The 55,942-nt window shown below is 50.7% G+C and overlaps 17 protein-coding genes across 17 annotated transcripts; 7 read left to right on the top strand and 10 right to left on the bottom strand.

The window, feature by feature from the left end:
* Window positions 1-513: 513 nt before the first annotated feature.
* Window positions 514-8,004, bottom strand: B0T15DRAFT_505878 (NUC071 domain-containing protein). Its single transcript, XM_062867543.1, has 2 exons — window positions 3,004-8,004; window positions 514-2,932 (listed from the first exon to the last, which is right to left on the bottom strand). The coding sequence occupies exons 1-2, from the start codon at window positions 7,734-7,736 to the stop codon at window positions 538-540; spliced, it is 7,128 nt and encodes a 2,375-aa protein (XP_062717424.1). The 5' UTR covers window positions 7,737-8,004; the 3' UTR covers window positions 514-537.
* Window positions 8,005-8,552: 548 nt separating this feature from the next.
* On the top strand, window positions 8,553-11,570 carry B0T15DRAFT_563036 (eukaryotic translation initiation factor 3 subunit 8 N-terminus-domain-containing protein; the record flags this gene model as incomplete). The annotated part of the gene is made up of 3 exons (XM_062870601.1): window positions 8,553-8,901; window positions 8,952-9,928; window positions 9,989-11,570. The coding sequence occupies 3 exons, from the start codon at window positions 8,553-8,555 to the stop codon at window positions 11,249-11,251; spliced, it is 2,589 nt and encodes an 862-aa protein (XP_062717423.1). The 3' UTR covers window positions 11,252-11,570.
* A 305-nt stretch (window positions 11,571-11,875) lies between these two features.
* B0T15DRAFT_544239 (40S ribosomal protein S14) lies at window positions 11,876-13,098 on the bottom strand. Its single transcript, XM_062870052.1, has 4 exons — window positions 12,908-13,098; window positions 12,791-12,845; window positions 12,500-12,660; window positions 11,876-12,438 (listed from the first exon to the last, which is right to left on the bottom strand). Exons 1-4 carry the CDS (start codon window positions 12,990-12,992, stop codon window positions 12,287-12,289), a joined length of 453 nt encoding a protein of 150 aa, XP_062717422.1. The 5' UTR covers window positions 12,993-13,098; the 3' UTR covers window positions 11,876-12,286.
* Window positions 13,099-13,870: 772 nt separating this feature from the next.
* Window positions 13,871-15,043, top strand: B0T15DRAFT_544235 (ribosomal protein L30, ferredoxin-like fold domain-containing protein; the record flags this gene model as incomplete). The annotated part of the gene is made up of 2 exons (XM_062870051.1): window positions 13,871-14,333; window positions 14,388-15,043. Coding segments are annotated over exons 1-2 (730 nt in total), but the record flags the coding sequence as incomplete, so codon positions are not given.
* A 1-nt stretch (window position 15,044) lies between these two features.
* On the bottom strand, window positions 15,045-16,363 carry B0T15DRAFT_318728 (uncharacterized protein). Its single transcript, XM_062864029.1, has 2 exons — window positions 15,656-16,363; window positions 15,045-15,586 (listed from the first exon to the last, which is right to left on the bottom strand). Exons 1-2 carry the CDS (start codon window positions 16,052-16,054, stop codon window positions 15,188-15,190), a joined length of 798 nt encoding a protein of 265 aa, XP_062717420.1. The 5' UTR covers window positions 16,055-16,363; the 3' UTR covers window positions 15,045-15,187.
* On the bottom strand, window positions 16,256-18,349 carry B0T15DRAFT_318739 (uncharacterized protein). Its single transcript, XM_062864030.1, has 5 exons — window positions 17,996-18,349; window positions 17,676-17,931; window positions 16,855-17,621; window positions 16,702-16,786; window positions 16,256-16,624 (listed from the first exon to the last, which is right to left on the bottom strand). The coding sequence occupies exons 1-5, from the start codon at window positions 18,152-18,154 to the stop codon at window positions 16,458-16,460; spliced, it is 1,434 nt and encodes a 477-aa protein (XP_062717419.1). The 5' UTR covers window positions 18,155-18,349; the 3' UTR covers window positions 16,256-16,457.
* Window positions 18,350-19,758: 1,409 nt separating this feature from the next.
* On the top strand, window positions 19,759-20,629 carry B0T15DRAFT_514902 (40S ribosomal protein S19; the record flags this gene model as incomplete). Its single annotated transcript, XM_062868148.1, has 5 exons — window positions 19,759-19,791; window positions 20,022-20,037; window positions 20,102-20,149; window positions 20,216-20,521; window positions 20,577-20,629. The coding sequence occupies 5 exons, from the start codon at window positions 19,759-19,761 to the stop codon at window positions 20,627-20,629; spliced, it is 456 nt and encodes a 151-aa protein (XP_062717418.1).
* Window positions 20,630-21,474: 845 nt separating this feature from the next.
* Window positions 21,475-22,544, top strand: B0T15DRAFT_405018 (uncharacterized protein; the record flags this gene model as incomplete). The annotated part of the gene is made up of 3 exons (XM_062865278.1): window positions 21,475-21,875; window positions 21,959-22,307; window positions 22,371-22,544. The coding sequence occupies 3 exons, from the start codon at window positions 21,475-21,477 to the stop codon at window positions 22,542-22,544; spliced, it is 924 nt and encodes a 307-aa protein (XP_062717417.1).
* A 1,673-nt stretch (window positions 22,545-24,217) lies between these two features.
* Window positions 24,218-25,823, bottom strand: B0T15DRAFT_319145 (Zinc/iron permease). The gene has a single exon (XM_062864034.1). The coding sequence runs from the start codon at window positions 25,520-25,522 to the stop codon at window positions 24,407-24,409; it is 1,116 nt and encodes a 371-aa protein (XP_062717416.1). The 5' UTR covers window positions 25,523-25,823; the 3' UTR covers window positions 24,218-24,406.
* Window positions 25,824-26,636: 813 nt separating this feature from the next.
* Window positions 26,637-28,333, bottom strand: B0T15DRAFT_319390 (uncharacterized protein). The gene is made up of 2 exons (XM_062864036.1): window positions 28,102-28,333; window positions 26,637-28,045 (listed from the first exon to the last, which is right to left on the bottom strand). Exons 1-2 carry the CDS (start codon window positions 28,196-28,198, stop codon window positions 26,784-26,786), a joined length of 1,359 nt encoding a protein of 452 aa, XP_062717415.1. The 5' UTR covers window positions 28,199-28,333; the 3' UTR covers window positions 26,637-26,783.
* A 142-nt stretch (window positions 28,334-28,475) lies between these two features.
* B0T15DRAFT_544223 (Scytalone dehydratase) lies at window positions 28,476-29,316 on the bottom strand. The gene has a single exon (XM_062870050.1). The coding sequence runs from the start codon at window positions 29,025-29,027 to the stop codon at window positions 28,683-28,685; it is 345 nt and encodes a 114-aa protein (XP_062717414.1). The 5' UTR covers window positions 29,028-29,316; the 3' UTR covers window positions 28,476-28,682.
* Window positions 29,317-29,559: 243 nt separating this feature from the next.
* On the bottom strand, window positions 29,560-31,345 carry B0T15DRAFT_318671 (uncharacterized protein). The gene is made up of 2 exons (XM_062864028.1): window positions 31,249-31,345; window positions 29,560-31,169 (listed from the first exon to the last, which is right to left on the bottom strand). Exons 1-2 carry the CDS (start codon window positions 31,274-31,276, stop codon window positions 30,031-30,033), a joined length of 1,167 nt encoding a protein of 388 aa, XP_062717413.1. The 5' UTR covers window positions 31,277-31,345; the 3' UTR covers window positions 29,560-30,030.
* Window positions 31,346-31,638: 293 nt separating this feature from the next.
* B0T15DRAFT_318644 (uncharacterized protein) lies at window positions 31,639-33,615 on the bottom strand. The gene has a single exon (XM_062864027.1). It carries the CDS (start codon window positions 33,318-33,320, stop codon window positions 31,767-31,769), a length of 1,554 nt encoding a protein of 517 aa, XP_062717412.1. The 5' UTR covers window positions 33,321-33,615; the 3' UTR covers window positions 31,639-31,766.
* A 343-nt stretch (window positions 33,616-33,958) lies between these two features.
* On the top strand, window positions 33,959-35,625 carry B0T15DRAFT_318325 (uncharacterized protein). Its single transcript, XM_062864024.1, has 3 exons — window positions 33,959-34,513; window positions 34,612-35,153; window positions 35,221-35,625. Exons 1-3 carry the CDS (start codon window positions 34,070-34,072, stop codon window positions 35,390-35,392), a joined length of 1,158 nt encoding a protein of 385 aa, XP_062717411.1. The 5' UTR covers window positions 33,959-34,069; the 3' UTR covers window positions 35,393-35,625.
* Window positions 35,626-36,528: 903 nt separating this feature from the next.
* On the top strand, window positions 36,529-37,933 carry B0T15DRAFT_405255 (uncharacterized protein; the record flags this gene model as incomplete). The annotated part of the gene is made up of 2 exons (XM_062865288.1): window positions 36,529-37,304; window positions 37,381-37,933. The coding sequence occupies 2 exons, from the start codon at window positions 36,529-36,531 to the stop codon at window positions 37,931-37,933; spliced, it is 1,329 nt and encodes a 442-aa protein (XP_062717410.1).
* Window positions 37,934-39,215: 1,282 nt separating this feature from the next.
* On the top strand, window positions 39,216-40,284 carry B0T15DRAFT_318341 (carbohydrate-binding module family 52 protein). The gene is made up of 3 exons (XM_062864025.1): window positions 39,216-39,405; window positions 39,476-40,130; window positions 40,211-40,284. Exons 1-2 carry the CDS (start codon window positions 39,307-39,309, stop codon window positions 40,115-40,117), a joined length of 741 nt encoding a protein of 246 aa, XP_062717409.1. The 5' UTR covers window positions 39,216-39,306; the 3' UTR covers window positions 40,118-40,130; window positions 40,211-40,284.
* Window positions 40,285-40,857: 573 nt separating this feature from the next.
* B0T15DRAFT_487859 (uncharacterized protein) lies at window positions 40,858-41,956 on the bottom strand (the record flags this gene model as incomplete). Its single annotated transcript, XM_062866464.1, has 3 exons — window positions 40,858-41,037; window positions 41,133-41,619; window positions 41,715-41,956. The coding sequence occupies 3 exons, from the start codon at window positions 41,954-41,956 to the stop codon at window positions 40,858-40,860; spliced, it is 909 nt and encodes a 302-aa protein (XP_062717408.1).
* Window positions 41,957-55,942: the final 13,986 nt, after the last annotated feature.

The following is a 55,942-nucleotide window of genomic DNA, read 5'->3' as shown; positions in this document are numbered from 1 at the left end:
TGTATGTAATCTCCTTACATTTACCACACTGGATTCAGCTCGGTTCAAACTTCCAAGACGTTGGTTGCCTCCTTGTTCGACCTTCTGATTCCCACGAGGTGCACCATCCCATTCTCAAGCCCTCTAATGCCTCGGGGATCAATCAAACCGTTAACCAACTCGGTGACAAAAGCCGGGACCCTCTTCCTCTAAATTCTGGAGGCCATCAATTTTAGGCTTTGAATGCCACATAGGGTACCTTACATAACATATAGAGTTCTTACAGCATGCCCTTTCCCAACCAAGTATACTACGTGTGCAGAGTGCCTCAAGACACATGAATGCAGCTCTTCTGTTCGCCTCCCCCTCAATGAGCCCAACCGCCATCTGGATTCCGGGAAAGTCGATCAAACAATCTGGTATTGCTCCCGCATGCAACTCCCAATCGCTCAATGCGAATCCGCCCCTTCCCCTTCCCGGCCCCTTACGATCCTGTCTTGCCGACACAACAGCCCATGTCTTCTCTCCCCCCCCGCCCCCCCAAAAACCCAGCTATGTCTAGGCAAAGTTGTTATCCCTATCGACCCAGATGTCTTCCAGCTCGTTGAAGCTGGTGAAGTGAATGGGACGGTGCTGGTCGCTGTAGAAGGGCATAGGGGTGTCCAGCTTCACGTGGATGGGTTTCTTCTCCAGGCCGCCAAAAGCGCTACCCATGAAACTATAATTCCACTTGCCCGTGTCGGGAACGAGGAAAAAGCCCTTGAACTTGTCACTCAGTAACAGCTGTCGCCTCTCGCCCATTGCCGTCGTGAAACCCTGCGGCTGATCACTACCGAGGTCCTTATTTTCGACACCCCATTTCATGCCTTGCGGAGTGAGAGCCCAGGCAGAGAGCGACACGCTGCCAGGGGTGAATGACACCGCAACCGTCAACGTGTTCGCCCCATCCAATGCGGGTTTGTGAGCCTCGACCAGCTTGGCATGCGTCGTCACGTCCATCGCAGACATATAGGGGAGCTCATTGCCGGACATGGTATGGATGACACCAAGCCACTCCATGCCCTTGAGCAGCTCGTGCTGGGGAAGGTGCTGTGGCAACTGAACGTTTCGCAGCCCGCCGATCTGTGGCACCATGACTATGCATTTGATCTCCTTGACCTGGTCATTGTCGGCAGGTGATGACCCATAGAGATAGCCAGCCACCTGCACTCTGAGATCCGCAATCGTGATGAACTTCTTAAGGATGTTCTTTGGCATCACGTATGTGACCTCGTCCACGTCGCTGTCCACCGGAGCCACATACATGTTGTTGGCTCTTGTGCGCAGGTTGGACGTGGCAATGGCCCGTGTGCGCCACTCCGTCTTGGAGGCGAACGTCTGTTGCTCGAACTGCGATGTCGTCGTAACAATGATCTCCTCTCCATGCACGTTCTGCGTCTTGGTCGTGACAGCGGTGAGCTGTTGCTGCTCTTGCTGCTGCTTCTCGATTTCGGCAGCCTGCTGTCTCTGCAAGGAAGGCGCCGAAATCTCCATACCCAGAATGATGTCACGGACTTCGCTAGTGGTTAGACTCGAGACATTGACGTTGTTTTTCTTGCCATAGTCGTTGAGGATCAGATCCCGCAGTTTCAGTTCGACGTTGATCCAGTCCTCATCCGAGAGAGACGGCCAGATGTGGTGATCTTGTGTGATCACAGTCTTGTCCGGCCGGAGTATGAGCTTCGTCTTATCCTGGTTGACGTGCAACGCCCTCAAGATGAGGATCAAGCGCGAGAATGCCGTGTAAGAGGAGATACTCTTCAGCCACTCGTCGTACAGATTGAAGAGCACCATCTGCGGTTCAGTAGCACGCAGGATCATGTCGCCCAATTTCTCCACCTTCATAGCAGCCTGGAAAGGCAGTTGCAGCTCAGAGGCACGGATAGAGATGTTGGGGAAATCCAGGAGGTTGACCTCGAGAGGATCAAGCAAGCCTTTACGGGTAACAATGAGCTGCTTCGGCTGCTCTTCGACCGGGAGAGATCGGATCAAGGCTGCAACTTCTTCGGCTGTCTTCCACTTCGCCAATTGCCCAAGACGCTTTTGCCCAGCCCAGACACTAGTGTGGATGATCTTGAGGAAGAGCTGGCCTGTCCGCGGGTTGAAGATGAAAATCGCCCCGTTGATCGGCTTGGTTGTCAAGTTGCCCTCGAAGGTCTTGTGGATCGTGACCCGGTAGACGTTGGTGTCGTCGATGAAGAGTTGCGTTTGGTTGCTGAACAGCTCGGAGTAGTTCTGGGAGTTGAGGAACTCCTGGTTGCTCTCGGACGCGTAGAGCTGCAAACCCTTGCGGATGCGCTCGCGTAGCACATAGAGGGCCGGGTTCGCCTTCATGATCTTGGCCATGGCCTGCTGGACCAGCGTCTTCAAGCCAGGGAAGTACTGTCCGTACGCCGAGTAGAGATTGTACGCGAGGTCAATTCCGATCATCAGACCCGTTGGCGACGGATACAAGCTCATGCTGTCGGTTGTGTAATCGAGATACTTCGCTCTGACGTATCTTTCGATATCGTGGGAGTCGTAATCGCCATAGCGAAGCTGCACGTCGATCCAGAACTTGCTCGTCGTGGTTGCCTCGATCACGTCCTTGTTGTCGAAGAGCAGAGATGGCCGGGTGACGTTCCACTTATGGCTTGCGAACAGCTGGATATCGGCGCATGAGCTGTTCATCTTATAGGATTTTCGGGGGTGGATGGTCTCCTTCTGCACCGACTCGATGCTCAAAGCCTCGAGTTCCTGATCAAAGACCTGGCACAGATCCATGACCACGGACTCGTGGATCTTTTGCCACAAGTGAGCCCGGAAGATCTGAATGAGTGAGATCTTCAGCGTCGGAATCTTGCCGTGCAGGAAGATGCCGGTAAGGTCAAGCTGCACCTGGAAACCGACGTAGACGTTCGCTCTGTTGATGGTCCTGTTTTGTCGCAGTTAGTCATTTAGTTACACACGGAAGTGGGGGTGGGTGTTGAAAGAGATAGTACTTACGGAGACCACCAGAGGGTGAAACGACGGTTTGGAATCTGGTTCAGACCGGACCGTTGGGCGTTGGTCAATTTCTTGAACTGCATAGACTGCTCGAATCCGCTCGCACGTTCCCAAAACAGCCCTTCCCAGGACGGGAAACCGGTTGCCTTGAAGAGGGTATGTTCAAGAATCGTTTCCACACCACCGAGCGCCTGGATGACGTCTGTCCGGTAGGCGTTCAGGTTCCACAGCTTGCCGTCGTGTCTCTGGCTTGTCCACCAGAACGGATTGCTTTTCATGAGCTGGTAGATCTTGAACTCCGCCCGGGTGCGGAATCCCTTGTCAAAGCTCAACGTGCTGCGGTCCTTCTGGAATAGGGTATTGATGCGGGGCAATCCGCGATCCCAGCTGTCTTCAAGATCTTCCAGGGTAAGTCGCCTGTTCTGTTGGTTTGCTTCGAGGCGCTTCTGTGAATACTCGGTCCACACGCGCTGCGAATCGATGAACTCTGCCTCCCATGGTATGATGTAGCGGAAGATGTTTGGTATCAACGTCTCCTCATCGTGCGACATGCCGGCACGGTAGTGTGTGACGCCCACATCGGTCTGCTTGGACCAGCGTTTGTCGCTTGCGGGAATCAGGATATGCGACCCGGAAATCATCCCAAGACCACCCAGTTCCTTTGGCGTGTAGAAGACAGCCGGCGGGAAACGGGACGGCATCTTGGAGTTCAAGCCGATCTTGACTCGGGTTTGAATCTTGGTCTCACACTTGACGATGGTGTCAAGCAGATTCGTTGTCGAGACGGCAGCCTCGCGGTAGTATGTGAACAAGGCGATCAGTGCCGTGTTCCATTTGTTGGCGATCTTGGTGAACGTCGTAGAACCGGACGACATCAGGATCTGGCGGATACGATTGTTGAACTTCTGGATATCCTCCTCGGTCACTTGGAGAAAGGCGTGTGCGGTACGTTCCTTCGTTGTGTTGTCCACAAGGGACCAGACACTGTCCTTCACCGGGAACTCCTCGTTCTGGTTGCGGATCTTGGGCAGGATGCGCACTTCGAAGCCGCACATAGAGAAGAGCAGATTAGGGTTGTCCTTGCTGTACACGCTGGCGAAGGTGTCCTCCCACTCAATCGTCGTCACCGATCTCGGCAGCCGGTTCTTGAGGTCCCAAAACACCGCCCTCCCTAGGTTCACATCGTGCCTCATGAGTCGCATGCGCGAGTCCCGAGGCCAACACTTTTTGTTCTTGTAGCCGATGACATTTTCAAAGTTGGGATCCGGCTGCTCGGTGAGGAATCGCTGAATGAGGTCTCTTGATTCGTCGGCCGTGAAGCGTAGGAAAACCCAGATCTTGTCGATGTAGCGGGTGTAAAGCCTGATGGGATGTCTTGTTTCTGTCTCACGATCCTGGAACTGGAGGAAGTCGTTGGGACTCTGCGGCGGCCCTGCAATCTCAGTCGCGCGCTGCGGGCCGAGAAGCAAGAGATCCAGGATTAGGCCATAATACTGGAAGACGAAGGCGGAGAACTGAAGACCACGAATCATGCCGTAACTATTGACATGGCTCATATCTTTGTACGTCAGCGTGACATTGTTCTTGGCGGTGATGTAATCCGCCAAGTTGTGGTCCATGATGAGCCGCAAAAGAGAGTTGAGAAGCGTGAGCTCGATCTTCTCGTAGACTTTTGACAACTGCGTCTCGATCATGACGTTGCACTCGCCATTCGCCGTCTCCCAAACCCTATCGAGGTTGTTGATGCCCTGCGCCCACTTGTAGACGAGAAGAGGCGGTACTTCGGAATCAGAAGGCTTGATCCACGCAGGGAATAAGTGACGCTGATCAGCTTGGTACCAGAGATACTGGTCGAGATAAGCATCGCTGATCTTCTCAATGGGTTCGATGTCATAGACAGGATTGATGGTGCTGTAGTTGTCGTTCATGTCGATGCCAACCTCTTTGAATGCCCGCTGCGTCAGGAGGAAACGCTTGATCCGCTCCAAGGTTGTTCCAGGGCTATCGTACGCCTGCTCGATCAGAGCGAGCTCCTCGCGCTGACTCTGGTTCAGCCTGCCTTTGGTGGAGTAGGCCTCGCGCAACCTCTCCAACGCCAAGATGAGGATTTTCGTGTCATGCTTGTACGAGACACTCGGGAAAGGGATCGGTGAGAACTTTCGCGACTCCAGCCAATGGACAGTCGTCGTGTAGATTACAACGGCTTCCTCGGACGAGACGTACGGTCCATCTTTCATGTGGTTGTGCTGCCTCTCCTGCTCGGCCTTGAGCCATAGCCGGGTCAGTCGCCCGACGTTCTTTTTGGCCACGGTCTTGTCGACAGTTGCGCCTCTCCGGATGCGCTCTCGGTTGTAGTGTGCCACTGATATCCACCAATCCGCCTTGGACTTGACGTATCTCAGGATGATATTCTCAATGGCGACAGGCAAACCAGGAACCTTCCAGGGGATGTTGCTCTTCCAGCACCTCCATGCCTCGGAAAGGTGCTGGAGAACGGTGTTGACTTTATTCTGCTTGATGCCCTCCGGCATCATATCCATGAGGTCAGCCATGACTGAAGCGCGCAGCTCCAAGTCGAAGTGCGACTCAACACGCTGCTTCGTCACCGTCTTGGCTACTCCCTTGCTGTGACGGCCCTCGAACTGACGCGAAAGAAGGTTTCCAAGCCAACGTTCCAGCAGCGGGATGATGCCTCGCATGAAGAAGAGCCAGACTCTCCATGCGGGTGCCCAGAAGCCACAGCCTGGCCCCTTCCCCACGGGACCGGAGTTGAACCGGTAGTATATCAGGTGCTTCAGATCCTTGCACGAGCGGATCTGGTGCATCAGTTTATACTTGTACCGGTACATACCCGTAAGCTGTCCAACATGGTTGAAGGCGTAAAGGATGCCATCGGCAAGCTGGAAAGCATCAATGTTGCCAAGTCGGTATTGCACCTGGGCGTCGACAATGAGCTTAGTCAGGCGCAGAATCTCCCGCATCAGGTGGAAAGCGTTTCCGAATCGCGACTTCTTCCGCTCCTTGGTCGTCAAGGTCTTGACCGGCTTCAAGTTGAAGTTGTAATCGAGATGGAGGTATGTGAGGTTCTTCCGATGGATCAACAGATTGAGCATGTTGAAACCTTGCCGGCAGACTTGAAGACCAGCCTCAACCCAGTCGATTGTTGTCTGCTGGAAAAACTTGGTCTGTTTCAGAGTCTTGAGCAGATTTTGTTTCTGCAGCGACTTCGGTCTCTTCTTGTGCAACTCGTTGAGCACGTAGGTTTTCAGCAGCTTCTGGTACGAGACCCGGACCTTGACCGGCTGCCCCTTAGGACAATGTTCCAGGTACCAATGCTTAATGAGGGGCACGTCCTGAGCTCGCACCATACGCCCCGAACGGCGGTCAAAGGGGAAGGGCGCCCACCATAGCTCAATAGCAGCCGCCGTATCTTCCGTGTACAACTCCTCGTCTGCGAGGAATGGTTCAACTGCAGCAGGCAGTTCGAATGCTTCGTCTTCCGGCTCCTCGATGCTGCCCTGACCGAACAGCTCGTCCTCATGACTAATTGTAAGGTTCTTTGGGGCAACGGAACGAGAGGAGATGGGGTTGATGCTGCCGTCAAAATAGAAGGCAGGGAGGTTGACACTGTCAGACTTGGAGTAGACGATCTGCGGGTGGGAGTGCCAGGAGAGGTGCACGCTCCGCGGCAGCGCATTGTACAGATAAGGGTAGGAGACGCGGCATTCTGTCCGGATGGGATTCCGAAAGATAATGCGGTCCATAGCATTGAACTCGCCGAAGTCTTCATCGTTAGGGTCAATGTCCTTGTAGAGCGGCTCAAAACGAGGGCCTCCCGGCAACGCGACGTTCAGTGCCTTGGCAGTGAGGAAACTCTTCAGCTCAAAGAGATAGAAGTAGTTCGGGTCCACCACATCGGACACCAGCGGCCGACTCAGTCTGAACAAGTTTGCCATCTGTGGCAGTGTGAGGTTCCATCTCTTGTAGCTGGGCCCGTTCACGTGAGTCGTGTCAAGAAGCGGCTGGTGGTCGTAGAACCATTCATAGATGGCTGCCTCTTCCTCCTCGTCGAGATCCATCTGGATGGGCTCCAGGGGGTCGACATCCTCAATGTTCTCGGACCAAGAAAGCGGAGGTTCTTCGTCATCGAATGGCGGAAACCGCATGCGCTTGAACAGCCTCCTGTCGCTCTTCTCCTTGCGCATGGTGGTCCACATAGTCGCCCATTGCGCGAAGAAAACCGGCTCGATAACCCGGGGTATCTCATTGACCAGAGTCAAGCAGCCGTTGACATGGTATAGGACCTTGACCTCCCTAGCCGATTCCCACGGCATGGGCATGTTTTCCAACAACTTCATGACCGCATGTGGCATGAACTTCAGCGCGCCGAGATAGCTGCGCTTGTCGCTAGTGTACTTCTTCTGGGAGACGTCTCCGATGTCCTTGACGATCTTACGCAAATGTTCCGGGGGCATGTCGGCTTTCTGCGTCTCCACGAAACCGCCCTTCCTCTTCTCGCCAAACCGGCTGCGCTGCATACGAAGCCATTCCTTCTTCTTCTGTGCGTACTTGGCAACCTGGGGATCAGTCGGAGGCCGGTAGCCCGGGGGAGGCGGCGCTGGAATTGCGGGAGGTGGAGGAAGCGACGACGGCGGTCCCGGCGGGGGAGGAGTTGGAGGAGGTGGAGGAGGTCCCCAGCCAGGGGGAGGTGGCGGCGGCGGGAGCGAAGACATCTCGACGCTGCCAATTCGAACTCCGGATGAGGTTCACCACCAGACACGAAGACCGGCCCTCTCAGGCGGAAGATGATCGATGCGGCTGCGCCTTTGGCGACGGTGCCGGTGTCAATAAGCGATCGTTCAAGAGTGAGTCTCCATAAACCTGGAAACGGCGACGGCAATCCTTTATCAGCCGGATGTGGTGGTTGCGCGTTCGCGGAGTGTGGTTTGATGAAGCCAGAAAGTTTCGCTGCTGCTTGATTACAGAAAATCTCAGAGCTTCCGCGAACACAGGTGGCGCGAAGATGCTGACGCGCAAACGGATGGAGTCTCGCTAACAAACTAGGCGCCCCGGTAAAGGCATAGCTGCCGTTAGTCAGGTATTGATGTGGCGCAGCAAGTGCGTCCTGTACTTACCGTATCAATACGCACTCACGTGATGAGTCAGCTGATTGGGCCCAGGTCAGAAATGTGGCCGTGTGTGACCGACTTTTAGATAAGTTTGATCCGTCCTTTCACAAGTTGACTGTTTGCGGCAAGTCTGTGAGTTTATTACATCCAGCCGTACGTTGGCGGTTGCACTCAGAGATCCGCTTTGTCTTTGTTTGCTGCGGTGAAGTCTTCCGTGGTTGGCTTCAGGACTTCGACTCGATGACTTGCTAAGCCCCATCGGCCCCCCCACCAGAAAATCACCACTCAAAAATAATTGTCAACCCCTCCACGCAGATTTCGGGTGACAATCGCCGGCAAGCCACGACGTTGCCGCGCACCGCAACATCCCATCAATAGTCCCAGACAAGGATTCTACACTGATCTAGGGCGAACTTCACCATGTCTCGATTCTTCCGTGGCGGCGACGACAGCTCGACCGAGAGCAGCTCCGACGAGGAGGAACTGTACTCGACCTCCGAGGAGGAGGAGGAGGAGCAGGAGGAGCAGGAGTCTTCTGAGGAGGAGGAGGAGGAGGAGGAAGAAGAGTCCAGCGATGATGAACCCGGTCAGAAGAAAGGCTTGTCGCGTTTCTTGGTCGACCAGGCGGAATCTGAGAGCGAGGGGAGCGAAGAGGAGGGCGCGGCCAAGGTCAAAAGTGCCAAGGACAAGCGGTTCGACGAGCTCGAGGCTACCATCACCACCATCCAGAACAGCCAGAAAATCAACGACTGGGGCTCTATTGCGAATGGTATGTTTCTGGTTCCAGATTGTTAGAGTAGCGGCGCTAACTCGGTCCAGAATTTGACAAGCTCAACCGGCAGGTCGTCAAGCTTCAAGATGGCGGCAAGGCTCCCAAGTCGTATATCAAGTGCATCGCAGAGTTGGAGGATTTCATGAACGAGACTCTGGCCAAGCAGAAGGTCACGCCAAAGAAGATGAACGCTACGAACGCTCGTGGTCTCAATGCCGTCAAACAACGTATCAAGAAGAACAACAAGGATTACCAGGCCCAGATCGATGCCTTCAGGAAAGACAGCGAGGCTTTCATGGAGTCAGACGAGGAGGAAGCTCCCCTGCCGAAGCCCACAAAGGTCAAGTTCCAAGAGCCAATTGCCCCCGAAGAAGAGGACGAGGACAAGGAGAAGGGATTCGCAAAAGTCGTGCGTGGCAAGGCCATCCCTTTCTCACCTGAGAGCATTCAGAAGCACCTTCGTGCCATCATCGAATCGAGAGGCCGGAAAAACACCGACCGCTTGGAGCAGATCCGGACCATGGAGGAGCTCAACAAGGTTGCCGAGACACCCTATCTCAAGATTCGCGTGCTTCAAACCCTGATCTCGGCTCGTTTTGATCTTGGCTCTGGCACGACAAACTCGATGCCTCTGGAGCATTGGAAGGCTGCTGAGAAGGAGCTCGGGGCTCTGCTCTCGCTTCTCGAGACGCACAAGGACCATGTCGTCATTGAAGGTGCTGAGGAGTGGGATGACGACGAAAAGACCCCTGTCCTGGGGCCTGATGACAAGTACATCAAGGTTCCCGGCAGTGTGGTATCCTACATCGAGCGTCTGGATGACGAGCTCACCCGCTCATTGCAGAACATCGACCCCCATACCTCGGAATACATTGACAGGCTGACGGACGAGGGATCCGTGTACAATATCATTCTGCAGGGGCTTCTGTACTACGAGACCATCCGGAAGGATGCTTCACTCGAAGTTCCGCAAGAGAGCGTGAACCGCATCATCCAACGACGCCTGGATCACGTCTATTTCAAGGTACGCAAGAAAAACGCACCGCACCCCATACTTGCACGCAACCTTGCTAACTGATCCCAGCCGGCCCAAGTCGTGAAGATCTTGGAGGAAAACTCCTGGAAGCAAGTCTCGAGTGGCGTCGATTCCGCGATCACACCTCGCAACATGTCGACTGAAGCGGGAACGCTTGTTCACACCCTCTGCAACTACCTCTTCGAGAACAGCGAGGGCATCATCCGTGCTCGTGCCATGCTCTGCCAGATCTACTTCCTGGCGTTACATGACGAGTACTACAGGGCCCGCGATATGATGCTCACTTCCCACTTGCAAGAGAACATCGTCAACTTCGACGTCGCCACTCAGATTCTTTACAATCGTACCCTAGTCCAGGTTGGCCTTTGCGCCTTCCGGAAAGGTCTGGTCTACGACGCTCAACACACGCTGCAGGATATCTGCGGCAGTGGGCGGCAAAAGGAGCTTCTCGCTCAGGGTGTAATGATGCAACGGTTCAGCCAAGTTACGCCGGAGCAAGAGCGGCTTGAGAAACAACGACAGCTCCCCTTTCACATGCACATCAACCTGGAGCTTCTTGAATGCGTCTACTTGACATGCAGCATGCTCCTCGAGATCCCGCTCCTGGCACAGACCGGATCCTCGCCAGATATCAAGAAGCGCGTCATCAGCAAGACGTATCGTCGGATGCTTGAGTACCACGAGCGGCAGATCTTCACCGGCCCGCCCGAGAACACCAGGGATCATGTTATGCAGGCATCCAAGGCTCTCGCGGCTGGCGAATGGAAGAAGGCTATCCACTTCATCCACAGTATCAAGATCTGGGAACTCATGCCTAGCGCAGACGGCATCAAGGCGATGCTTGCGAAGCAGATTCAGGAGGAAGGTCTTCGCACATACCTCTTTACGTATGCTCCCTTTTACGACACCTTGGCCATCGAGACTTTGAGCGCGATGTTCGAGCTCGACGCGACCAAGGTGTCTGCCGTGGTCAGCAAGATGATCAGCCACGAGGAGCTTGCCGCGGCCCTTGACCAGGTCACCAAAACGGTGATCTTCCGCAAGGGCGTGGAGCTCAGCCGCCTCCAAAGCTTGGCTCTTGCGCTCTCGGACAAGGCAAGCTCTCTCATCGAGACCAACGAGCGCACGCTCGAGGTAAGGACGCAAGGATCCGCAAATGCTTTCAGCCGGAAGGACGGCAGGCAGGGCGGGCAGAGGGGCGGCGGCCAACGGACTGGCAGAGGCGGTGCGAGGACCGGCGGCAACGCCCAGCGGCAGGCCGGCGGTACACAGTTCACAGGTGGTGCTCTGGGCGCTGCGGTTCGTGGTTAGTATGGGGGGATGGGGTTACATGACTTTCGTTTGCTATTACATTTGGGGGCAGGGAATGTTATGTATCAGATTGGTCCTCGGTGTGTTAATGCTTCGCGCCAGACTAGACCAGGGAAATGCAAACACGAATCACATACCTACAAACTCTTTCTCAGCAACGTTGCCCAAGGCATCGTATTCGCGCGGTAGTACCAGCCCCTATAGTTGTCTGACCTCCATTGTCGTCAAGCCGAAGAAGCCTCGGAACAACTGCTGCTATATCCGATCACCGGTCAGCGTGATTTAGTATGCCATCAGTATCACACATCTGATCCATGCGACTTGCTTTTTTATTAGATTCTCGTGTTCTCCGCTGCTGGGGCGACAATGGCCATTGGCAGACTCCTTGGGGATCGCCCACTCTCACAGACTTTGGGGAAGCGTTAGTTTCAAGTTGAAATTCATAGACCGCTTTGAAAGAGGGCTGGGCTTCGCTCCGTAAAGAACCACAAGTGGTCCCTCTGTGATGGCCAGGTACCCTATTATATAGGTCTTGGTCCAGAAGGGTGCTGCTATCGCAAAGGGAGAGGAATTGTAATCGTCAGGCATATATGCAGTGACCTACCTTACGTACGGAGGACAGCAGCCAAGGCGAGATATCTTTAAACCCGCCGATATCAATCTATGCTTTCTTTGGACGATGGGGCAGTCATTACCGTCCATGCGACGGGAACGGGAACCCACAACCCAGGAGAGCACTCGTGGAACCAAAAGGCAGCGGCCGCAGTGACGTTTGTTTTTTGGGGAAGCTCCCGTATGGAGTGGGATGGCTGATGATCTAGACGCGATGCAGCGTTGTTCAGGACTACCTTGGTAGCTCCGTCTTGATTCTCTATTTCAAGAGCTGCAGGTGTGCCATAAGCAACATGTGACAAGCGCCAGAATATGGAGACCAGGCAATCTCAGGCCGTTCCCCTCGTAATTGTCAACGCCACAGCAATACTCCATAAGAGAACCAAATCTTTCCCAGAAAGCCAGCCACAAGTCCCTGCAGATTCAGAGACGGCGACCACGGCGACCACCCTTGCGACGAGTCGAGTCGGAGGGAGTGGGGGTAACGTCCTCAATGCGGCCAATCTTCATGCCGGACCGAGCCAGAGCGCGAAGTGCGGACTGAGCGCCAGGGCCGGGGGTCTTGGTGCCGTTACCTGTGAACCAACCCGTCAGCGACTAGCCCTCACCAAGCGAGGAAACAGGGGTTAGACATACCACCAGTGGCACGGATCTTGATGTGAAGGGCAGTGATGCCCAGCTCCTTGCAGCGGGCCGCGACGTCTTGAGCAGCCAACATGGCCGCATACGGGGAGGACTCGTCACGGTCGGCCTTGACCTTCATACCACCGGTGACACGGCAAATGGTTTCACGTCCGCTGAATATCGCCCAGGATGTTAGCATCAGGGCCTTCGCAGATCGAGAGCTACTGCGGGCTCGAAAATGTGCAAGGCTTTCGTCCTCCCCGCCCCATCAGCACAAGGCTGGTAGTTCAATGGCGCACGAACCTGAGATCGGTGACGTGAACGAAGGTGTCGTTGAAGCTGGCGAATATACGGGCAACTGTGAATCGAGGGGTCAGCGGGACAGTGACAATAATAAACAACTCCCGTAAGTTGACTTACCGCCAAAGACGAGCTCACCCTCCCGGATCTGGGGACCCAGGGAGATGTTCTCTTGCGCAGGACGAGCGGCCTTCTTGGGAGCCATCTTGACTTATTCGTTCCGGAGGTGCTGTGGTTGTTCCTGCGAAATGGTCCGATCGGCGGTGACTTATCGAAATTTTGGCGAGTTGGTGAAACTGCCCTGCCGCTTCTGGCGGTGAGGGGTTGCAGAAAGCGGGGATTGGGCGGAATATCTGGCTCAAGCCCTAAGTTCCTGTACCATGGCCCCACTCTACTCCAATGGCTTCGGACCTTTTCCCCTTCAATTGCGCCCACCAAGTGAATTTTCTTTTCGCTTGACCTTCGCGAACCGACAAACGACAAACCACTTCCAGCATCGCGAAGCGGTCAACAATTCGACAAGATGGCTTCCACGTATGCCTCTCCCCAAGCCCATTTCCTAGGTTCCTGAATGGTATCGTCGCGTGTCACTTGACGAGATTCTGCAGATTGGCGTGGTCCTCTCACTGGACGCTTTTCCCGGGCTTCGTACTCGACCCAGGCATCGCTCCAGCTCGATCCCTCCCGCGATTCTCCCTCTTTTCTCTAGGCTTGGAACCGGTCCGGCTTGCAGATTGAGAGATGTTTCGCGGGGTGTTGGGGTTGAAGGTTTCTACCTTCTCCCTGAAATCCAGTGCCTTCTGGACAATGGCCGTCGATGTGTCTCTGTGTCCTGGACCAGAAACCCTCGGGCCCCAGCATGTGCAAAAGTTCTTGGATTCTGTCCAAGGCGTTGCTAGGCCGAGGGTCTGCTTTGCGTGTCGGGACTGCCAGCTATGATGCTCCCTCCACCGAGCTCCTCGCCAGTCAACATTCGGCAATCGAGTTAGCCACGAGAGAATGTCGCACTTGAGCAGCAATTCTCCACCGGCGCTCTACCACATACTGCGGTATGTCGGATCACGTACTAATCTTTACGCTTAGGTCCGTCCCGACACAGAACGATATCCTCGTTCCTGAGACTCTCCTGAAGAAGCGCAAGTCGCAGGAGAAGGCCCGCGCCGAGCGCGCTGCTGAGCAGGAGAAGCAGAAGAAGGTGGGTCTTCACATTTGCTTTCGGTTATCATGGGACGATATGATGCACAAAACACCTAGCGACTAGACCCACGTCAATGCTGTTGCTAAACTTATACCATCTTTCGGGTCTGATCGAGTTTCTCGAGGATGTTTTGCTGGACGTGTTGAGAGACAATGAGAGTTTCGCTGACACAAATACACAGGCCAACAAGGAGAAGCGTGGCGTCATCTTCAAGCGTGCTGAGAAGTACGTCAAGGAGTACCGCGACGCTGAGCGCGAGAGGATCCGCCTCGCGCGCGTTGCCAAGCAGGATGGCTCTTTCTACATCCCCGCCGAGGCCAAGCTGATCTTCGTCATCCGCATCAAGGGGTAAGACTCAAATTCCTGCTCCGGTCCCGGACCTAGCTGCTAACAATGGTCCAGTATCAACAAGATCCCGCCCAAGCCGCGCAAGATCCTTCAGCTTCTCCGCCTTCTTCAGATCAACAATGGTGTCTTCGTCCGCGTCACCAAGGCTACCGCCGAGATGATCAAGGTTGTCGAGCCGTGGGTTGCTTACGGCTACCCCAACCTGAAGAGCGTCAAGGAGCTCATCTACAAGCGTGGATATGGCAAGGTCAATGGCCAGCGCATCGCCCTCACCGACAATGCCGTCATTGAGGAGAACCTCGGCAAGTACGGCATCATCTGCATGGAGGATCTGATCCACGAGATCTACACGGTTGGCCCCAACTTCAAGCAGGCCTCCAACTTCCTGTGGCCCTTCAAGCTCAGCAACCCTACCGGCGGCTTCCGTCCCCGCAAGTTCAAGCACTTCATTGAGGGCGGTGACCTGGGCAACCGGGAGGAGCACATCAACGCTCTGATCCGGCAGATGAACTAAAAAGGTGGCTTTTGGTAGTCTTGCGGTTTTGGTCTCGGTCATGGGCAATGGCATGGGTGCTCGGCGTTATATCGTGAAAGCCAGGGCGGCTCACAGGGCATGAATTTAACATCGTCTCGTTCTTGGGCGCTATATTCGATCTCACCCTGGGACGCGTGACTAGTTTGCTTCCCATTGGCCAAGCACGGCCGAATGCTACAAAATTGCCCGCTACTTTGCTCCCACTGTGCCAGTGCGCCTACACGGCGCAATCACTGGGACGTATTCTTAACTATACAAATCGCCCCCGCGTGCTTCCGTGTCATCACAGCCGATTCGGTCGAGTCATAGCGAAAATAGTTCATATCTTGATGTCGAAACTTGTGCCACATCCACAACTACTCGTCGCCAAAGGATTGTCCACGATCTTGAACTGCGACCCAATGAGCTCCATGGTGAAGTCGACCTTGCTCCCCTTCAATAATTCAAGGGAAGGGCGGTCAAGTATGATTTTTGGGGCTGTCAGATCCCCTGGCGACGAGTCATCGGCTGAGTATGTGAATATGGTGTCGTCCTGGCGGACGGCAGCCGACGCGTCTTCTGCTGCTGCTGCAGAGGCAAGCGAGTCTGCCGTGGGAAGCGAAGGGGGTAATGTCACGAGCTTCATGACGTACTGGAAGCCGTGACAGCCCCCGCTCTCGACTTGGATTCGGAGGGCCAAGTTCGGGTTCGAATCTTTGGAGATTATCTCGGAGAGGCGCTGCGGCCGGGGCGGGTTAGTCGCGAGACTTCTCGGGTTGAGTTAATCAGAAGACGGGGAGAGCTGTACCTTAGCTGCACGAGGCGTGATCTCCAGCGTCATTTCCTTCCCGTCATCGTCTACTTGTGAATTGAATATGGCGTGTGTCGCCCCTAATGGGAATGAGGTGCTGAACAGCCGTGGGGCGGGACCCCCTGACACCGTCCGGGCCTCCGGCAGCGCGAGGCGCGCTCTCGGGCCTCTCCATGGTCCGCGACTGGATGGGGGAAGAATATACCGGGGGCTTGGGCGCCAGGCGGTAGACGACGCATGGTATGTGCAGATAGCGGGTGCGCCGACGGCTCGAAATGACCGGGGCAGGAGGACGTCGAGAATCAAAAGTCCGGACGACACAGCCTGGCGACGCATGCAGAGTTGGAGGAAGAGGCCGGCCGTTGCGGGCGGTTTGGCGCAACGTAGACGTGTCATCACAGGTTACAGATGGGTGTGACTTGGTGAATAAAAGTGCGGTTTTCGGTCGAGCCCGCTTGGATCGCTTCCAGGTTCTCCGTCGCCTCGGGCTCTCGGATCACAGCTACCGAGCGGTTTTTGCGGAGGGTAAAATTTCGCCATGATGTCAGATCCGGACCCTTGCAGGTTACCCCTGGCCATATCGGCGGGATGAGGTGGGGCAGCTCTTCTCCGCAAAAGACAGCCCGTTCATGCCCTATGATCGGATTTGCAGCTACTTGTGATACAGATCACACCGTGCCTCATCTCATCATAGCCGATGAACTATTTGTACAGCTGGTAAAGGGAACATTTATCATAATACAAGAATGGGTGAATCATATACACCTCCGACACGGACTAGACCCCGTCCCAGGCAACCTCATTCAAAGATCGAAAACAACTGAGCGCCATCACTAGGGCACGGACCCGAGTCCAACCTACCGTTTCCGGGGAGGATGCAAGTGTTGTTGTTCTCGCTCACTGGCGCAAATGCGAAGCTCGTCTGGCCAATGAAGGGGAATAGCTGGCTACCGGTCGTTTCTCCCTCTGCAGATGCGTCAGTCCAAGTCAAGTCAAAAGAGATAACGGAGGGCGTTAGGACGAGGGAAGTGACAGGCACATACCACCGGCAGCTCGGCCACCACACGAGAATAGGGTGACAGTGTCACCCGCTTGCCTTCTGCCGTCGAAGCTGATACAGCCTTGGGTCTGCAGAAGTGATGCGGTCAGCCGGCAAAACCTTCCCGGAAACGCCTCATGCCGCTAGCTACACTTACCAAGGCGCTGACAACCAACGCTGCAGGCTTATTCGGATCCGGTTTGTTGTGCTTCCCTTCAGTGATGATATCCCACTTCTCGTTAGGAGAGCCCGTGCAATCCACCAGTGAGACAGGGATCAAGTTCTGGCGGAAGTCGCCGGCTGTCGGGTCGATGAAGAGACATTGTCCATTGGGGGCACGGATTGAGACACCGCTGAAGGCACGCTTGGCCGTGTCGTCACGTTGGTGGGATTCCGCTGCCGCCGTCGGCTGTAGGGTGCCGCCAGCCCTTGAGACTGGCACTGGCTCGGTGGGATTCACCGTCGGGATATTCCCGCTCCCAGCCCCGGACCCAGTTCCGCCTCCGCTTCCGGCTGCCGGCGCGGAGGTGGTCGGCTGGGCTGCGAGAGGAGTGGAAGTCTGAATCCCCCCGTTCCCGTCGTTCTGGGTGGGCGCGGCAGTCACGGTCCGGGTGGTCTTGGTGCACGTCGACGTGGTGCATGTCGAGGTCGTATTCTCGCCATTACCGCCATTATCGGTATTGTTGCCGTTGCCGTTACCGTTTCCGTTACCGTTGTTGTTATTGTTGTTGTTGTTGTTGCCACCTCCTGCTGCAGCACCGCCAAAGGTGAATGACTGGTTGGCATCCGCTGCATCACATTTCGCAATGTCAATGGCGTTGCCCTTCACAACAAGACAAGACCCCTCTTGGTTCTGAGGCTTAAGGGAAAGGGGTCCGGCGCTGCCGTCAAAAGAAAAGAGCTGGGAGTTGGTCACTTGTCCACCTGGAGAGCATGTCAGCATTGAGAATTTGGAAACTGTGTCCGAGGAACACTTGCCTCCGTCTGCCCGACCACCACATGAGAACAGCAGAACCTGGTTTCCAGCCTGTCTACGGGGATCGAAGTTAAAACAGGCCTGGGTCAAAGTGCTGACAATAGCCATGACTCCATCGCCCTCGACGTGTTTGCCCGCCGTGATAACGTCCCATCCCTGGCCATCCGTCGACCCGCAGTCAGCGACTTGGATCGGGGTGAGGTTGGCGCGGAAATCTCCCGAGAGCTTGTCGACAAAAAGGCATTTGCCGTCCGAGGTCTAGAATTATGGTTAGCCGGCACCGGCAAAAAAAACATTTACGCCGAGACATAAGCCATCGCACCCTTATCTCAACATCGGAAAAGGCCCGGGTAGCGCCGTCATCGCGCTGGTGAGCCTCCGCAGTGGCGGCTTCATCAAGAGAATCGACAGCCCTAGAACGAAGCGGAGTTGCGCCGACAAGGGCAGCCCATGCCAGTAGTGGAATGAATGTAAAAACCATGGCGTATATTCACAGGATACGAGAGGGAGCGTCGACAGCCGGGGTATTTGAGAAGCAAAAGAAGAGAACGGATGCCTGCCCAGCAGGCAGGTCAAGAAGCGAAAGGAAGGTGAAAAAGAAAAAGAAAGACGCTATTCACAGATAGCTCGTCGACAGGACCACTTCAAGCGAGGGACCGACGGGGGGAGGGAACACAAGGAGGTGGCCAGGTAAGACTACTTATTCACATATTCCACGATAGCTTCATCCTCCGGCGAGTTCATCAGAAGTGCGTAGGCGCTGACCCAGGGGCTAGCTTGCTCTCCCAATGTCCAATGACACCTCGCCACCGACATTGGGGCGAGTCCCTGGCTTCCAGGTGAAGTTTCATGGCCTGCTTGAAATGCAAGCTCACTTGCATGGTTGTTTCGCGCCGACCTCGTGGGACCGGGGTGCAGGCCAAGCGGTGGACATTGAATGACACCCGGCGCGAATTTCTTGATTCTTCAAAGCACCATCCGCAGTGGCATGCGGCTTTTCGATGTTTCTCAACAGGATCACACTATGAAACGACTTGGGCCACTCCCCATGTAAGATGTCGCCAATTGCACGTGCAGCTGGGTAGCTTTTCGGCATCCCTGCAGCACATCCCCGAGATCTTGGCGGGCGCTAGGAGGAACTTTGTTAGGCTTTAACTCTGGTCACAGAAGGGTGGCCTGGATGATGAAACGGCCTCTGTCGGAGATCGCGCCAGGGCGGACGCAATGGACTGAACTACCACACCTTTGGATGCAGAATAGATGACAGGCGCAGCGGTCGTCTCATGTTTGTCAATTTGGGACAGGCCCTTTCCCACTGTCGCGGTAGTTAATGTACGTCCATCCTGTTCTCTGCCAATCGTAGCCCCTGACGAAGAACACTGAGGTCTGAAGACTGCCTCCCAACTACAAGAACAACTTCACGCCTAGGTTTCCGTGCATTGCTGGGATAAGCGGAAAGTGTTACATACCGCCCGGCGTCTGTACAGGGTGTGGTACCTTCGTCAAGGTAAAGAAAGGCGGCACGGGCGGTTGCTGTTAGATACCAAGACGGGCTATCCGATCCAATTCCTCGGGACACTTTTAAGCCCCACCGTGACAATTCCAAGAAGGACTCTTGTGATACAACCTTGCTGATTATTAGGTTCCTAGTGATCGTTTGGTGAAGCCACACTGCCCAAGTGGTACAATACAATCCAAGCACCGGAAGAGCATTGACGTCGCGATGTTTCCGTCTGGAGAAACTAGTCGAGAAGTGAAGCTCTGGAGACGTGCGGCCTTGCACCCTGTCCGCGACACATGATGCGCCGGCGATGCTCTCATCTTACTTCGTATCTAGCGGCCATGATGTGGTCCCTGTCAAAGGGCAAACTCCGGCGGACAGGCTCACTGCGTCACAGGTTAGGGTTATGTGTAGCAGTTCGAAGAGGGCCGCAGCCCTAATGGATCCAGCGGATGCCAAGACTTCAATTCCCCCACTCCGAGATTTCCAGACATCGTCTTCAATTTGTGAGCCGCGCCAACTCCCACCATCACGAACGAACAAGCCCACCATCTCCTCAAAATCCACGTAACACGGCCGCCAAAATGCCTGGAGGTGTCACCGTTCGCGATGTCGATGTAAGTCTTTGCAGCTCTCTGCCGTGACTGGCCCTCTCGACCGAGACCCGAACATTTTTCTCGCTGTCCAAGTTGCCGCGAGTCTCCTTAGCGAGGCTCGCGCTGACCGTCGGTGATGGACCATGGCCGTCGCAGCAGCAGAAACCCAGAAGATGAAGGGAGCAGGCGTGAGGGGGTCGAAAGACCTCTGAAGACGGAATCTTGCTAATCATGTTGCTGCCGGCGTAAAGGCTCACAAGTTTGTCGGTTAGTTCTCTCGTTCTCGTGATATGATTTGACTATGTCTGAGTGGCTACTAACAGCATGATAGCGTCCTATGCGGCTTTCTTGAAGCGCCAGGGCAAGCTCCCTGTCCCTGGTTAGTCCGGCCTTCTGGAATCGCGCTTCGATCGAGCAATCCGACTCTGACACACATCGCATGCAGGCTGGGTTGATACCGTCAAGACCGGGGCCGCCAAGGAGATGCCTCCTCAGGACATCGACTGGTTCTACGTCCGCGCCGCCTCTGTCGCTCGCCACGTCTACCTGAGGAAGACCGTGGGTGTTGGCCGTCTCCGCAAGGTCCACGGCAGCGCCAAGAACCGCGGCACCCGCCCCTCGAAGCACGTTGATGCTAGCGGCAGCGTCGACCGCAAAATCATGCAGGCCCTTGAGAAGATCCAGGTTCTCGAGCGCGACGAGGAGAAGGGTGGCCGCCGCATTACCCAACAGGGCCAGCGGGATCTTGACCGTGAGTTACCCTTCGATTTCTGGGTCTGCGTTGACTCTGACGCAAAACTACACAGGGATCGCCCAAACTGTCGCTCAGACTGAGGAGGAGGAGGAGGATGAGGAGTAAACACGTTGTCCCTAGAGGCGCTGGTCCACCCGCGGGGGTCTCTAGTGGACGGGAGGGACGCTGTGGGGCATTGGAGCTGGAGGCACTGAGTGGTTTGGGTCTGGTCATGGTTCCCGGTAGCATCTGGTTTAGGCGTCATAAAAGGGATTGCTGGCTTGCTTGATCACATGGGCCTGGCCTGGTTTACCTCCACAGTCAGTTTGCTACAACTCCGTGTTTGACTCTCACACCACACTTGCACAGAGCCTGACGACCTTTATGTTCTGGACACCGGGCAATCAGTGATTTCCTACCTGGGTACGAAATAGCGCGGGCGTTTAGAAAACCTCTTCTTTCTCGTTAAGATTTGCTAATCTCTTCCCGCAACTCATTTCACGCTTTCTTTTCGCGCCTCGTTCTTCTCGCGAATCTCCTTGCTCGATTCTCCCAGGCCTTTCCCCCGCCGGACTACTTCTCTCCTTCAACTACTTTCCTCCATCCCACTCGTGAAGAATCGTTCGCAGCTGGGAGTTTCACGATCAAAGTCGAGCCTTCTACCTCACTTCGTTATTCCAACTACTTCTCTGCCTAGTCACGCTAAAGATTTATTGCACCTGTTCCTTGCCCGGCATCCGGGCGCTACCTTCGACCGCCGTGGCGAGGATCGCGCTTCGCTTCAGGATAAGTTTCCGATCCCGTTGCCTCGCCGAGGATAGCTGATTCAGTACGATATATAGCGAGTGTATTACCGTTGCTTCTGAGTTTCCCTGCTTCTGAAAATCCTCGTTTGACTTGCTGTTCCTTTGGCTTCCGTGGTTCTGCTGCTTTCTTGATCCGAAACACTGACAAGCTTCCATCGACAAGCGATGAGCAATTTTCGGGATGAGGTCATCAGAACCTTGGGCCTTACCGACCTACATGTTGCTGTCATTCGAGGCAATGTTCGACGGGTACTCGATATCCTACGCTCGGAGGATAAGAGGGAGCTAATCGAAGCTCGCGATTTGAATGGCGCTACTCCTCTCATGACAGCCGTCCTCACAGGGCAGCTTAAGATTGCCCGACTTTTGCTGCGAAACGGGGCGTCGACAAGGGCCACAGATCGCAAAGGGCGGACCGCCCTCAACTACGCAAGGACCGCTTGGTTCGAGGGTGATATGGCGGTTTATAGACGCCTAGGTCTGCCTCCGTTGTCCCCCGAGAAGCGCGGCCGTAGGAGGCGTAAGATAGCTGAGATCTTACGCTACCCTGCAGCGCTCGCTTCGTGGTACGTCCCCCCAGGCCTGCTCAGCTCCTTCGCATTTGACGCCCGGGACTATGTTTGTTGCTAACGAAAGGATCATTACTTAGCCGCCTCGGGGGACGGCACCCATGTTCCCGAGCGGTATTCTATAAAAATGGCGACAAAAGAAAGGTCTTCCAGCCGGACATGCATATCAGACACGGTAAAGAAAAATGCGCCCGATCGACGGTGGGCTTTATCGTGTCTGCCACAAACCCGGATGTGAAGACGGCTGCTATAAGTGGATGGCAGGAAAACATCAAAAGAGATCGAAATGTCCTCTCCAATGCCAAATACACTCAACTTGTCAAAGACCTTGCGGAGATCCTGGACTTCAACCTACAACCAAACGTCCGACTCGACAACCAGGGCAAATATGTGCCCGAGTACACAGGGCGCGGTCAAGCCACTCACGTGGTTCGTCGGGCACAATGTTTGAGTGATTTATAGCCCTAGGGTGTTAGCTAATCCATGGAACAGGAGAAGAAACTGGCCGTGTTCTGGGTGCTCGCCGCTCTCCAGGCAATCCGCGAAACGAGTGACCTCAAACGGGTGGCCGAGTTACGCAATGCGGCTATACCAGAGGCGTGGAAGGACGCGTGGGTTTTTATAGACCACATTCCTTGCCCCAACGTGAGTTGTTCCGGGTACTGAAGTCAAGTCTGAGCTCTGCCAATTGACACTATAACGGCCTCTAGTGCTGGGAGTTTCTACACAAGGTAGAGGAAGCCACCGGAATTCGTATTTTGGTTGAGCCTCGCCCTTTTGTCGTCAGGGGTCACCGTAAGAGAGGTACCGTTCCCAACCAGGGAACCCATATCACGCAGGGCAGCTCGGGAGACGCCGGAACTGGCACCGCGCAAGTTGATGTCCAAGCCGGACACTCGAACGATGATTCGGCTGAGCACGAAGCGGGTATGGGTTCGGAGATCCAAGAGGACAACGATGGTACTAATACGCAGGTGTCCGGACGGCACCGGCCCCGACACGGTGGCGAAAGATCCGAATCCGAGATTCCGCCGACGGTTGGACCACCGGAGGTAAGCTCCAAATTGTCGCCTTTCCTATGCATAACTTATCATTAGCTAATCTCGGTAGTGGAAGCATTACAATTCAGAACAGTCCGGCCAGTATGCGAAGCCATTGCGGCCTGTCCGTATTCATCCGTCGCTTTTTCTAGAATCGTCCGGCCTCGAGAGCTCACCGGAGTTGCGTGAGCCTGTGTCGACACTAACAGGCCGCTCCGGCTTCTTTACAACCCCCGATCGTCGCGCCCGTGTCAGAGGGCAGTCACCCAGTGTTGATCCGGAGGTTCTCGCAACTTATGACCGAGTCTCCGGGGCGTCGGGGTGTCATCCCGCCCATGCTGAGCGTTCCAGAGCCACTGGGTCAGCTTTCACGTCGAGACGCCGGACCACAGACCTGACGACGTCCAGACCCCTCGACTTATCCCGGTTTGCCTACAACGGCCCTGGATCGTCTGCTACTGCTGCTCCCTCGCGTCCGAAGAATAAGAGCGCCCATGTGCATGGAAGAAAGGAGGTTTCTGCGACTGCTAATGCAAAACGGGCGAGGGCTACCAAGAGGCAGCGTGCTCGGGTCAACAGGGAGAAGATGATAAGGAAAAGGAGCACATTTCTGCGGGCGGTCCAGCGTCAGAGGTGCGCCGCTGACTGACCTTCTTGAAAAATTGACATTCTCATATCTTGCTTTCCCGCAGTTGAAACACACTGCTTCTATCGGAGAATGATCGAGATGATACGGATCGGGATCTTAATGAGAACGGGGGTGTTTTTTTTTCTTGCATTGCTTCAAGGGGTGCTAATGAGGTTTTACCCGATCTGGATTCGTTTCTCAGCATGTCCATGATTTTAGTGTCACATACCCGACAAAGTGTCGATGTTGATGTTCACGATAGTTCGGAGGATGTTTGGTGGTGTTGCTCTCGTTCTTTTCCCTTGTCCCTAATGGCCCCATCTCGGGCAACTTACCAGGTGGAAGAATTGGGAACGGGGCATTCGGGGCTTACAAACATCTATGTCTCCATTGAAATTGCAGCTCGAGTTGTTGTTATTCATCAGGCGGGATTCAGTGGTCAATCGAACAACGGGATAGGGTCTCAAGAAGTCAATAATTAGGCGGCAAAATGCCACATCTCGAGAGCTTCTACAAATACAATGAACCAGTTAAATAAACAGCACATATCTGCTGGCATGGGTATCAAGGAGGTATCAAGGAGTTAACGGCCGTGAGCCACCCTCCGTGTTCCACCTTTGCCGGAGTTTTCATGCCTTTCTTGTGAGGCGCATCCTCCCTCCACCGTTCCTTCCATGTTGGTGGTCTCCACGACGCCGGCTTTTCCATCAGAAGCGCTCCTTTTCCCTCCCTTCCATTTTTCCATCAAATCAATCGCAGCAGATGCTAATAAAAAAAAAGCTGAACCGAAAGTCCAGGCTATCCGCCACCGGGAACGCAATGCCTGTGGCTGGTCAGACAACCTTGATCTTCACCACTCACTAGGCCCAGTTTGCCAGCAGAGCCATCAAACCGGCGCCCAAGACGACACAAGCATACGCAGACAGCTGCATTCCAAGCCCCGCCTTTCGCATCTCCGGATTGAACATGAACTCGTGTGCCACCAACTCAACCAGGGCAGTATACATGAGAATGCCGCCGCTGATGGCATCGAAAACACCATTAACCACCTTGCTGGTCGCCGCCTCCAGCGCAAGCGATTTGCTCGCGATGAGGCCCATTCCGATGGCCAACGGCGTGCTGACGGCATACAACAAACCAAGCGCATACGGCGTCCACCTCCGAGCACCGGTAGGCCAAGTCGCCTGGCCGAGACGTGCGCCCAGACCGAGGCCTTCGAAGGTTTGGTGGAAGACCAGGACGATGAAGAGAACGATGAACTCGTCGGTGACAGCCAGGGTGAGGCCGATGAAGATGGAGTGAAAAATGACGCCGAACTCAAGGATAAAGATGGCGGTGATCTGAGCGGCATAATTGGCATGCTCGTCGCCCTCAAAATGGTCTCGCTGGTGGCCTAGGTGGTTCTCGCCGCGAGGGTAGCTGACGTCGTCGCCACGGACGGGGATTCTGTTCTTGTCGAAGAAACCTGCACCGGCAGCCTCCGTGTCCTGGATTGACTTCTCGTCGCGAGATCCCTCAGGTTGGTGGCCTCGCTCATGAGCGTGGCCGTGCGCGGAGCCGAAGCCGAAGTCGAAACGCGAGACGATGAGTTCCAGGAGGAACATGACCATGACTGTCATCAATGCGATAGCCATGGCCCAGTCGTAGTCGGGAAGGATGTTGCCCAGGCATTCATCGCGTAGGTTATCGGAAGCCGGCGAGAGAAGATGCATCCAGGCCGTCGCCAGAATGACACCAGTTCCGAAGTACTTGGCGATGAAGAAGCAGAGTTTGGGCACCCGCATTCTGGAGGTCCTGGCGAGGAAGACGGGCAGAAGGGAACCGATCGCAGAGCCGATGAAAATGATGAAAATGGAGGCGATCCGCAGGCCCCAGTAGTCGATGCTGGCTGACGAGGCCTCGCACTCCGGGACAGTCGCCTCAGCATCGCCCTCGTCCCGGCCCGTCAGGACACGGCGGTAAAGTGAGTGATGCATGTTGGGCGATGGACCTTTTGGCTCTCGATCGATGATTTATGCTGCTCGACCGGGGCTTCTGCAGACCGGAATCCGGATCCCGACTTCTGACTCTTCCTAAAACGTGGAAGCGGAGACACTCCTCGGCGAACCCAAGTCTAGAGATGGCCAAGAAGGAACAAGACCTTGGTTTGCAGTCGACGGGAGCGGGGAAGGATGCAGAAGAAGCGCGGCAACCAGGGCAACGAGAGATTTCGAGAGATAATTGGCTTCGTCTGCGGGATCGCCCGTCTTGGATCAGGAAGCCAAGATGAGCCAAGATGAGCCAAGAACGCGGTGTTGTTCTCTGGAGTTGGCTTCTATTATAAGTTATCGAGTGAATTGAGGAAGAAATGGGAGCGGAGCTGGTGTGGCAAGACTGCCTCCACTCGGTATGTTGCGGTTTCTGCACCAGGGCGTGAGAACCTTGATGGCCAGCGGAACTTCCTTGAGGGGCTTGCATCAGCACACACACAACATGCTCCGGTAATATCCAGGCTCGCTAGGCACTAAGGTACGAGAAAACCAAAACACCTACCAGCAGTAGGATAATGCGAAATCCGCGCTCGTCCTCCCCTTAAGGTTTTGAACGCAACGTCACCCTCTGCGTCGGTGGCAAAACGATCGATATTCCGGCGCGGTGTTCGTTCGAAGTTGTTCGCTTGTTCGACTTGGATGACGCAGACAGTCCGAAAGAAGGAGGTAGAGACGATAGGGCCAATAGACCGAGACACCTGGGGGCGCACAGCAAGGGCGCAGGAGGGGATGTGTCCTATTGTGGCACGGTTGAGCACCCTGATAGTAACCGGCGCAATTTTGCTACCAACAGCGCTCGTCGGACCGTTAAGAGAGCCAGTATCAACGGAGCTTGTGGATATTTCCATCAGCCACCATCAGGACCTTTCTCCTGTTTTCCTACGGCTCGCACCGAGGCGAACCAACGGCCCCACAACACCTGTCCATCAAGGTTCTCACACGCTGAGCCATCAGGGCGAGCGGCCACCCTGCCAGGGCTGAAATAGCCAGTCAGCCCTCACCCATTTCAAAGCGCGAATTCTGCATTTCCGCAAAATGCTCACATGTCGACCCACTGCATACTCCACTCGTTGGCACGTTTCTCCCAGACGGAGGGAATATTGATCAACTTCCTTTTCCGAAACAATCTGAGTCGAGCGACGCGATTGATTGAAGGAGCGGCATCAAATCAGGCGCTGGCAAGTTGGACAGCTGTAAAGCTGCACCATTATGATGAATATTGTACTTCGAGCCCCAGGCTGCGGAACGGCTCGCCCAGTTTGCGCAGGTCCACGCCAGTGCCAAGGCTGAAGATGAGCGACTTGACGCGACCCTCCCAGAGAAGGCCGATTCGGAGATTCTGGTCGAGCCGCGCCTTTAGGACCCCCCGGTATTCCTTCCCGGACCTGGCAGCCGCAGGTTTCGCCTCCCTCCTAGGAGCTTCGGATTCGGACTCCTCGTCGTCAAGCCGCCATTCAAGTTTCGCCTGGAAACTTCTTTCCTTCCTTCGCGGTGGTCCAGGATCGGGGTCAGATTGACTATTGGGGTCCGCGCCGAGCAGGAAACCAGCTGGCCTTCTGTTGCTCCACAGCTCCATCCCGACCGCCCACTCGCTCTCATAGCTGTAAACGTTGAACTCCATCCTTGTGGCCAGCGAGCAGTAGTCCCTTGCAAGGACGGCATAGGTGGCATTGATGTTTCCCATAAGAGGGTTGATCGTCAAGGTTGCTGTTAGCGGTGTCCCCCGGTGTGCCGGCAGAGTCGCAAAGCGCGCTCCGAGCGACATGCCTCCGGACTTGTTGAGCGTTCCGTAATAAACTTCACCCCCAGCGCTGAAGCGGCCATATATGCGCTCTCTCTCCCCCAACTGGCCACCTCCATTGTTCTCGGAACTGGAACTGTTGGTTGGGAGAGTCGCAGCAGTCGAAGACGTGTCTCCACCGAAGTTGTATAGGCCCCGGATACCAAGAAGTCCTCCATCCGTCGAAGCTAGTCCTTCAACCCCGTATTTACCCCTGTCGTACTGAGCCAGACCCAACAATGTACCGCCATTCCGCAAAGAGCGTTCACTAACAGCAGAGAGTTGAACCTGCAGGTCTGGAGTGAGACGCCGGATAACCAGCCCCTCGAGAAGCGACCGTGGCAGATATAAGCGACCGTAGAAGAGCGAGCTTCCATGCCGGTCTGGTATCCCATCGGTGCTCGATATGGCTGCGGTTTCAGCCGGCGGCTCCTCCGTTCCCCAATACCATTGTCGTCGGTCTCCTGAACCAAGATCGTGTAATTGGCGATAGGATCGTAGGAGAGCCGGTAGCGGTATCCGGTCGGATTGGGCAGCGATACCAGTTAGGGGAAGCGTGCTGTGGAGGTACGAGATGGAGCCATCGACGATGCCGACACTACCGAGCTGGTAGCTGGTCGCAAAGTGGGGGGTTGCGAGGGAGGAGAGGGTCAGACGAAGGCCTCGAGGGAGCGGGAAGTCGATGAGCTCTGCCCCGAGTGTTAGACGGGGGGCGGTGGGTGCCAAAAAGAGGGCGAGAACTTGCCTCTCGCTGTAGCATTCAACTCCTTGTACGTGTTGTCCTCGTTCCAACCCGTTGCACTGTAGAAGGCATGGGTGATGTAGTACATGAACTCGCGCATTTTCTCAGCCCCTGCGTGCCAGCAGGATTAACCTGTAGTGTCACCTTTGAGGAATCATTGGGAGGCTGAAGATTCCAAGCTTAGACTTCGATACTTTGTCACATTTGTCGACCGTGGAGTTGGGCTCAACTGGAAGTTGTGACTGATTTACATCCTTCTCCGCCTTGTTCCCAGGCACAGCCAATCGGCAAGCTTTGTTTCCGCGGCTGTGGATCCCATGTCCGGGCCGCGGTGGAGCCTGGCATCCAACGTTATCCTCACGATCACAGACTCAACGCTACAGACCAACACCATGAATCGTATCCGCTGCAATCCATGATTCTTGGTTGCATATGCCTCTCTGTATTTCAGCTACCACGCCTAGCTCATGCCCATGTCCAGGTAGTTCCTGGCCCTCTCCACGTGCTAAGTGCCTAAGACTATCTACCTAGTTATTACCGCACTTCGTTGCCAATAACAAGCGAATCCTCCGAGTTCAGCCAGCCTATGCCGCCTCGCCGAAGCTGTCGCGGCCGCTCGCGAACACTTTGTCGAAGTCGTACTCAGACCAACGGATGTTGGGGTTGAGGCCAGCAAACTTCCATACACCGTCGACCTTGCGGTAGTAGTGCGTATTATAACTATGCGCGTGGCCCTTGACCTCGACCTTCTGCAGGCTCGAGTCAGTGTAAACCTGGTGCGGCACGCGGAGCTGGTGGTGTCCGATGATCTCCGTGTCCGACACCTTCTCCCACTTGCTGGCGCCGCCGATGAAGTGCTGGGTCCGCAGCAGCGGGTTGCCCAGCACGGATTTGTCCGAGATCATGGTGATGAACTCCTCGGCCGGCATGGCGTCCCACAGCTTATTGAGGAATGAACGGTAATCAACCTGGCGTCATTCCATGCCACGGTCAGCCGACTTGTCGCATCAGTGATCTTCGTTGGTCAACACATACCCGAAGGGTTGGAGCTATGCACTTCCTCAGGCGGTCCCAGTCTTTTGAATCATAGCTGTCCGCCCACTCGAAGGCCGCCTCCGTACAGCCGAGGTACTCTGCCATTTCTGTCAACCAGACTCCTTGGATCTGCACGGAGTTTCGGAGCTCATAACGGACCTTCAAAGGTAATCTGCTGCTTGTTGCTGCCCATTTGTTCGACTTGTTCGGAACTGTTGGGGTGCTTATTTCGACGTCTTAGAGTTTGATCTTTTCGGGGCCAACGTTCATCAGCGGAAAGTCCAGTTGTTTTAACCGCCCACTGGGTACGGCACTTGCTCACCGGGGACGATTCAGTACTTGGGCTCTTGCACTTTCTCCGTTCGGAGGTCGGTGGGGATGTGCGGACGACAGCCGCAGAACAGGCAGGCACGACCCGGTCCCATGGTCTTTCAGGACCGGACCTGGGCCGTGTCCAGTCCTCTTTCTAAGTCAATCACATACCCCAGGTAGTATCGTATCATCCAGGGATCCAGAATGCTTAGCTCGCCACTTCCTTTCCCAGCGTCCCTTGAACATCCGTCATCTCGTCAATACCTTCCATACTAGGTAGTAGCTGCAGCGACTTCACCCACGGAGTCCCGTAAGCCAGGCCACCTTACTTCCGACATTCGATATTCCCGCCCCGAAGGCTGAAGTAATCGAGGCCGAATAAGGTATACCATGTGGACCTGGAAGGCATGCCACTCAGTGCCGTCCGTTGTACATCGGGGTCCCCTCGGTTTCACTACCGCTTGGACAGCATGTCCCGGCCGGTACTCGATCTGTTCGCTAACTGGTATTCATCGACATGTGCTCCTTCCAACAACATATAGCGAAGCCGACATGACTTCGGGGGAAACCCTTCACATGATACGCTCATCCGTACCTAGCTCTCCGGCATATCAGTCGACGTGAGGCGGGCTCCATATGCTCCTCCTCGCTGCAATCGCTGTCGCAGTAGTCTTCGTCGCTCCTAGTGAAGGCATCACCCTCAACCTCGACTTCCTCAGGCAGCTTCTCATCGTCCTTAAACACGTCAAGTGCTAACAGCCCTGACCCGCTTGTCATCGACCGCGTGTGCACGCGAAGGCCCGTATGCTCCGGCTTCACCGCTCTGGTGCGGCCCCCGTGACTGCCTGACGACAGTTCCAAGGCATTTCTACTCATCAGCCGGGTGCGCTTGCGATGGCGCCGCGCTGCGGTGGCAATCGTAGCCTTCTTCGCCCCTGCTGTTGCTTCGGTCCTTCTTGTGGAAGCCGTCACCGTCTTGCTCTTTCTGGCATGCTTCCCCGTGGCCGGTGTCGGGGTCATCGTTTTAAGGAGCCGTCCACCCCATTGCCTGGCAATCTCGTTAAGCCTGCCCCAGACTTTCTCCCTCGCGACCGGCCTGCTCGTACCCTGCTTGAGCAGCATATCGTAGTCGGTGTGCACGTGCCGGATGTGTGCGCGCACCGCAAGCTTCACTTTGTCTTGCAAGGCCAGCTTGCCGGCCCTGCCTACCCGACGACTGTGCTTCTTGAGCGCATGCTTGAGGATTAGCGGGATTTCGGCTTTGGGGATATCGGGGAAGAGCTTCAGTAGAGCTTCCTCAAACTTTTCCTCGATGGCGGCGTCCCGCTTCTGAACGGCTACTGCTCGCTGCGCGGCTGTTGTCTTGTTCTGGCTCCTGACGGTTTCGTAGATGTGTATTGGGCATCGCAGGCCTATCGGCTTGTTCCTGTCGTCGAGTACCACATACAGGGTCTTTTGTGCGTCGTGCGTCAACTTGCGGCAGTACTTGGTGATATATACGTTGCCTTGAGGGACGAATCTGTAGCCCCTCGGCATGGGATCGTCCACCCGGGCTTCGGGATCGTCAGGGTCTGCTGAAGCTACCATGATCCGGTCCCATCTAGGTTGTTGTGCAGTGTGGTATGAACTTGGAGCGATTTTGTAGCAGCCTTTCGTATAGGAATTCACCGATGCAATAGACAGTGTATCTCCAGAATTGCAGTCCTGTACGCGAGCAGCTGTCCCTGATTCAAGAGATCAACATCGGTCTCGAACCCCAAATTGCAATATGGTCTCCTCAGCCTCGGTTTTATGCTCGCTCACCTTTGTTATCCATTAAGTGTACCATCATACAACAAAGAACACAGACTATGCTCGATGCCGAGAATCGACCCAACAGACTGTCATGGGGTCAACACACTGCTGACAGCGACATCGCGGCCGAGGAATGAAATCGGTGGGGACCAAGACAGGAGGGGGAATCGTTTACACTCTTTGTTACAGAATTAACCGGTTCTTAAATTTAGCGCCATTCCCTGGAGCTGGCAGGCACTTGAACAAGAGGTTCTTTGTATTGAGCTATTGACATCTCGCAAGAGACCTTATCGGGAAAGATTGTCGAATCCAAGAACCAGGAACATAGGATGTACTTGTACGTGTACATACAATGACTTGGACCTATCTCTGTCAACCCAGGCGAAGGACCTGAGACCAACGACTACAGCTGCTCACACTGGGCTAGTGGTGCTGCTCGCCGTCAACACGATTGTTGGTTGCGTTTTACCGGCTCGATAAGCATCAGATGCCTGACCTCAACTTAGGTGGCCCTCGAGCTCACCTGGTCACTGGGCATTCATGAACAATGCTCTCGTCCTGGCCTTCATCTCCTCATAGCCCCTTTTCCACTCTTCGGAGTGCGGCAGCATCGGCGGCTCGCCGAGCTCTGCACCGTGTTTATTCACCCAATCCACCAACTCTTGCACATAGGCAATCTCGTGGCCCGGCGGGTGCAGAGAATGGAAACCGCGGCCATATCCCTTCTCCTGCACTCGCTTTTCATACTCCCTCCGCATCTCCTCCCGGGTCGGCAAGGGGGCCTTACCGGCAAAGACTCGCGCAACGGCCTGTGCTTGGAAGTCGAAGAGGGAGAAGGTCGCAACATGGTAGGGCACGCCCACGAAGGCCAGTGTCGGGTCGCCGATGTAGAAAATGTCACGGTGAAGGTTGTGTGCCATGTCGCCGTCTGAGGTCACCACAATGTCCTCGCCAGCCTCGGTGATGTGTGTGGTGTCCGAGTGGAGCTGGGGGAGGAAGGGGTAGGAGGTGATGTATCCGGTGGCTACCACCAGGCGGTGGATATTGTCCAAGACTTGCCCATCTTCAAGCACGATGTATCCGGGTATTGGCTCGCTATCCCCAAGAGGTTCGCCGCTCCGGCGATTGTCGTCGTGAAGGGCAAACCTTCTGATCTGGCTGACTCTGACAACGTTTGCCGGCAGCAGAGACGCAGGAAGGTCAAACTTGCCGCCACGAACACTCTGGTACGTCTTCTCGGCCACACCATCAATTTCCCTGCAAATGTCTAACGCAGACACCCCGGCGCCCATAACAACGACGTTCTGGCCCCGGTACCTCTCCGGGTCTCTGTACTGCTTGGAATGGATGACTCGGCTCGGGTAGCTTGCCTTCCACTCCCGCAGCCCCTCGATGCCCGGGATCCGGGGCATGTTGTAGTGTCCCGAAGCCACAACCAGCAGGTCAAAGTGTGAGATGTTCTCGGTGAACCGGGCTCCGGCCGGCCCGGCCCCCTTCTCCAGCGTGACAGCCCGTACCTCCCACTTGAGCCCGTCCGGTGTTTTTCGAACCTCGTCCACTCTGGTGTGAAATAGCGTGACATCGTCTACTCCGTGATTCCTAGCTAGCGTCTGGATGTACTGTTCGAGGTGCTTCTGGCCGACGAAGGGCTCGGTTCCTTCGGGCCACGGGCCCAAGACGCTGGCCATGAGGTATGTCGGCACGTTGTTCTTGAGGCCGGCGTAACAGGGGCCCGGCGGAGCAAACCAGACCTCTGCATCGGCGATATCCGTGCTTCCTCGTATGTCAATGCCGCTATCCCCGTCGGTATCGTACTCTGGGGGCGGCGTAGTGCATGCGAATTCGCCGCGTGACGAGAGGTGGTAGTCCCCTTGCGAAGGCATGTCGTTGGGGTACGGGGGATCCTCTGCAATCCGCTCGTCGTAATGCCAGACGCCTCCGGCGACCCCTGATCGTTCATACACGGTCACATGCAGCCCTTGTTTCATCAGATGGGCCGCGGAGCAGACCCCGCTGATTCCGGCACCGATCACGGCTACCGTGCGGCCCGGGCCGAAAGCCCGGTGGCGAGATACAGACATGAAGCTTGGGAGGATCGTCTGAATCAGTCTGTTTTGAGGACGAGGATGTGGTCGTGGTCAACCTAAGAACAAGGACGACGTCTTCTGTGCCGTCATGACCTTATCATCCGATCTCCTTGCCCTAGGTGCGATCAGATGACGTGAGTTGACAACCCACTAGTACCATTCGGCTATCAAATTCCCACGGCGGTCACTGTAGCTCACAGCCCATTAACTGGATGCTCCCGTGGGGGTTCGCATGGAGTTGATAACCTCGGGTTATCTGCTCAGCCTCTCGTTGTGTGGTTCATCCAATGCTCGTCTCAGTTTCCACAGCACACAATGTTAGGAGAGCATGGCGCCAGCGGTTGTATGCGACATGTGAGAGTAACAAAACAACCACTGGGCTGTTCCATGTATGTCCATCGATATCAGAATCGCCGGTTTGCGTAGCTGCGGACGGCATAGTCGTTGAGTATAGGGTACTCGCTACCCCGCTGTGTGAGGTGCAGTCTCGCAATATGGGATGCGCATTGGGTCATCGATAGTCTGTAACCGTCTGTAACCATGCTTGATAATCAGTCACGAAAGCCCGAATCATTCCCGCTTGCGGTCCGAACGTCGATTCTGCGATAAAAGGGCGAAGCAGCCGCTCACCAACAAAGTCGGGTATGACTCGGATGCTCACTTGGAAGAAGCCAACAGCTTGAAATCGTACCCGAGGTCGACGGCAACAACATACACACCGAATACCACCGCCACTGCATAAGATGGCGCCTGCAGCGATTGACGAATCCATCGTCGACACCGTCCAGCCGAGGAAGGACACACTCACCCTCCCGGAGGCAGCTCGCGAAAGGCTAACCAAGGCCGGGATTGATTTATCCAACGGCTACCCCTTTCGACCTGCCGTGCCCATATACCTGCAAGACGTCTACAAGATCCGGAACGAGGAAAGGCCTTACGAAGATGCTGGGGCAAGAGCCGACAAGTCCAAGAAGCACCTGTTCTCGGCCGCCACGAAGGTGACGGATCTGACAACCCACATCGGGACAGAAGTAGAGGGATTGCAGCTCAAGGACCTCACCCCCGAGCAGCGAGACGAGTTGGCCCTGTTGATTGCGGAGCGTAGTGTCGTCTTCTTCCGGAATCAAGACATCAGCCCGCAGCAGCAGAAGGAGCTCGGCGAGTGGTTCGGCGAGGTCGAAGTCCATGTAAGTGAGAGACGCGCTTCCGTTGCCTTACATTCATAATAGTACTCTCGACTGTCCAGGAGAGTGGGTCACTAGGCTAACGTCTGGTGCCGTGACAGCCCCAAACGCCCCAGGTCCCTGGAGTGCCCGGCGTGACGGTCATCTGGCCGGATCTTTTTGCCCAGGAGCGGGAAGCCAACTTCCGCAGGCCAGGCGGCGCGTCATCGTGGCACAGCGACCTTGTGCACGAGCGGCAGCCTGCGGGAGTCACCCATCTGCACAACGACACCATCCCGCCCGTCGGGGGGGATACGCTCTGGGCGTCGGGCTACGGCGCCTACGAGAAGCTGTCGCCGGAATTCCGCAAGCTCATCGACGGGAAATATGCCGTCTACCGCTCTGCCCATCCATACCTGGACCGTGAGAACCCGACTGCCGGGCCGAAGTACATCGAGCGTATCCACCCGCTTGTCCGAGTGCACCCAGCGACGGGCTGGAAGGCGCTCTGGGTCAACCGGGCCATGACCGTACGCATCGTCGGGCTGGACAAGGCCGAGAGTGACGTCATCCTCAACTACCTGTACGACGTCTATGAGAAGAACGTCGACATTCAGGTCCGCTTCAAGTGGACGCCCGGCACAAGCGCACTGTGGGACAACAGGTGAGGCAGGAGATGAGATGACAGGTCGGGCGCTGCATGGAGGAGTCGAGACTGAACCGTTTGACAGAATTACTATCCACAACGCGAGCTGGGACTACGGCGGAAGACACCCCCGCCATGGCACTCGCGTCACGTCACTCGCCGAGGTCCCCTATTTCGATCCCAATGCTCCCACTCGGCGGCAAGCACTGGGCTTGCTCGATGAAGATGAGAAAAAGGCCCTGGAGCCAGCAAGCTAGAACGAATCACGAGCAGTGGATGGAATCGCCAAGCGGTAGTTTTTGAGGAGGTCATCGGAGATCTGTTGGCAACTTCGGAAGCTGGGTGCTGAATCTTTTTAATCGACGCTCCCTGGATGAAGGCACTTGGCTCTCATGAAAAGCGCCCTTTGAGCGTTTCGCCTGTCAGCTGCCATTTCCTCGTATCCGGAAGACGCGTACTTGCGGTCATAGTGGTCTGATATAGGATACAACTCAGTTCCACAGACAATGGGGCGCAGAAGACAGTCGGGATGTTCGATGAGGTGAATATCAAATTGCTGTTCCATGATACCTTATATTGCAAAAGGCAGGATAAAACGAGAAGGCGCGGAAAGGAAGATGGCTGACTTGACTCTCCTTGGACTGTGCGAGTTGCTGGATTGTGATTGGTCAATGCCAATGCTCACTTGCAGTGTAAGGCAGGCAGGCGGCGTGGGTTTAAGAAATGCGCCGAAGTCCCACCTCATTTGGGCGGTTGGCGAGCCGTTGCTTGCTGTGCGTGTTTCAGCTTCAAGCCCGGCTCGACGCATACATAGGTGAATACATCCAACGAAGGATAGTAGCAGTTCGGTCCGCATGGCTTCCATCCGAGTGTTGGGAACAAAAACACCGCAACTCCGTTCGTCTGCTCCAAGGCTGGCAAGTCACAATGACCGAGTCAAATAGTGGGGGCCCCGACACGGATCCGCGGGACTTCGCGACACCATCTAATCCTCGCACCGCACAATCGGCCGCACCGCTTCTCATCACCACCCAGCTGCCCGGACAATCAGACCAGAATAGCAGCCGAGGCAGCTCCCACGTACACTATGCGCCCAACGCCAACATTGCGCGGCCATTTTCGGGGACACGGGCGGCGCCCGAGGCCGCTTTCGCTCGCTCCGATACGGAAGCCGCTCTGAGTCCCACCATACGGCGTCGGCCAACACGCGCCGGAACATTTAAAACGGTAGATGACTTCCAGGATCTCACGTTCAGACCGGGCTGGCATCGTATGTCACCTGCTATCCCCTTATTTGCCAATTCGTCTCCGGCATTGCTGACTTTCGCACCTTGTCGTAGCCGGCGCCGAACCTGGCGTGGACCCAACGAAGCCCGATGGTGGTCATGCCTCCATGCCGACAGTGAGCGCGCCTTGCGAGATTACAATCGTGGATTTCTCAGACGATAATCTGTCCATCAAGAGACTCGATAACGGGACGCTGGGCCCGTTCCTCAGCCAGCCGCAACCTAGCTGGGTCAAATGCCGCTGGATCAATGTCAATGGTCTCAGCTGGGATGTCATCCAAGTGTTGGGCCGGCACAAGAATCTTCACAGGCTAGCGCTTGAGGATATCATGGACACGCAAAACAGAACGAAGGCGGAGTGGTACCCCACGCATGCCTTTCTCATCCTTACCCTTCAAAAGCTAGTCCATTTGTATAACTCCGATAGTGAGGATTCAGACTCGGAGGATGATGACCAGAGCCAGAAAAGCGGGCGTAGTAGGCGAAGCACCGGTCCACGGAAGTTGCTCAGGCGGCTAAGGAGAACATTTTGGGGCGAACGCAGTGTTGACGGGGAGAAGGAGCTGGGAGGTGATAAGATATCAGATTCTGGGGATCTGGGGGGATACCTCCGATCACACCCCGCGGGGATATCGAAGGTCTCGAAGGATCTTAGTCAGCTGCGCACGCTTCAGAGGTATCGGGCATCGCCAGATGACCCACGGACACAGTACATGGAGAAGAACTCCGCCCTAGCCTCCCGGAACCTCGCCGTGGCCTGTGAACAGGTAGCCATGTTCATCACCAACGACAACACCATCATCAGCTTCTTCGAGCAATCGGCGGAAGATGTCGAGGTGCCCATCATACTGCGCCTCCAGACTACCGACACCATCATCCGGCAGTAAGCTTTACGTTTCCACCCGTTTCTCTCATAGCCCGCAGCGGACTTGACGGCTACTAACGCGTTGCTGCCGAAGGTGTTGCGATGCTTCTATGGTTGGCCAAGCCATTATAGATGCCATCATCGATCTGGCGATCCCGGTCACGGCTTGCTACGGCGATGTGATCGGAGACTTGGAGCTCGATGTTTTGAACCGACCGAACATTGGACATACCAAGCAGCTTTACATCCTCATCTCCGAGATCAACAAGATCCTGGGATTCATCAACCCCATTACATCGCTTATCAATGCCCTACGTGAGCACGAAACCGATGTCGCACCGGATGCGGTCATGGCACATCTGCTCGATCCCACACACGGAGTTATCATCACGTCCTTAACCAACACCTATCTCGGAGATGTCCTGGACCATTGTGTTTTGATAACGGAGACGCTCAACCAGCTCAAGGGCTTGGCCAATGGAATGATTGATCTGATCTTCAACACCATCTCGGCGTATCAAAACGAATCCATGAAGCAGCTCACGCTTGCCACCATCATCTTCCTCCCTTTGACATTCTTGACCGGATATTTCGGCCAGAATTTCAAACCGTTCACTGTCCTGGACGAAGATATTGGCTATTTGTGAGTGCCGCCTCCTGACGGCCGCTGCTATTTCAGTCCAAAGTCGCTGACTCCCAACAGTTGGAAGATCGCCATCCCCGTGGTTTTCTTTACCATCGTCCTCTTGCTTAGGGAAGCAATATACGATTGGTGTAAGACATTACTCCAGCGGCGCTACATTCTGCACCTCAAAAAGAGCCGACCGAGGAGTCGACGGAGAAAGCGCTCTTGAAAGTCTTGCGATTGGTGTGTTACAAGGGATTGAACTCTGCGAGCGAGTTAGCGCAGCCCAGGTCGTGTTCTATGGTTAAGGCTCTCGTGGCCGATGACGAAAAGGCGCGCGGTGACGGCTCAGTCGGTAGCTGCGCGTGGGTGGTCTGGTGGTAGAGACAATCGCCCCTCGTCAAGACAGGATGATGTCTGTCTAGTCAACCCAGTGTTCCAAGGGAGTGGGTAGTGCCTTTGAAGGACACTACGTCAATGTCAGCTACCTAGCTAACAGGGGTTCGGCTTATGGAGGTATGTATCCGTACCGTACGACACCAACCACCTCACTTCCAATGTTTGGTTCTGGCGGGTCCTGAGCCAAGCAGTACCGAACGACCGGCTACGCCGGGAGCTTTGGGCCGCTTCGGCAGTCAATCAACGCCCAACAGCAGGCTCGCGTGTGCTGCCGAATAGCAGAAATCCTTCCTGCCTGCCAGCCATCAAACCGCTGCCAACATATCACTAGTGTAGGTACATACACAGTTGGCGTGCGGCGTCGTTCGAATACGAGGTTCTCAGCCGCCGATCACTCCCCCGCACCCCGCATCATCACCAGTCTCCGATCTGCTCTTTGGTACGCAACGACCTTGCTACCTCAACCCGGCTCACCGCAAAGAGTTCATCGGCAGCCGCACGGATGAACCTCGTATCACGAAAGTGCAGCCATCATGAGATGCTAATTTAGGCGCATGGCGCTTGCATGCACCGAAATGCTGTCTGAGTACATGTACCTTATTGCCGCTCTGGCAGGCCAATGTCCTCTCATCAAGGGCTCCGGGGACTAATTGACCCAACTCGGTCCTCACGAGACTTCAGCACATACGAAAAGCCGCAGGGAGGCCGAGTACCTACTCGGTCTCGCTATTCCCGGTCCTTCGCGATCCTGCCCAGAAATGTCCCTTGTACGATGATTTCATGCGGCAACCGACGGTTAACAACAGGGAACTAATAGAGGCCTGGGGCGTAATATAAATACTATACACGGTTTCCCAGCTTCCCGCTTAGGATCCGTTGCTTGACACTTGCTTTGACGCCGTACAATACCTGTTCGCCTCGAGCATTTCCCCTTCCTATTGCAGATCCCCCCCGACCGGAACAGTGTGACCAAACAACAAGTACAACACATTCAATATGACTCGGTTCACTATGGCTGCTGCCCTCCTTGGGTACGCTAGTACGGCCCTCGCTGACCTCCAGACCTGCGGTCAAGCACAGTACGACCCGGCTCAGGTAAGTAATACAATCAACACCATCGCTTACACGAACAGTAGGGGGTGGTGCTAACATGGTTGTCCCGTAGTATGTCTGCTGGGACAACCAGTTCCTCTGCCCCATCAGCGCGGGCGAGCCGCTGTCCAACTGCGCCGGGGCATGCTACAGCAAGTTCATGTACACATGCGCCAGCAACGTCCTGACGCTCCTGCCGCCCGTCGACGCACCCTTCACTCTCAGCGTTGACAACCCGAGCCTTCCCATCCACGGCAAAGCCGTCACCGCGGCCGGGCAGCACTGGCTCCTCGACGGCGAGACAAGCAGTTACTGCCCGGAGCAGGTCGGCTCGGCCTGCCCGCCGGGCAACACCACCGTCATCGTGGCGAGCGAGGGCCGCGCAGCCATGAGCGTCATGGTCCCCGGCGGCCAGCAAGCGTACCTGGACCCGTACTGGAACATGGCTTACACCCAAGCGCACTCGGCCTACATCCCGTCCGGCAGCATCACGACCGGCCTTGTCGCCTACCAGGGCGGCGGCTTCATCAACCTCAACGGCAACGGCTGGGGGTGGGTGGCCTGCCCGCCGAGAGCCTCGGGTCCCGCCGGCACGGCCTGGAACTTGGTGGCCAAGAATATGACGAATGCCTACATGCTCAACGAGTGCTCGGCGGTCAACCTCAAGGTCAACGTTCTGCCCGGCGGCACGGTTGGCGCTTGGCAGTACACCTAGTGTCCGTTCTCCGGTTAGTTACCTCTCCAACAAAGAAACGTGCTTCTTTGCCGGTTGGCGGCGTTGGATTGGGCTCATGACAGGGGCGTTCAGTTTTGGTTAAAGCGGGAGTATAGGTAGGCAGGGCATGGTTTTGAAACATACTCTAGAGTAGAAGCAGTAATTTGAACCTGGTTGCTCGGCTGCCGGTCACCACTGATAATCAACGAGTTACTTGTGCTCACCGTGGGCCCAACAAGTCAATAGCCCAGCCTCATTGAGCGCAGCACTGAAGGCCTGACTGAGTTGATGAGCATGTATTGTACTGTACATACATGTTCATACCGTGCCGTCTGGTCAAGATAGAGTAACAGGCCTCCTGAAGGCTGCGCGTCCCCGGGATCTCCAAACTTTCTATCCAATGGCCCCCTGCAGCGCCAGTTGGCCGGCCATCCTCTGCTTTCGAACCCGACAGGCGAAGGACCGATACTGAGCGTGCTTGGCCCTGGCGTTCCCTGCCGGTATGATAACCACGGATACCGCAGAGAGATCTGTGCCAGGTAATGATGCCCATCTGGCCATGCACGATGTCGTCTATGTGATCTATCCTCTATGACGCAAACTCCCATCTCACGATCAAGCCCATCTTATGTCATTCCAACGCTAGTTCGACGGACCTCTGGGCACTATTGCAGCCGGAATCGAGGCCATCACTGCGGGGTGAGAACCGCTCGTCCGGTAAAAGACTGCAGGACAATTCGTCAAGTATCACGGCCTAGGCGTTCCTCGTCGTCGTCCCTAAGCTCATATGCCGGCCGGAACTTGCACCTATCTCCGCCAACGGCGAGGGCTGGATTAGGGCGAGTGTCGGTGACACCGCCTAGCGATGTGAACCCACGGTTGTATAAGTCGCAAAACGGTATCTGGAGGTGCCGGATGAACTGTCCAAAAAGTCAGCGTCGCAGTCCTCTAGCCGGTTCTCCCGCCAGTTTCCATCAACACGGAGCACTCGAGGGCAAGAGATATTATGACCCACCGCCCAAATCTCGACGTAATGCCAGTCAATGACGGGGTGGACGCGCATGAATTGCGGCCAGCCCTTATCGGTCGGATCGAAGTGCGTGAGGAACTCGCCGTGTGGATCTGTCCGCCGTGTACCTAGGAAGATGGCCTTGATAGCGGGTCTATCCTCTAAGTAGGCATCGAGAGCCGGCCGCATGGGCAGTGCATAGCGCTTGAGGTCGAGGCGGTACCCTTCTGCAGATTGGGCCACAAAGTCCTCCACTTCTGGGAACGGATGAGGTGAGACTATGTATATCGCCTGGAGGGGCCGGTCGGAGGCAGGGGCAGTTGATGAGGGCATGAGATGATTGGGAGGTTCAGGCGCCGCCGCCGTGGCTTCGGCCGCACGAGGTGGTGGCGAGTGCGAGTGCGAAGCGGATCGCGGCAGGCAGGCCAGTATCAACACGAGGAGGACGAGGCAGTCCTTGCCACCGTTGTACGACAGGGACAGGTGATCGAGCCTTTGTGAATCCAACACCGGATTAGCCAAACTTGTCGCCAACTCTGGGTGCCGTCGGCCCCGCCTCACCTCGGCCATGGCCAACACAGCACCTACCCATACCGGCGCAGCGCCTCCTGAATCACCCCCATCGACACCTTGACCTGACTCTGCACGCCGCGCAAGACATCGTCTTCGGTTTCCTCGCAGAGGAATGCATCAATCTTGGCTTGCAGCTCAAAGCAAATTTCCGGTAGCGTTCTCGTCGATGAGCCACGCGTCAGAGCCGCCGACCTGTCCGGTTTGGCTGCGCCATTGATCCGCACATCCTGGCCCTCGCAAATTGTGTTCTCTGTCATATCTGCATTTACAAAAGGGATGTCTGCAGGGAAGACAGCATGAGAAGGGGAGAGCGGCCGGCCGGTGCGAATTTCACTCGTTGAACTTGCCGTCAGCTGCGGGAGGGATGGCTTTGGAAGCGGGGGCGGGGCAGAAGGTTCGCAGAGCCGCATTCATCCGAGCCTCCATAATAACATAAGCAAGACCTGACTAGCACATGCATAAACAGCCCGCCCACATGATGATGTAGAGAGCACCCTTACACAGAGTTTTCTTCACCGCCTATATATTACCTATTATTCTTCCTACACTGTTATACTTACTTATTAGGAAGGCACATCAGACTCTCTGCTACTATATATAAAAGAAAAGCTATATAACATAGAACGGGTAAGAATATCAATCAGAAGTAATTAGAAACTTAGGTATAGGATATAATCCATTATAAAATAAGAGAAAAGTACGCTAGAGAGGATTTAAGCCTATAGTAATATAACTATGACGGCATCATCATTATAATGGCACACTCATGATTCATAGCCGAGAGAGGTTCTAGGACTTAAGAATGGTAAGTAGCTCGCAGCAGTGAGTGTTCGTATTACTCAACAACTAAACCATGAGGAGGAAGTTCTCCTCCTCTATAAGGCGTTTCGCCCTAGTATCTATCTAATATTAGATGCTTCTCGCCACTATACCATTATGCTCTATAAGGTTACTCCTAATTTCTAACTCTATAATATTAATAATAATACTAAGTCTCCTCTCCTTAGTCATTGAATCCTATATTAGTAATTTATATTCAAGATATAATATATTATAGATATATTATGCTATAATTAGTTATTAAAACAATGCTTCTTTTGTTCTATTAATAGTATAATACTAATTTACAATGATATAGTACTAATTTATAATTATGCTCCTTTTATTTCTAAGTTAGTATAGTTCTTACATATAGAAACTTTATTTATTTATTTTTTATTATTGTCTAACGTACATTATAAGCGAGCCGAATATATAAGCGAGCTGAATACTGTCCACTACTCTATAACAACTACTCTCAATTGCAATATAACAACACTAAAAACCAACTACAATTACATCAGAAACAGATGAATCAGACTCTTCTGCACCCTCCTGGCAAGTGCGGGCATTATGGCCAGGCTTGCCGCATATACCACAGCACCGAACCTTCGTACGACCCCCCCCAGCACCACAACCATCCAGCTGTATTTCTTGCATTGCCTCCCCATCTACAGCTCCCTGGCTTACCACTTCCTGTGCCTCCTGCACAGTAAGTGATCCTCCAAGCCACACACGTGTTTTTTTGGCTCTCCGGCGCTTGCTTAGCGCCTCGTTGGCCTTGCGGAGCGAAGACACCTCTGCCTGAAAGAGGGCTACCTGGTGCATTATAGCCATCGTACCCTTAGTAAGCTGGTCTACAGCAGCCAACATTGAAGTCGGAGAGCTATTTTGATGGTTAGCAATGCGAGTCTTGATAAACGTTGACTGTAACTCGGCTTCTTGAGGGTTGTATGGTGTCTGGAAGACCTAAGATTGTACAGTGCCTGGCCGTGAGGATGGGGGTGTTGGTGTATGAAGCTTGATATCTAGCTTCGAAAGCACCCTCTCTAGATCGTACGGCACAAGGCCAGCCCCTGCAAAACCGCTCTAGATATTCCTCTTGGTGGTAGAGGCAAAGAAGGCTGCGCGAAAGGCACAAAGGAACTCGAGCTTGCTTACGTGGTTGATATACGCGCGCATTAAGTCCTCGATCTGGCGACCGTACGCCTGCTTCAACGGCCCAAAGCAGCTAACATCAAGTGGCTGGAGGAGGTGGGAGGAATGTAGAGGCCTACAGAGTGTGATAATGTTGTTCTGCTAGCAGTAGAGCTCGAACTCGGTTGAATAGTGGCTTTCATGGCCATCGAGGATTAACAACCGGTATTTGCCCTTTGTCTGAGGCGCTATATAGTAGTCGAAATGCTTAATCCAATCAAGGCCTATTGCATTGGTAGTCCAGCCATTCTCGGTAGTTGCAATGCGCCAGTCGGCTGGGAGGTTGCACTCGGTATACTAGTTGGCGAGGTAGTACTGTGCGGCTAAGATAATGAACGGAGGGATAGCCCAGCTAAGAGCATTGACGCCTTAGATCACTGTTGCCCATTCGCGGTTGCCAGGCTAGGCCAGCTTCGCCTTGCCACGGCCATCTGAGGTTGTAACTACTATACCCGGAAAGATAATGCTCATTATAGACCCAGTTTCATCGAAGTTATAGATATCGTCATCTATAATGCCGTACTTAGCCTTAACGTTCCGCACAAGAGCAAACCATTCGCTAATAACCTTCAGATCCTCGCACTTGGCCCTCTGGTAGTCGTATCTACGCGTATAACGCGTCTGGAGCTCTGGCTGGCGTTTGACAAAGTTTATACGCCCAGAGCTTGCCGACAGAGGGCGCATCGTGTACGCATAGCAGTTGGTTAGCTATATCTTCTACACCACGTAGTCTCGGCGGAAAAGCTCGCTCAGATAGCTCAATTATATATTGAACAAGAGCCTTCTCTTCGGAATCGGTAAGCCGGCGCGAGTTGGGCGTAGTGTCGCGTCGTGCAGGTCGGCCAGCGCGCCGGTCGTAGAGGGTCGTAACTAGCACGTTATAGAGCTTGGCTACGGCTCGGATGCTTAGTTCCTTGTCGTTTTGAAGAGCTTTGAGGGCTAAAATTACCCTGGCTTCCTTTGAAGTAGAAGACATGTTGGGTTGTAGAAAAACTAATGTTTAGGTGGAGGGAAGACGGGTTGTGCCAAGAAGTGTTCGACTCGCTTATATGTTCGGCTCGCTTATAATGCACGTTATTTCTTTATTATTAATTCTCCTTGTTTTAGTTATACTTTGTTTATAATATCCTAGTTTATACATCTAGAGCTTTTTATCTTTAAAATATATAGGACTAGAAAACTTATTAATATACTCTATCTTAAGATTTCCCTTAAGATATCTCTTTAACTTAGTATCTTATTTCTTATTAGTATAATATATCTTAAAGAACTTTAATTAGGCTCTTTCTTTAAGTTTAATCTTATAGTCCTAAAGTTTATAGTCTAGTAGCTTTTTAAAATACTTTACTTTAAATACTAGGTATCTTTATATTCTTTTTTATACTTTATTAATATAAGAATTTATCTCTAGTTATAATACTAGCTATTTGTTATAAATTAACCTGCAAAGGCCGGTGGGGTCGATCTGTATGGTCTATGGGCAGCGCCCGCGTCCAATCATTCTGGTCCCGGAACGGACCAATCAGAAGAGGATCACGCTCGGCACAAGAGAGGCTTGGTGATCTAACTACGAGACTCACAAAGGATCACTAGTGATCCAAGGTGATCCAGTATAAGGGATCACCAGAGGTGGTCAGTGATCTACAAGAAACCAGTAGTATATAGGATAGCTAGTCATTCGTTCTGGTGGACTCAGGAAGTTCACCAGTAAGCAATTATTTCAAGCAGTAGCCTTCACCTACTGTATAGACATTGCGCATTGCATTGTTGTGAACCCTTTGGCTTCACCAAGACCTATAGTCCGACCAGCAGTACCTTCGACCGGCGAACCCTTTCAGAGGCAGGACTGCCTATGGTTTCGTCATACTATTTCTTTCTAGGGAATTTATTTCTAAAGCTTAAATACTTTATATATATTAATTAAAATAATAGTAATTTCGATATTATCTCTATTTCACTAGGCTATATAAGGGTAATATTATAAGTAATACTATCTCTAGCCTAGCCTTATTAGTTGTTGCTGTTTATTTTAATAACCATTATTTTTTAAAAGTTTATAATATATTATCTAATATTATCTATCTTTTATAATAAATCTATAAGAACACCTTTTATAATATTGTATTTTATTATAGTTTATTATTTATATTTCATATTATATGAGTTACATATAGCCTTTACTTTTAGGGTTATAGGTAACTATCTTTTTCAACTAATATCTAAGATATAATTTAATACTGTAGATATCTTAATATTATATTCTTTTTAGACCTTACTTTAATAATATTTAATAGTTCTATCTTTTATCATATCTATTATATATTAAATACTCTTTTAATAATGTACTATTTCTTCTTTATCTTTTATAGTATTCTAAGCTAATTAATAAATATGGGTAAAATAAGATTAACATAACATTCTTTATCTATTAATATTTATCTAAAATATATTCTAGTATATTATAATCTAAATCCTATTATTAGGTTTATTATCTTAAATTATAATAATCTTCTTTGTACCTATTACAAGATTATAGATTCTTTACTTTTATGTAGTTCTTCTTATATTTATAGATTTATTATTATTATAATAGAGTTAATTATTTCTAGGCCCCTTAAAGAGCGCTAAGCCCTTTCCTAACTTTGCCTAGATATCTAGATACATATCCCTATTCGTCAATACTTCCTAGTTACTATCCTATAGTCTGTCTTAGAAGTTCATCAAATAGTCATTGTATTTCCTTAGCTCTTCTAGCCTCTAGCCTCTTGCTATTACTTATATAATACTATTTATCTTTATATATATATCTTATCATTATAGTACCTTTAAAGCTTTACCTTTATATAGATTAGATAATCCTTCTTCTTATGTTATTATATAATATTGGTTTATTATTAATAGTTTTCTAAATAAATTCTCTATAATTCATTCTAATCTTATTATATATACTAACCTTCTTAACCTTTCAAAAAAGGTTAGGTATTATTTTTCTATATCTTATATCTAAGGGACTAGGTAGGGTTTTTTATCCTATTTAATAAGCTTATCCAAGGTAATTGTTAAACTTTAACTAAAACTAATATTAACATTTATATATAATGTACTAGAATTATATAATATAAATATAATAATATTATTAGGGTTCGAGTTAAGTAATATTATCTTGTAGGGTTTATAATATAATCCAAACCTAAGCTAAACACGAACTATATCATTGTCTGTAATATTAATATATAACTTCTTACTTTAAAAGTCATTCTAATTTTATAGTTCCTATTTCTTAAGCCTATATTAGCTCTAGACCTTTTAGAACTTTATTTCTAGGTTTCTAACTTTACTAAGTAGTTTATTTTAAGTTTTATTATACTATAGCCTATCCTATTAATTTCTATAGTACTGTTTTTCCTAAACCCTAGCTAATTTAACCTTAATAAATTTTAACTAGCTTATTATTTTAGCTTTATTTTATAAGCTTTTAAATAATTAATTAAGGTTTGGCCTATTCTTGTCAAAACTCTTAAGGTTATTAAATAAGATAGGGTTTAGACTAATACGTTCGTAATCTAATTATTATATCTTTAACTAACCGTCTTTATTCTAAGTTAGTTAAAATCCCTATTTTTCTATAAGTTATTATACTATTATATGACGAAACCCTGGTGGTAGTCCTACCTCTAAAAGGGTTCTCTGGTCGAAGGTAATGCTAGTTGGGCTATAGGTCTCGGTAAAGCCAAAAGGTTTATAGTAATATACTCCATAATATCTATAAAGTAAGTAGAAGGTTACTCCTTAAATTACCAAGGAAACTCTCTAATAAGTAATAGAATAATATATCTATATATAGCATCCTCCTCTAGGTATCCTGTACCTTATATCTCTTGGAATACCCAGAATAATTATCGTTCTAATTTTTCTATCTAGAACAATGCTCCTTGGTATTATTTCTTAGGAATAATTCTCCTTGGTATTGTTCGTAACCTTCCCAATCTTCATTGGTCCTTCTAAACCTAAAATGATAAGATGCGGGCGCTGCCCGCAGACCATGCAGGTTGGCTTTCACCAGCCTTTGCCGGTTAATTCATAACATATTACTATAGCAATATTATAGCCTATAATAGATTTATTAAATATAATTTATCGGCTGTTATTTGTTAATTATAAGATATTTTTAATACTTTTCTTTAGTCAAGTACTAGTTAATAGTACTATTAAATTATCCTTAGTATAATTTGCTATTACTGTCTTAGTTATATATGTTAAGTCATTAATTATAGTATTCTCTTTACTAGGTACTTGCTTTTAGTTCCTTTTAAATATAATAATATTCTCTCTTAAAAATTCCTTCTCTACTATAATTAAAATAGGTATCTAAGACTTACAGTTTTCTTTTACCTTATACTAAATAATATCTATATTTATACGTCCTATATATTGTACGATATACTTTTAAAGGTACTGCTTCTTATTTAGTTAGCCTAGTTACTATCTTTATTATAGTAAGTCTTAATCATAAACTGTTCCTAACTTTTCTTTTAGTATTTTTAGATAAATAATTAGTTATTAATCTAAACTACCTTACTGATATATTTCTTAAAAGTTATATGTTAGTCTTCCTTATATTGCTTATCTTTTTCATGATCTTTAAACCTATAATAAAATAGTTGTATTAGACCTATTCAGTTGATACCAGCCCTAATAGGGTCTTATTGAAATAAGGCTATATATATTAATCCAAATTTTATATGCTAAAGTTATATAAGTTAATATTATATATAAGTCTCCTTCTCCCAGTTTTTAAATACCTTAATAAGTTCCATTCCAATTTTCTATAATCATTAAATATCTTTTTTATAATTAGTTACTACCTTTTTCTACTATTTAATATAGTCCTTAAAAGTCGGTCTAAACTATCTAATAGCTCTTTTCCTAAGCTAAAAGGCTATATACTAGGTCTTGGTATCTTTCATAAGGAAGTAGATATTACATTATTTGATATATAAGGATATTTTTTTAAAGAATTATAAAAGGTCCTTCGATTCCTTATAGAACTTACCAGGTACCTCGATCTTAAGTTTAGCCTTCTTAATATTATCGATCTTATTATTATCTTTATTAATAAGGCTTTAATTCATAACCACCTTTCTGTTTAATTTAGTAATCTTAGCCTAGAAAGTTATAATAATACGAATAATAATATCTATAGATATAAAGGCAATACTAATATTAGAACTAACGTGACTTCTAGTATTTAGGTTAATATCTTCAATCTAGAGTTACAAACAGTAAGTAGTATATTCTAAAACTCTCGTAGTCCTATCTTTAAAAGGGTCCTCTAGTTAAGGATAATACTAGTTGGGCTATAGGTCTTAGTAAAGCTAAAAGGTTTATAATAATATACTTTATAATACTTGTGTAATAGATAAATGACTATTACTTGAATTACTTACTAAGGAAGCTATCTAATAAATAATAAAATAGTAGATCTATACATAGCTTCCTCCTTAGGTACCTTCGTACTTGAATATATGCGATCGCCTATAATCGCTGGCTACCCTGGGTTATTATAGCAGCTTGGGATCGCTAGCTACCCTCTACAACTATATCTGCCTATATGCCGTCCTCCTAGCTGATTGGTTCCATAGTTATACAGTGTACCCACTGGGTCTTAAATGGTTGATTTATGACAAGGACTTAGAAGAAGATACTAGCTAGAAGGCTAGCGAACTTAAAAAAAGTCTATTACTATTAATAAGCAGTTTGGTAGATTTATAGATATAGTAGATAAGATATTTTCTCATATTAATCTTAATACCTATAAATTCTCTAAGGCTTATAAAAAGAGCTTTTATTAGGTATTTAAACAATTCTGCTACCTAGTCCTCTTCTTGTAGTTAACTAAGATCTAATTAAACGAATTATATTAAATTATAAAAATGATTGATATAGAATTATATATATATTCTCCTAGTCCGCTATGCCTAGCTATTTACAAGGCGCGCCGGACCCTCTACTGCTATGTACAAAGGAAAAACCGTACCATTCAGGCCGGGTAAAAACCTTCGTCGGAAGTAATAGGAAAGACATGGTTTCAGTGATACACGCTGCTGCAAGTAAGGAAAAAGGCCTTGGGAAGGCCTTGGGCCAACGGCTAGTAGGGTGCTAGCTCGGCTAAGCCGTGGCCACGGGTGTGGCTAGCCGGGCTCTCTAGCTTCCAGTTCCTCATCGAGGTTCCGAGCGAGCCTATATTCCCCTAGCCGGCCCGAGTCCATTAGCCAACCCAGTACCTTCTTCAGAAGTCTTCGGTTCCGGTAGCCTAGGCCCTGTAAAACAAGGCTAAGGTCCCGGTGGGTGCGTATTAGTTGCCTAGGCCAGATTCTTGGTATAGGTGGTATAGAGCACCAAATCACAAGATGCTCTACTGTCTCTCTGGCTTCCCCGCATTTGCAATAGGGGGTAGGCTGGTTACGGGCCTTTTGTTTGAAAAGGAAGTCCCGTAGGCCTATAGCTCCTGTACGAGCCTGTACTAGTAGGGAGCTCTTGGCCTTTGTAAGGCCTTGGTGTTTCTGTAGGCTCCGGTTCGTAAAGAGGACTGTTGGTAGGCCTTCATCAGCTAGCCTAGTTGGCTGTCCCTGGACTTGGGTCTTCCATCTAGCCTCCCAGGCTCTTAATAGTGCCCAGTCATCCTGGGTCTTAGCCAATGGTGGGCCCAAGGCCTTAGCTTGGGTATTCCATTCGGCCACTGTAGCCGAGGCCTTTTCGGCATCTGTTGGCTTTTCTAGGCTCCGGGGCCGGCCCCGTAGCGACCGGAACCTTCGTTGGAGCCTGTTGCAGGCCCCTTGGATGATTTCCTTCGGTCGGCGCCTCGGGGCCTCTGGGCCTAGCCCGGCCTGTAGGGTAGGCTTGGTTGAGCTGGTCTTCGAAGAAGTAGGAAATATAAAAGGTAGTTGAAGACCATAATAAAAAGTTCTATATATAGGAGCAACTTATATATTTGAGGTAGATAAAGTCAGTGGCTATTTATATTACTCAGTTCTGCTAGGCTTTACTTAGATATAAAATGGATAATAAAGTTCTTACATAGTTGTTTAATAATAGCTTGAAGGAAGAGGTTAAGCATAAACTATGTTATAAAGACTAACCTAGTATACTTAATAAATATATTATTAATGTGGTTAATAAGCCAATGCTCTACAAAGTTGCACCTATATAATAAAATATATATAATCCTACTAAAACCGCCTTAAACACTGAAACTACTCGGAATTATCTTCCTTAGACGTTTCCAGAACTATCTGACAGGTACGCGCATTGTGGCCAGGTTCGCCGTAGGTGCCATAGTGTAACGGTGGAACGCACTGACCATGATGATGACATCATTTGCATGCATGATGATTCATTATACTAAGTGATGATTCATTATGCATGTTCCATTACATCATGCATGCAAGCTCAGACCTACTCGCATCTTGTATTTAAAGCCTACCTTGCAGTCTCGAGGATTTCTTTTCTCCTACAAGTTCAATATTCTTGCAATGCAGTCAGTTTACCACCAGAGGCTTGACCCTGGCCTTGAACGACGGCCCTCGTGATACTTAACCTCTCTTTAACCTTAGAAGTCCTTTATATCTTGTATAGTAAGCAATCCTCTTTATCAGAGACGTTATTTTTTAGCCCTGACTTTGCCCTATCAAGGATAGCAGCCAAGACCTGGGGCCCGGGGCTAATCAGGGCCAGAGAGGTCTATACCAAGTGCATTCGTAGCGCAATAGCCTATGGGGCATCCAGCTTCCACAAGCCTACAACACTCAACGGCCCACCACAAGGCCTAGCCAGGGACCTAGCAAAGGCCCAGAACCGAAGCCTACGCATCGTAACCGGAGCCTACAAGGCCACCCCTATACGGAACCTCGAGACGGAAACTTGGATCCCTCCCCTAGACCTCTACCTTAACAAGAGGCTGGCCGACTTCGAAGGCCGGCTCAACGAGCCTACCCTACAGGCCGGGCTAGGCCCAGAGGCCCCGAGACGCCCACCAAAGGAAATCATCCAAGGGGCTTGCAACAGGCTCCAACGAAGGTTCCGGAGGCTACGGGGCCGGCCCCGGAGCCCAGGAAAGCCAACAGACGTCGAAAAGGCCTCGGCTGTAGTGGCCGAATGGAACGCCCAGGCTAAAGCCTTGGGCCTACCATTGGCCAAGACCCAGGATGACTGGGCATTATTAAGAGCTTGGGAGGCCAGGTGGAAAACCCAGGTCCAGGGACAGCCAACCAGGCTAGCCGACGAAGGCCTACCAACAGTCCTCTTCACAAACCAAGGCCTACGGAAACACCAAGGCCTTACAAAAGCCAAGAGCTCCCTACTAGTACAGGCCCGTACGGAGGCTATAGGCCTACGGGACTTTCTTTTTAAACAAAAGGCTCGTAACCAGCCTACCCCCTATTGCGAATGCGGGGAAGCCCGAGAGACAGTGGAGCATCTCGTAATTTGGTGCTCTATACCACCTATACCAAGAACTTGGCCTAGGCAACTAATACGCACCCACCGGGATCTTAGCCTTGTTTTACAGGGCCTAGGCTACCGGAACCGAAGACTTCTGAAGAAGGTACTGGGTTGGCTGATGAACTCGGGCCGGCTAGGGGAATACAGGCTCGCTCGGAACCTTGATGAGGAACTGGAAGCTAGAGAGCCCGGCTAGCCATACCCGTGGCCACGGCTTAGCCGGGCTAGTACCCTACTAGCCGTTGGCCCAAGGCCTTCCCAAGGCCTTTTTCTTTACTTGCAGCAGCGTGTATCACTGGAACCATGTCTTTCCTATTATTTTTGATGAAGGTTTTCACCCGGCCTAAACGGTACGGTTTTTCCTTTGTACATAGCAGTAGAGGGTCCGGCGCGCCTTGTAAATAGCTAGGCATAGCGGAGTAGGAGAATATATATATATTTTTTAGCCCTTCGACGCTTGCTTAATATCTTATTTGCTACTTGGAGGCTTTAGTTCTTTGCTTCTAATAATGCTAATTAATATATAATTTCAGACGTCTCTTCTATAAGGATATGAGCTACTTTTAAAATCTTAGAGAGCTATTTTAGTGCTAGGTAATTCGATTCTTAATAAGCATAGACTATAAGGAGGCTTTAGTTAGGTTGTTTAGAGTCTTGAGAACCTAGGTATAAGTACTACTAGTGCAGGAATTTAAGGGTATTAGTATCTTTAGACGGATGTTAAACTAGGAGATTACCTTCTCGGGATTAAAGGAATAAGTCTAGCACCTCGAAAACCTCCTTGAATATTTTTAGGTATTATAATAACCTAGAAAGCTATATAGAATATAAGAATAAAGTCCCGCTTAGTAATATAGATTATACTTATCTATATTATCTCCTTGATCTCCTTATTATATACTATCTTAAGTAGGCTAAAATATCTAATATCAAGTGGCTAGAGTATATAAGATAAGCAGGGAGGTATATAGAGTATAATAATATTATTCTCCTCATAATAAAGCCCAAAGTCGGTTAATTAGTAGCTATTATAACTATTAAGGATAAGAAAGCGATAAACCCTAGTTATTTAAGCTTTACTATGTATATCGAAGTGCTTGATCTAATCTAGACCTTTCCTATTACTAAGTTTAACCGTTTTCGGATATTATAATAACCTATTCCTTTAACAAATAGGCTGCTCTTATATTAAGAGGAGAGGCAATATTTACCTTGGATAATAATAATAGCATTACCTAGATAATAATATTAACACCCTAGATTAGCTATTCCCGATTACTAGGCTACTTTGACTTTACCCTGCTATAATATTTAGAGCTTATAATAATTATAAAGATTATAATAACGCCTATTACAAACATAGTCTTATCAAAGTTATAGATATCTACCTTCTAGATGCTATACGTTATGATTATATTCTATATAAATATAAACTAGCCCCGAATATTTTCTAGGTTTTATATTAGGCCCTTTAATAGTCGTATTTCTAATTAAAAAAAATATAATAAACTTAGGGTGCTATGTAACGAAGTTATATACCTAATACATACTAATATATCCTATATTATGTCTAATAAATAGTTGATTTACTATATCTTCTATATTAGATAGGTAGGGAGGAAACCCTTTAGAATCTAGGTCGAGGATATATTAAACAATGACCAATTGTTCTAAATTAGTTAACCTTTACGACATAGCTAGAATATCGCGTCGTGATTATATACCACGCCTATAACGGCTTAGCTTAGTATAATAAACCGTATAGATCTTAGCTATAGCTGTTAAGCTCAAAGTGGAGACTTTCTTAAGAGCTTGGGTAGCTAAGATTATCTAGTATTCGTCGTCTTTTAGATATATATTTAGGTTATAAAGAAAATATATACGAGGAGAAGGTGTTATATAGGCACGGTTGAGTAGACCATTCGCTTGTCCAGAGCATTGGCTTATTAACTATGTTATACCTATTTGTATTAATAAGTAAATTTATAGTAGGTCTTAATAATATAAAGGATATAGAATATAGCCTATATTTGTTAAGGCTAATCATAAGGAACAGTAATAATACCCTAATACATTATAATACTTATATAACAGCTATAGATAGAGATTACCTAGTATCAAATAGGAGGAAAATTAATGGACAAGTCCTAGATTATTTATTTTAATTATAGTAAGAAGAGATACTATAAATAGGAGTATTATAATAGAAAAGACTAAAAGAAGGTACCTAATAAGGAAAATACTGATTAATAAGTTAACCTATATTATTGAAATAGCTACAGTAAGCTATACTAAGGATAATTTTGACGATACCGTCAACTAGCATATAGCTAAAAGCAGCATTAATGATTGCTTCTAGTTAGGAAGCGATAGCCCCTAGATTATATTCGAAGAACCTATTATAGGCTATAATATCACCGCTATTATTGTACTATAATTTATATGAGATTAGAGATTTCAGTTAAACTAAAATAAAATATGATAATAAAAGATATAATAGTCGAGCGACGAACCTATTAGTCTAATCTCCATCTTTCTTATTTAATAAGTTTAGGGGCTCAAGGAGGAATAAGCCGAGCTCCGAACAATTACTCGAAGGCTTATAGAAGAATAGGCTTAGGCAATAAGCTAGCTAGAATTTGTTAAAGCCAAGTTAGTCAAGGTCTAAGAAGAATATGACTCGAACATATAAGATAGATTGGTAGAAGACTAAGGCTAAGATAGGTAATTTAGTGGAATTCAATATCTAAAAACCAGATTCTAGAGGATCTAGAGCTAGTATAGCTTTAAAGGGTAAGAATCATAAGATTAGGATAACTTTTAGAGTAAGAAGCCGTATAATAATATTAGAGATAGTAATATAATATATATTTAGATTAGGTTTAGCCTATATTATAAACCCTATCAGTAAGATATACTCTAACTTTAGCCTTAGTAAAACGATTATACTTATATTCTATAGTTTTAACATATTATATATGTATGTACTAATATAATATTCAATTTTAATTTAATAATGACTTTTGGCTAGATTAACCTACCGATTAGAATAAAGAACCTTAATTAGTTCTTTAGGTTTAGCATATAGGGACTAGTACTAACTAGTTTCTATAGAAGGTTAAAAAGGTTAGTATATATAATAGAGTTAGGATAATACTAAGAAAGGTTTACCTAGAGGATTACCAATAAGAGCTAAAGAGTATATAACGGTATAATAACTAGGACTATCTAATTTATATAAGGGTAAGCTTTAGAAGTATCATAATACTATTCATAAAACATATACGAAGATAGATGATATCTTATAAGTAATAATAAAATGCTAGAATAACTAACGAAGTTTGATAACTATCCGACGAACTCCTGAGATTTAGATTATAAGATAATAATTAAGAGGTATAAGAGGATAGGGACGCCTATTCGAGCACCTAGATGAGGTTAGGAAATGGCTTAGGGCCTTTTAAAGGGCCTAGAAATTATTAAATCTATTATAGTAATAATAGGTCTATAGATAACGTTATAAGGGAAGAACTATATAGTAAAAAGGGTCTATAATCTCCTAATAAATATACAGAAAGCTATTATAGTTTAAAATAATAAGTCTAATAACCGACTTTAGAGTATAGTATATTAGAATAGAGTCTAGGTATTAGTATTAGTAGTAAGAGAATATTAAATTCAGTTTGTCTTTTCTATACTTATTAACTAACTTAGGATCCTATAGAGGA

This window comes from Chaetomium strumarium, assembly GCF_033439665.1.
Source record: "Chaetomium strumarium strain CBS 333.67 chromosome Unknown B0T15scaffold_8, whole genome shotgun sequence".
NCBI lineage: Eukaryota > Fungi > Ascomycota > Sordariomycetes > Sordariales > Chaetomiaceae > Chaetomium > Chaetomium strumarium.
Note: the sequence above shows the minus strand (reverse complement) of the source record. Positions and strands in the feature narration are given on the sequence as shown.

Bases quoted from the DNA above. Each gene is read 5' to 3' on its own strand.
- B0T15DRAFT_505878 (XM_062867543.1), bottom strand. From the start codon at position 7,736: ATGTCTTCGCTCCCGCCGCCGCCACCTCCCCCTGGCTGGGGACCTCCT. The intron at 2,933-3,003 runs GTAAGTACTATC...GCGACAAAACAG, and splicing joins TTCACCCTCTGGTGGTCTCC to GACCATCAACAGAGCGAACG.
- B0T15DRAFT_544239 (XM_062870052.1), bottom strand. From the start codon at position 12,992: ATGGCTCCCAAGAAGGCCGCTCGTCCTGCGCAAGAGAACATCTCCCTG. The intron at 12,846-12,907 runs GTAAGTCAACTT...CTCGATTCACAG, and splicing joins GGGTGAGCTCGTCTTTGGCG to TTGCCCGTATATTCGCCAGC. The intron at 12,439-12,499 runs GTATGTCTAACC...GTTGGTTCACAG, and splicing joins CAAGATCCGTGCCACTGGTG to GTAACGGCACCAAGACCCCC.
- B0T15DRAFT_318728 (XM_062864029.1), bottom strand. From the start codon at position 16,054: ATGACACGTCTACGTTGCGCCAAACCGCCCGCAACGGCCGGCCTCTTC. The intron at 15,587-15,655 runs GTACAGCTCTCC...CCCCGGCCGCAG, and splicing joins TCACGCCTCGTGCAGCTAAG to CGCCTCTCCGAGATAATCTC.
- B0T15DRAFT_318739 (XM_062864030.1), bottom strand. From the start codon at position 18,154: ATGGTTTTTACATTCATTCCACTACTGGCATGGGCTGCCCTTGTCGGC. The intron at 16,787-16,854 runs GTAAGTGTAGCT...TCACTTCTGCAG, and splicing joins CGTTGGTTGTCAGCGCCTTG to ACCCAAGGCTGTATCAGCTT. The intron at 16,625-16,701 runs GTATGTGCCTGT...ACGCATCTGCAG, and splicing joins TGGTGGCCGAGCTGCCGGTG to AGGGAGAAACGACCGGTAGC.
- B0T15DRAFT_319145 (XM_062864034.1), bottom strand. From the start codon at position 25,522: ATGCATCACTCACTTTACCGCCGTGTCCTGACGGGCCGGGACGAGGGC.
- B0T15DRAFT_319390 (XM_062864036.1), bottom strand. From the start codon at position 28,198: ATGCGCGAGTTCATGTACTACATCACCCATGCCTTCTACAGTGCAACG. The intron at 28,046-28,101 runs GCAAGTTCTCGC...CACTCGGGGCAG, and splicing joins GTTGAATGCTACAGCGAGAG to AGCTCATCGACTTCCCGCTC.
- B0T15DRAFT_544223 (XM_062870050.1), bottom strand. From the start codon at position 29,027: ATGCCGGCCGAGGAGTTCATCACCATGATCTCGGACAAATCCGTGCTG.
- B0T15DRAFT_318671 (XM_062864028.1), bottom strand. From the start codon at position 31,276: ATGATGGTACACTTAATGGATAACAAAG. The intron at 31,170-31,248 runs GTGAGCGAGCAT...CTCTTGAATCAG, and splicing joins ACACTTAATGGATAACAAAG to GGACAGCTGCTCGCGTACAG.
- B0T15DRAFT_318644 (XM_062864027.1), bottom strand. From the start codon at position 33,320: ATGTCTGTATCTCGCCACCGGGCTTTCGGCCCGGGCCGCACGGTAGCC.
- B0T15DRAFT_318325 (XM_062864024.1), top strand. From the start codon at position 34,070: ATGGCGCCTGCAGCGATTGACGAATCCATCGTCGACACCGTCCAGCCG. The intron at 34,514-34,611 runs GTAAGTGAGAGA...GTGCCGTGACAG, and splicing joins TCGGCGAGGTCGAAGTCCAT to CCCCAAACGCCCCAGGTCCC. The intron at 35,154-35,220 runs GTGAGGCAGGAG...ACCGTTTGACAG, and splicing joins AGCGCACTGTGGGACAACAG to AATTACTATCCACAACGCGA.
- B0T15DRAFT_318341 (XM_062864025.1), top strand. From the start codon at position 39,307: ATGACTCGGTTCACTATGGCTGCTGCCCTCCTTGGGTACGCTAGTACG. The intron at 39,406-39,475 runs GTAAGTAATACA...GTTGTCCCGTAG, and splicing joins CACAGTACGACCCGGCTCAG to TATGTCTGCTGGGACAACCA.